Raw genomic sequence first — 67472 nt, forward strand, 5'->3', positions numbered from 1 at the left:
GCATTCCTGATACCTCCTCTGAGTTTGCACTTAAAATAATGCCTCTATTTGTAAGGGCGATTTGCAGAATCCATTGTCTTATTCTTTGATTTCTGATGAAAAGGAACTAATAGAAGCAAGACAATTTGGTAGGCATCATACAAAGGGCTGTTGTTGACTCTCCTTGTGCTTGTTTGGCATGTACTTGCCTGGATTGGTATTTGCTGATATGATTTCAGCTGGATACCACCAAGAGGCTGTTCTCTGTTTGCAGAGCAAGGAGCCATTTGAAGATTCTGGAAATAAACAAGTTTTGTAAGATTTTTGCTGGTGTGACCCTGTCTTTTTTCCCAGGGAAAGGATGTTCTCCTAAACCTTCTTCATGTATGTACTATTAGTTTTGCCATGATAAAGTAAAGCCTTTATTATGTTAGTTCAATAGTATAGAATAATATAAAATTAAATTATGCATTTCCCCAGGTGGTTTGTAAGAATAGAAGCTATGTATTTATCATTGGGAAAAGAACACAATAAGACCATTTACTTGTTTTATAAAAGATTGTATTCTTTTGTGGTTGAGATGCATCATTATGGGCTGGATACCAAGGGGTGTTAAAAACCCCAGCGTGCTGCTGTTTCATGGGTATAGACTTTCAATCACATAAGATGAAAAATTTCTAGAAATCCACTAACCAAAAAAGTGCTAATTGTTCTGGAGTGAACAATTCTGTAATGTGATTTTACCACAATTAGAATGAAAACAAGAAGAAGACACAAAAAGCAGAGTTGTGACCAGTAGACATGGAAAAAATTCAACTACGTGCATGCTGCAGAATTACCTGCTCCCATCTGAATGCTCAGAAGGAGTTAGAGAAATAAACTGATTCTCTACTTAATAAAACTGCAGCAAGGCATTTTCATCAGCAGTGATGATTGATGGGGATTGGGTCAGTGATGCTGCAGTCCTAGGAGCAGAAATCACCATGTAAACAGAGCTGTGATGAGAAAAGGGGACTGTTCATTAGGCTGGCACTAGTCTGGTCTTGAGGGTATGAAGGAAGAAGGTGTAGTCTCTGATTTATGGCCAAAGTTCTCAGCAGTGACGGTGACATTAATTAATTTTGTTAAGTAAGAAGAATAGAATGTGTTTATTTATTTCCACTAAAATTTTTCCAAAGCCTGAAAAGCTAAAATGTTTTCAGTGTATAAGTTAGCAAATTTGGAAAAGTTTAGTGCTAATTGAGGATTTCTCTGGTGGCTAAGATGGTAAAGAATCTGCCTGGCAATGCAGGAGACGTGGGTTTGATCCTTGGGTTGGGAAGATCCCCTGGAGAAGGGAATGGCTACCCACTCCAATATTCTTGCTTGGAGAATTCCATGGACAGAGGAGCCTGGTGGGCTACAGTCCATGAGATCTCAGAGAGTCGGACATGACTGAGGGTTAACACTAGTGGTAATTGAATCACATTTCATTCTTTTCAAATCCTTAGCTTTAAACACTGCATTTTGTCCCAGTTAAAACAATTGTTTAAAAACTTCTTTCAAGGCTGGAAACACATTTTGTAACAAATCCTTGAGGCATGATGATAAAACCTGCACTGTATCACATTGCATGTAAGGAAACACAGAATTCCCAGGGTAGTGATTTTCTCTTACCAAGTCCAACTTCTATGCCTCCGTAGCAATATGGGGAAAATGGGCATTTAGAATAGTCATGATTTTAGCCACCAAGATACATGAGTACAACTTTGATGCCAAGAGGAATAAGTTCTCTCCCTCTTATTGTTTGGTTGGGTGGTTATATTGAACTGTCATACACTGAAATATAAGCAAGCAAGAATGGGGAAAAAAAGGGGAAAAAAAGCATAGGAGAGAGGGATTTAAAATGTATGAGAAGGAAAAAATGAGGAAAAAGTGAGGTAAGAAATTTATGATAAAACCAGATAAAGACTGTATGTTCAGTCGCTCAGTCTGACTCTTTGCGGCCCCTTGGACTGTAGCCTGCCAGTCTCCTCCGTCCATGGCATTCTCCAGGCAAGAATACTGGAGTGAGTGGGTTGCCATTTCCTTCTCCAGGGGATCTTCCCAAACCTGGGTCTCTTGCGTCTCCTGCATTGCATCCCCATAGATGAAGACCAAAGAAGAGGTGTTCCCAGCCTTTTGATAAATCATCCCTGTCTATGGGTTTATCTAAAATTAGTGTCATGAACTTGAACTGTACTTAAGGTGATTTGGAATTTTATGGGAGGGGTTTTAGTGTGAGTTCATTTGTATTGTCATTCAGAATCGTTAAGGGTGGTCTCTAAGAATTTTCACTCGTGACCTATGAATTTTTTCACCACTTACATACCAAACAATTTATATTTGATCACACATTGTCCAGTTCTATTCCAATATGTTTTATTGAAGAGGTTTACCTTTCCCAATAAATATATAAGTTCCTTGGGATCTGCATTCAAGTACCTTCTACAGAACCTTATTCTTCTCTAGTGATATATATTTATTGTCTTTAGGGCAACTTATCTGTCCTGTTCATAGCTGGAATCCTATGCTTAGCATAATGACTGGCATAGTGTAGACTTTTGATACATATTTGTTGTTTTCACAAAAGAAGAACTAAAGAGAATTAAATTCATACATTATTTTTCAGTGGTTACTGCCTTAATGTATGTAGGGAATTAGATTCAGGTTTTTAAAAATAAGGGCCAGTCTGGATATTGTTAAATGGATATGTTTCAGAGGATTTTAATCAATTAATCCTGGGGATACTGTTGTAATAGCATCTGACAACTTGAAGTAAATTTACTAGAATAAATATTGTCAGAGTGATATAGTTTGGTTTTGGTACAAAATATTGCCCTAGTTTCAAGAAAGGAAATAGACAAAATCTTTGACAACACATTAGTAGAATTTAAAAGACATGGCCATCTTTTTATTTTACATATAAAAGCGTGTATCTATATATTACATATATATACTTAGACACACATATATCTCTATTTATTATGTATGTATACATATAGATCACCACCTTTGTTTGATCTTCTCCTAGACCTCACTTCTTAACTGGCAGCTGTAGGATTCCTTTCCAGATCAAAGAATTATTTGTTGTTTTTACTTAGGCTATTTCCATGATTAAAATTCCATGTCTCCCCAGGTTTCCGTGAATCAGCAGTGCCCCAGAAAGCGTTTCCCTTCTTGAGACTCCAGGGAAGTCTTGGAATCCAAAGAACTTGAAGAGGGAGCCTGGCCAAATGAGATTGAGCCCTTGTAGGCTTGCTAAACCAGATACTTAACACAAACACAAATCAAAGCCCATGTGTTCCTAAAAGCAGCATTTTCATGTAAGTCCAGGAAGCTCATTTTGGTTTTATTTATTTTGGCTAAGGAAGTGAAAAGTTTTGTTTTAACAACGTGGTTATTATTTTGTAAGGAGACCATAACAAATTATTTTAATCTTTGATCTCACTAAAGAGTAACTAAAGTGATTTGATGTAACTTTTTCAATGGAAAACTAACAACTAAACCTTCTCTAACGTCATCACTTTCTGGATCTGAATCAGAAGCTTCCTAGGTATTTTTGTTACACAATGGATTCTTGATTCTGTTATTCAGATGCAGTGTTTTCTTCACAAGAATGACCCTTTATGACTTCGTCAGTAATTTAATAGATTTTTGTCTTCTTAAAAGACTAGAATTAAGAAATATCAAGATTTAGAACATAAACATCTTGGACTATTCAGAAGAACAACATGGGAGAAACTGAGGAAAGAATTGAAACTCATGGAATAAGATGTCTTTCCAAGTTGAAGGTATGGACTTGCTTTGTGTGGATATATGTATACGTACTGCATTTTCTTTTTAAACCTAGGTCTTGTAAAGTTGTTTATATCTTCATGCAGTGATCTGATAATAACATCATACTACCTGATATATTGATAATTTCTTGCTTTAATGAAATTGGTTTGTAACTGAGAGTGTGTCTAAATAGGATTATTGATTCAGGAAATTCAATCAGAATAGCTTTGAAGGATTTAAATGGGAGACAGGATCTTAAACATTTTCAAGCACGCATAATACAGTACGATTTACTTTCCTGGATCAAAGGCCTGTTTAAAGTTCACCCTTCTGGTGAGAGGAGTATGGAGATCTCTCCTGGAAAATGGTACATTGGACAGAAAAGCTTTGTTAATCTGTATTCAGTGATGACTTCACAATGATCCACTAAAGCAAATGTTTACTTCAAGCTTTGGCAGCATACCAGTCATCCTCTATAAGAAAAATGCCCATTTTGCTAGCTGTTTCGGGTATTCTTAACTACTTCAGAGAAATTCTTTTTGCATAGCCATAAAACCATTTTGCCCTCAAGCAAAATCTGAGTTTATTTTAAACCAGAAGATCTGGATACTTGTCCTGATTCTACAGCTAGTGCCTACAAGTGGTTATCAAACTATGACACTGCCACCAATTTTCTTCCTATCAAAAGTTTGTTTTTATGTGTGTAGGAAAAATCTACACATGTACAAGAAAGTTGAGAATCGTGATATAGAGTTAGAAAACTACTTTTGCCTGAAATGCTACATTAATTTTGTATTTTAAAAATCCCCTTAAATTATTCCTTAATTCTGATGTCCATCTCCTAAAACTGAGGGTTTAAAAACAAAGGCTGAGGACCAGGCTTCCTAGATTTGTGCCGAGTTCAACTGCTGGTTTGCTATGTGCCCTTGGATAAGTTGCTTAGCCTCTTTGTGGTCCAGTTTTCTCCTCTGAAAGAGATAATGATAATTTACTTTTATCTCATAGAATTTTTTTTTTCTTTTTACATGCTCCGAACAATGACTGGAATATCATAAACAGCCAATAAATACTAGTTATTATTAATAGCATTTGTGGATAAAAGTCAAGAATTGTATATTAAAAGTTGGCTTTTAATTTTTTGTAATGTTGGAGTTTGGCAGGATTAGATATTATCTGAATATGACAGCCAAATATTGTGAGCACAAATTTATCAGGTAAAAGACACTTGCTTAATAAATCATTGGGGTTTTTCTGATTCTCTGACCTTAGAAATATGTTCATTAAGCAAGCATTTTTAGAAAGTAATGACTCTCTTCAACAAGTTTGCTTCAAAGGCTGGGGCATTATTAAAAGCTGATAGGACTAGCTTTACAAATATCAAGGTTATTTTGTACTAGACATGAGTAGGAATAGCCACTAGTTAGACAGCCTACCTAGAAGTTTCATGAAAAGAAAAGTGGGATCATGATTTATTTAGCTTCCTTTCTTAAAATGTTAAATATATTATTCTTTCAAATATGATTTGTATTGTGCTTGGTTGGCTTTGCTTGTTTTTAAATATAAAATCTGAATTATAAAATCATGTGAAATTATTTACAGTGTACTCTGCAAAGATTTACAGGAAGATGCCAGACATGGTTTTTATAAATGGGATTTAATATAAAAGGATAAATAGCTAGAGACACAACTATGCTATCTAGTCAGTCATATGACAATATTCATTTTGACTTATATTGAGCTTGATATTTAAATTTCCTGTCTTTCCCACATATATTTATATTCAGATTCCCTCAAATTAATTGGTGCAGGTAACTTTGGGCTTAGATGTAGTTAATCCTACTGAATTTCATCTATAGTCAGCTTACTTTCAGATCTGACTACTTTTTCAAGATGTTTTTGAATACTGATTCTGTCATTTATTCAATAAATTGCACTGAGTACCTATTGTTTGTGAGACTGAAGATTCAAAGGTAAATAATATATGGCTCCTATCATTGAGATGCTCGCAGGATAGTGAAGTAGGAGGTTATAGGCATCCAAACACACAAGTAAAGTGTACTGTGGGGAATTCCCTGGAAGTTAAGTGGTTAGGACTCTGTCTTCCATTGCAGGGTACTAAGATCCCATGGGCTGTGTGGCATGGCCAATAAAAAAATAATGTCCCTTAAGAAAAATGAAGTGCACTGTGCTGAGGGCTGTAATATAGGCAGGAACACAGCAAAGTGGGAAGATAAGGAGGATACCTGGGAAGTAGAAAGACAAGGAAGACTCCACAATAGAAATAATGGTATAGTGAATTTTAAATATTGAACATACATTTATCAGATGCACAAAGTGAAGAAAACACTACAAGTGGAGGACCACCTAGGAAAGTCACTGAGATTTAAAGTAGCATGGTGAATTAAAAGAACTATAAATAGAATATTATGCTTGGGGACAAGGGGCAGGAGATGATAGATAGTGAGATATAGAAGAGGCTTTGTTTACCATGTAAAAAGTAAAGGGTTTTTGTTAATGGGAAGCCAGAGTCTAGCAGGTAGGCAGAGACAAATATGCATTGGGAGAGGAAATTTCAGGAAGGAAAGAGAGATTGATGATGCTAAATGACTCTGAGACATCAAGTTAGCTGAGGACCTGGAAGTATCTATTGGATGTGGAAATCAGAAAGTTGTTAATGACCTTTTACTGAGTAGCTAGTAGCTTCAGGAGGGGCTAGACTGTAGTAGACTGAAGGGTGAGTGGAAGGTTTGTGTAGGCAATGAATCTAGACTGTTCTTCCAAACAGCTTGATAGTAGCTGGAGTAACTACCAGGGCAGAAGGAAGATTTTTAGGACAGAAATATCTTGCATATATTTATAAGTTAGTAGACAGGGAGGTAGTAAAGAGCATGAGGTTGAAATTAGATGAGGGGGTTAGTAATTGATGAATTAGGACTTCAGCAATGGAAAGAATGGGTTCCAGAACATGGATGGAGAAATTCTCTGAAATAGGGGGAAGGATCCATCCTTTTAAAAGTGGGAGGAAAATTAGAGGGGCAGGGAGAGGTAAATTTGAAGGTGGAGATGTTGAGATCATTTTCTGATCAAGAGGAGCACATGGCTGAGTTGGAGCCCTCTCTTGAAGGGAGAGTATAAATTATGGGGTTGGTTCAAGATTGAGAAATTGGAGGGGTAAGGATTTTAGTGTATGAGTGTACTAGCTGGAGAGTGAATTGAATGGTCTTTCAGGATGGAAATGTTATCAGGAATTATTTTTAAGGAGTTCAAGTAAAAAGCCCCATGGTATAAGATTGGAGACCACCATTCAGGTTGACATAAATCTATTTATCCATAATTTGTTGATTTTGAAGCAGTAATTAATCTACCTAACTTATGCTTACCCAGTATACAATGCTCCTTTTTCAAATCTCTTTCTAAGATCTAAATCTTTTCCCTTCTGACTTAATAAAACTATCAAAATGTTAGCCTTTCATATTTTAACCATTCTCGTTCCTGCTGATCACAATGATTCTATCTGTTAACTTGTCCTTGATTTTTGTTATGGATTGTGTCAGCCTGACAGCTGTCTAAAGTTATACCAATACATAGAAAACATGATTCAATATGTGGAATATTGTATTCATATTTATTTATCTTAGAAAGTATGTGTTCAGTTTAGAAATATTTCTGTTATTGTTTATAATTAAAATATATTTTTAAATAAATTAACTGGCAGTAAATAGCAAAATAATGCTGTAAACATTGCATATAGCTTTGCATAAAAGAGAATTTAAGCAAATTTGCTACAGAAATAATGCCTTTGTGTAATGCTACCTTCTTTTTTTCTTTTTTTTTTTGCTACCTTCTTTTTTAAAAATTAACATGCATGTATTCTTTTGTTCTACGATAGCATTATAGTGCTGAAAATCTATTTAAATCACTTGCTATGTCTTATTTAGAATGATAACTTGTTTCTATGTATGTATAAGACATTTCCATAAAATAATGAGGCTACCAATGACCTACAAAATTCAATATCACTAATCGATTAATTCAACTTTGAATTTTTAAAGTTAGAACACAGCATAGAAAACAAGAAGAGTTCACTTTAAAAGGTTCTTCTAAACATAAGAGTTACTTGAACTGGAAACAATCAGTATTTTGGTAGAAGGTATTTCATCAACAAGTGGCAAATATGCAATTTGAAAATAAGTTTTTCATGTTTTCTTGTACTTTTTTTCTTCCTAGATGTTTCTGTTGGCAATAACATGTGCATTTGTATCCAAAACACTATCCGGATCTTATATGAATTCCATGCTCACACAAATAGAAAGACAATTCAACATCCCAACATCTCTAGTTGGATTTATTAATGGAAGTTTTGAGATTGGTAATGAATTGTTTTTGCATTGCTTCTTTGTATGTATTATCTATGGAGCTAGTCTGAATTTTACTTTCCTTATTTTTTGCTTTACATCATTCAATCTGACTGAATACATTTTCTAAAATGGCTTAAATAACCTGGCTCACTTTCAAATATGTTTTGAAAAAATTCATTTAAATATTATCCCCAAATAACACTTAAACATTGCCACATATCCAATCACAGGACTTTTTATTCTAATGGTTAAATTTTTAAAAATCTAATAGTCGTTTGGTCAGCTAGCATGAGCAGCAGAGTGTTTAGAGTACTAATATTTAATCTATCATTTATGACCTGTAGGGCTTTATCTTCGTGTTTAGAAGATATCAAGGGGGAAAAGGGAATTTATTTTTTTATTTAAGCACATATTTTTCTTCTCCTGTTGTTTCTGGGAGGTTGACAATTCTCTTTTCTAAGTGAAGAGGGAAGAAGAAACTGTGTTCATGTCTCACTGACTTTATTTTAGAAACAGCCTGTAGGGAAGCATAAAGTCTATTCTTGGGCTCTGATATCTGTGGCTGATTGGGAAGATGTGAGGACAGAGAGAAAGAATGAGGAAGGGAAAGATTTCTCCTGTGAACAAATTGGCATGAAAATGCAAATGTTACTCCTTTAGTTTTAGAGTGAATTTTACTTCCTTTAAGAGGAAAGTTGCCTTTAATACTTTTAATCAGTATCTGACAGAAAAATTAAGATTGGAGAAGGCAAAACCGAAACCAGTGATGCTTGATCTTGTCTCCTAGTCTTCCCTCCTCTCAGACCTCATTTAGCACCACACATGTGGCAGATCCTGGCCATGGAGCCAGAAGTCACTCCTTGTCTAGGCCCTGTGTGAACCCAGCTCACAGTCTAATAAAGAGCATAGATGCAAAATAATTTAACTGAATGCAGTAAGTAGGGTGACATAGGTATATGACAATTCCTCTAGGAACATAGAGAAGAGACACAACCTCCCTTAAGGAAGATAGGCTCTTGAAGAAAAAGCTTTCCAGATGAAGAAACAGGGTTGATAAGTTTGAAGAGAATTCCCTTAGAAGAAGAAGCATAAGGATGAAACAGCATGGTAGCTCATGCGTAGAGCAATGTTAAGCCCAATATTATCAACTGGCCAAGCTTCAGGTGGGAATTACTAGATTATAAGTCTGTAGAAACGGGCAGGAGTGAGAAATAAGTTACTAGAGAGCTTTGTATGCTCACTACAAAACTTATCTTTTATCCTCTAGATAACGGAGAATCACTAAGAGAATTGGCCGGGGTTATTAATATTTCTGTGTCAAGGACCTCTTTGGCAATCTGATGCCAAGTGTTCTCAGAATAACATTTTAATTGCATAAATCAAAAATTATAAGAGTACAAAGGGAGCCAATTATACTGAAATAAAATATATTATCAAAATTATCAAAATTTTAAATTAGCAAAATACGAAAAATAACATAGTTGCACCTTTTACCAACACATTAGATAACAATATCTACACTAGTTTTGAAGTAATCATCAGTGTCAATAATATTTTGAGGCATCTGCATCGACTGTAATGTTATATGCAAATGTTATATGTAACTTCTGTTGGTGATAATTGGTGACAAAATTGTACATGCTGCCAATACCCCTGGAGTTTGTGTCTGTTTTCATTGTCAAAGGAAACACTAATATTTAGCTAAGTTAGTGAAAATAAAGATGCAATTTTATTTTTCTCACTCAAGTTCATGGAACACTGATTTCTATTCATGGACTATTTCAGGGTTTATAGACTGCAGGTCAAGAACCTCTGTTGAAACACATTATGAAACAGAGCTCTCTTTCGTGGCAGAAGTTGTGTTTTAATCACTTATTACTTCATGCACCTCTAGCACCAATTCCAGTATTTGAGATATTTATTATGTAATGAATGCTAGATAGTTAATTGGTGAAGTTGTTAATTCAGACTTTGTTCATAATTATTGAAATATTCATTTCTCACATCAATTTTTTTTCTAGGAAATCTTTTGTTGATTATATTCGTGAGTTATTTTGGAACAAAACTGCATAGACCAATAATGATTGGTGTTGGATGTGTGGTTATGGGCCTAGGGTGTTTCTTACAATCACTACCTCACTTCCTCATGGGCCGGTAAGTATTGCAGCTTCTGGTGATTTTTTAGGTGCAATTTTCAGCTGCAGGAAATAAGCTTGGATTTCCTTTCTAGGAATAATGCTTCCTAAAGTCACAGAGAACTGTCATAAGAACTGCAAAAAAAAACTGTAGGTGCAGATTCTGTCCTTCCTGCCTCTTCTATGCTCTTGGCTATCTGACTTCCATTTAACATGTCAATTTATGAAACAGACATTTGCGACAGTGCTTTTGTGGAGTTGAGTCTGATGAAGATTCTTTTTTTAATTTTAATTTTTTAAAATTATCAAACTATGATGACACATTTATAAGAGATTTGGAAAATACAGAATGAGGTTACTATATATTGCAATTATTTTTTTAAGAAGATAAATTGAGATTTTTGTTGGAGTTTCAATATCAAACTCTCAAAAATTAATAAAATGAATATACGGAGAGGTAGAAGGATATAGTAGACCTGAAAAGCCCCGTGAACCAATTCAACATAATTAAATTTATACAGTTTTCACATAATAGTAGGATACAAATTCTATTCAAATTTCCATAGACGGTAAACTGGGAAACTCTGGAACATAGCCAGGGACATAAAACAAGGTGCAAAAATTTCATGGCCTAAAATCATACACAGTCTGTTCTCTTATTGTGGAATTATGTTAGAAATTGATGAAATTTCTTAGGACCTGGAAAAATTTGGGATTACTCCTTTCTACAGACAATTTTTTTCCAGTTATTTCTGTTTAATTATGTTATTCTGTACAATTATAGTTTTTGTTTAATTATAGGTCACCAAGAGATAGACTAGTCTTCAGGATGATTTTTATTTTAACTTTTACCAAATTAATGAGTACAAAGCTGCAAAAAGTAAAATTATTTTAAAAAAGTGTTATCCTCCACCCCTTCAATATTACTCATGTTACTGCTCCTCAGAGGTGGCCACGCCCAACTCATTTTGCTCTTCTGCTCTTTGCTTCTGTATTTCTAAGTAAAGGTTTATCCTTTTAGTTTTTGATAGTTTAGTGTTATATAATAAACATATTGCCTTCCTACTGTAAAATCATAGTCACTATTCCACGTGTGACTATGTAAATATTTTTTATATTTCAGCTGAACCATGCTATTTTTCCTTTTTTATATCACTTTTAATTTTTCCTAGATTAAATAATTGCCTCATTTTAGTATATTAAAAAATATTCATTGGTTTATTTTTGGCTGCATCAGGTCTTAGTTGCAGTATGTGGGTTCAGTAGTTGTGGCCCACGGGCTTAATTGCCTTGCAGCATGTGGGATCTTAGTTCCCTGGCCAGCGATTGAATCTGTATTCCCTGCATTAGAAGGTGGATTCTTAACCACTGGACCAACAGGGAAATTCCCCTCATTTTATATTTGATTCATTTTCACTTCCCACTAATCATCACCAAATTCTCTACCAGTAGGGCGATGTCTTCTGAATACGCTTGTACACATCAGACGGTTTCATTTTTGTCTTTGAGCTGCCTCCCCTGTCACCACTGATCCCATCTGCAATCTGAACTAGGGACTCTCCATGCCGGCTGCATGGCAGCCTCCTTGGAATTTTCACTCACCGTTCTCCTTGGGAACTTGTTTTGCTTCTTTCTTCCATTCAGTTGCTTACTTCCTGGGTATCGTATCTTCCACTTTCCTTTTCATTCTTACTCTTTGTGGAAAACATAATCTAATAGGTTTCTGAGAAAGTGTGTAAGGGATGTAACGATTTTAAGACCTTGGACATCTGAAAATATTCCTATTCTCCTTCCATACCTGGTTGACAGTTTACCTGGTATAAAATCCTGGTTTGAGGTTTTCACCCTAGGGATGTTGAAAATATCATTTTCAATGTTTTTCTTGAGAATCCTATAGCATTTTAAACCCTGTGTCCAGTTTCTTCTCTCTGGAGCTCCTGGGATTTTTCTTTAAACTCCAGAGCTTGAATTCATGATAATCGCCTTGGTATAGGTGATTTTCCTTTATTGTTCTAGGTGCCTCCAATCTGGAAATTTGTAAAAATGATTTGTATTGTTTCTTGGATAATATCCCCTCCCCCCACTTTCATTTCCCTATGGCACGTGTGTGTGCTCGGTCGTGTCTGACTCTGCGACCCCACGGACTGCAGCCCACCAGGCTCTTCTGTCCATGGGATTTTCCAGGCAAAAATACAAGAGTGGATTGCCATTTCCTTCTCCCGGGGATCTTCTAGACCCAGGGATCCAACCTGGGTCTCCTGCACTGCAGGCAGTTTCTTTACCAACTGAGGAATGGCAACTGACTCCAGTATTCTTGTGACACAACTTGAGCACACATGCTCTGTCTGGAACTTTCACTCCTCCACTTCTTTTTATAAAACTTCCATTCATTCCTGAATGTTGTTGCACTCTGATGAGTTAACCTATAATTTTCTGATCTTTTCTCTCCAATTTTCTATCTCTTTGTCTTCTTGTTACTTTCAGGGGAGATTTCTCTACCTTCCAAACCTTTGAATGCATTTCTAACTTTTGCTGCTGCTGCTGCTGCTAACTCATTTCAGTCGTGTCCGACTCTGTGCGACCCCATAGACGGCAGCCCACCAGGCTCCACCATTCCTGGGATTCTCCAGGCAAGAACACTGCTATCATATTTTAAATTTTCAAGGTATTGTTTGTTGTTCTTTGAAGGTATCTTTTTAAGAAACATCTTGCTCTTATTTTAAGAATGCAATGTCTTTTTCCATCTACATTTCTTCGTCTGTCTTCTTGTCTCTGTCTCCTTCAAGTGTACAGTTTTTTATTTGCTTTGTCTCTGTTCTTATGTTATAGGTCTTCATACATCTGGTGGTCCTTGGTTAGCTATTCATACTTAAGAAACCAGGGATAAAACAACAGACTAACCAGAAGTTCTGTGTGCGTTTGTACGACATGGTTGTGGGAGGACTTCTTCCCAGCACAGGGACTAGATGGTTCAGAGCTGGCTCAGCACTGCCCATGGGTCAGTTAATCTAGGCAGGGGTTCTCCAATCTGCTGTCTGAGACATCGTGCAACTTGGCTACCAGCCAGGTGGGAGGGGGAGTCTTACTCTTCAGTACATAGATTCTTCTTTTACTTAATATCCCTAGTTTTTAGTGTGGCCTCTTATACGACTTAGGGACTAAATGACAACAACAAGCTGTCCTCAAAGTGCCTGTTCTGAGTGTCGGCAGTTTAGGCCATTTTTGTTGGGCTGGTGGACAATGCCTATAAAGGTTTAACTACTCTTCATACACATTTAAAATCAGTCCTCTGATTTTTGGGATCATATCCACTCCCACCTTTATCTAGCATTCTCTCTGAAATTTCCAAGGGTGTGTGGCTCATGTTTGGTTGCTCTCCTGCAGGCACTTCCTCAGGCCTGTATTTCTTATATTTTCTAGTTCAGTGACCACCCACTTATTGATTTTCCCATTTTCCAAATCTTATCTTCTTGTCAAAATTTCAAATTCCCTTTCTTCTTGTCAATCTTCCATTCTCTTTACCTTTGTGACATTATATTTCCTTTGCCATTTTATAAGCCATCAGCTGTCATTTTGTGGAAGTTTTCGGGATGAACGGACTTAGAATGAATTATTTTGATGAGTTTTGTGGATTAGATAAATGAAAATGATATGACATCTCCTTTCTGAAGGGATCAGGAGTTTTCAGGCAAAAAGTTTTTACTATCCTTTTATTTTCTATCCTATCCAAGACAACATCTATAATATTCAGCTATTATTTATATTTCTTTCTACCCTCTGCTAAAGCTACTAGTCTTTTGTCTGAAGCTGGCATGTGTCACGGGATCATGAGTGTGGAGACAAAAGCCTTTGTCCACAGTTCACAGCCAAGCTCTGTGGCCATGACTGGACAATTGTTCTAAGGGGAAGGTATATTGACCCTTTTTATTATGTTCAATAGCATAGAAACTAGAATTATCAGTGACTTCCTAGTATAACATTCTTTAGCTCATTTGGAACTCAGAAGGGTAAGTTTATTTATTTATTTATTTTGGCTTTCTGTTATCTAGTAAAAATATAGAAACTAGTCCAACATAATTTCTAACAAAGAGACATTTAGCTGGAGATATTTTCTTCCATTATCGCAGCTTATAATTTACTTTCAGAGAAAGGGCATGGGGATTTTGATGTATACACACAATGATATTTAAAATAGATAATTATAAGAACTTGCTGTATAGCAAGGGAAATCTACTCAATGAGCCATAAGGACTGAAAAGGGAAGAGAATCTAAAAAAGAGTGGATATATGTATCAGTCTCAGTTCAGTTGCTCAGTCATGTCCAACTCTCTGCGATCCCATGAACTGCAGCACGCCAGGCCTCCCTATCCATTATCGACTTCCAGAGTCCACCCAAACCCATGTCCATTGAGTTGGTGATGCCACGCAACCATCTCATCCTCTGTTGTCCCCTTCTCCTCCTGCCCTCAATCTTTCCCAGCATCAGAGTCTCTTCAAATGAGTCAGCTCTTTGCATGAGGTGGCCAAAGTATTGGAGTTTCAGCTTCAACATCAGTCCTTTTAATGAACACCCAGGACTGATCTCCTTTAGGATGGACTGGTTGGATCTCCTTGCAGTCCAAGAGATATCTTTAATTTCATGACTACAGTTACCATCTGTAGTGATTTTGGAGCCCAGAAAAATAAAGTCTGATATGGTTTCTACTGTTTCCCCATCTATTTGCCATGAAGCGATGGGACCAGCTACCATGATCTTAGTTTTCTGAATGTTGAACTTTAAGCCAACTTTTTCACTTTCCTCTTTCACTTTCATCAAGAGGCTTTTGAGTTCTTCTTCACTTTCTGCCATAAGGGTGGTGTCATCTGCATATCTGAAGTTATTGATATTTCTCCCAGCAATCTTGATTCCAGCTTGTGCTTCCTCCAGCCCACCATTTCACACGATGTACTCTGCATATAAGTTAAATTAGCAGTGTGACAATATATAGCCTTGACATACTCCTTTCCCTATTTGGAACCAGTCTGTTGTACCATGTCCAGTTCTAACTGTTGCTTCCTGACCTGCATACAGGTTTCTCAAGAGGCAGGTTAGGTGGTCTGGTATTCCCATCTCTTTCAGAATCTTCCGCAGTTTATTGTGATCCACACAGTCAAAGGCTTTGGCATAGTCAATAAAGCAGAAATAGATATTTTTCTGGAACCCTCTTGCTTTTTTGATGATCCAGTGCATGTTGGCAATTTGATCTCTGGTTCCTTTGCCTTTTCTAAAACCAGCTTGAACATCTGGAAGTTCACGGTTCATGTACTGTTGAAGTCTGGCTTGGAGAATTTTGAGCATCACTTTACTAGCGTGTGAGATGAGTGCAATTGTGCAGTAGTTTGAGCATTCTTTGGCATTGCCTTTCTTTGGGATTGGAATGAAAACTGACCTTTTCCAGTGGCCACTGCTGAGTTTTCCAAATGTGCTGGCATATTGAGTGCAGCACTTTCACAGCATCATCTTTCAGAATTTGATAGCTCAACTGGAATTCCATCACCTCCACTAGCTTTGTTCCTAGTGATGCTTCCTAAGGCCCACTTGACTTCGCCTTTCAGGATGTCTGGCTCTAGGTGAGTGATCACACCATCATGATTATCTCCATCATGAAGATCTTTTCTGTACAGTTCTTCTGTGTTTTCTTGCCACCTCTTCTTAATATCTTCTGCTTCTGTTAGGTCCATACCATCTCTGTCCTTTATCAAGCCTGTCTTTGCATGAAATGCTCCTTTGGTATCTCTAATTTTCTTGAAGAGATCTCTAGTCTTTCCCATTCTGTTGTTTTCCTCTATTTCTTTGCACTGATCACTGAGGAAAGCTTTCTTATCTCTCTCCTTGCTACGCTTTGGAACTCTGCAATCAGATGCTTATATCTTTCCTTTTCTCCTTTGCTTTTCACTTCCCTTCTTTTCACAGGTATTTGTAAGGCCTCCTCAGACAGCCATTTTGTTTTTTTTGCATTTGTTTTTCTTGGGGATGGTCTTGATCCCTGTCTCCTGTACAATGTCACGAACCTCCACCCATAGATCATCAGGCACTCTGTCTATCAGATGTAGTCCCTTAAATCTATTTCTCACTTCCACTGTATAATCATAAGGGATTTGATTTAGGTCATACCTGAATGGTCTGGTGGTTTTCGCCACTTTCTTCAATTTAAGTCTGAATTTGGCAATAAGGAGTTCATGATCTGAACCATAGTCTGCTCCTGGTCTTGTTTAGGCTGACTGTATAGAGCTTCTCCATCTTTGGCTGCAAAGAATATAATCAGTCTGATTTTAGTGTCAACCATCTGGTGATGTCCATGTGTAGAGTCTTCTCTTGTGTTGTTGAAAGAGGGTGTTTGCTATGACCAGTGCGTTCTCTTGGCAGAACTCTATTAGCCTTTGCCCTACTTCATTCTGTACTCCAAGGCCAAATTTCCTGTTACTCCAGGTGTTTCTTGACTTCCTACTTTTGTATTCCAGTCCCTTATAATGAAAAGGACATCTTTTTTGGGTGTTAGTTCTAGAAGGTCTTGTAGGTCTTCATAGAACTATTCAACTTCAGCTTCTTCAGCGTTACTGGTCGGGGCATAGACTTGGATTTCTGTGATATTGAATGGCTTGCCTTGGAAATGAACAGAGATCATTCTGTCATTTTTGAGACTGCATCCAAGTATTAAATTTCAGACTCTTGTTGACTATGATGGCTACGCCATTTCTTCTAAGGGATTCTTGCACACAGTGGTAGATATATGTATATGTATAACTGATTCACTTTGCTGTACAACAGAAACTAACATAACAATATGAATCAACTATACTCCAATAAAAATTAAAAAATAATCTACTTTTTGGAAGGGGCCTAGGATTCTTGTGGTAATTTGCCTATGGTATATAAGGCATACGTTCATAATCTATTAACCATTTTGTTCTTATGAGAAGAGAAAATGTCATTACACTGCACTGTCATAGTGTTTGAATATCCAAAGGTCTCTCATTATGATGGGCAAATGTTTTGTTTTTCTTGGAGATTGGTAAATGCATGAAGAGATTATTGTTTGAATTCTCAGAAAGTGGGAATATGTATTTTATGAGCAAACCTTAGAGAAAACAAAATGGGAGACTTGTTTCATTATGTTGTTCCTCTCCCCCCACAAGCCTTTATTTTTCTAATTATACTTTGTAGAGTCTATTATTTTTCTTAGTTTTTGTTCCTTATCCCACAGTAATATTCCAGGAAATGATCACCCCAAAATCACAAAAGGTTGATGGTAGGTAATCTAAAGTGTAGATATGCAGATAATCAAAAGCTAACTGTGAGTGAATTGGACATTTACACGAGTGGCAGGTTCATTTTGGCAACATCAAACCAGGATGATTGGGTGGCAAAGATAAGAAGATATCCCATTTCCTGGGTTTGGATGTTGTATCTTAAATGAAGCATGAACATCTTCACAATGCTCACGTTGTCCTCAACTCCATAACATGTGTGTTTTTGTGTTCATACAGATATGAATATGAATCTACAGTTTCAGTTTCTGGCAATTTGTCTTCAAACAGTTTCTTGTGTATGGAAAATGGAACCCAGATTTTCAAACCAACAGAAGACCCATCAGGTTATAAATTTCATTACTTTAGTTAATTTGTAACTGAACACTTTCTATGGAAGGGCTTTGAATGAGTTATTGGGTTTGGTTAAGTAAGGTAAATGAACAAAAAGATATTTTCTCCCCAGGATTTTTGAGAGGATCACAGAGAATAGGAATGGAGAACAGAGAATGTTAGTCCTCTTATATTTGCATATACTTACTAAGACTGACTGCTTTGTCTATTCCTTAAAATGGTTATTTAAAAAAAGTCAGGGACTTCTCTGGTAAGCTAGTGGCTAAGACTGCATTCCCAATGCAGGGGGCCTGGTCAGGGAGCTAGTTCCCATATGCCACAACTAAGGGTTCCATGCTGCAACTAAAAAGATCCCACCTGCCATAACTAAGAACTGTTGCAGCCAAATAAATAAACAGATATTAAAAAAAATAAGGCAAATACATCCTGCCAAGGGCCACTGTAGAGTTAATTCCATTGTGGAAAGCATCTTAGAAGGATGGGTTTACACTGATGATTTGGTCTATCAGTTCAGTTCAGTTCAGTTCAGTTCAGTCACTCAGTCGTGTCCGACTCTTTGTGACCCCATGAATCTGCAGCATGCCAGGCCTCCCTGTCCATCACCATCTCCCGGAGTTCACTCAGACTCACGTCCATCAAGTCCGTGATGCCATCCAGCCATCTCATCCTCTGTCGTCCCCTTCTCCTCCTGCCCCGAATCCCTCCCAGCATCAGAGTCTTTTCCAATGAGTCAACTCTTCACATGAGGTGGCCAGAGTACTGGAGCTTCAGCTTTAGTATCATTCCTTCCAAAGAAATCCCAGGGTTGATCTCCTTCAGAATGGACTGGTTGGATCTCTTTGCAGTCCAAGGGAATCTCAAGAGTCTTCTCCAACACCACAATTCAAAAGCATCAAATCTTCAGCGCTCAGCCTTCTTCACAGTCCAACTCTCACATCCATACATGACCACAGGAAAAACCATAGCCTTGACTAGATGGATCTTAGTTGGCAAAGTAATGTCTCTGCTTTTGAATATACTATCTAGGTTGGTCATAACTTTTCTTCCAAGGAGTAAGTGTCTTTTAATTTCATGGCTGCAGTCACCATCTGCAGTGATTTAGGAGCCCCCCAAAATAAAGTCTGACACTGTTTCTACTGTTTCCCCATCTATTTCCCATGAAGTGATGGGACCGGATGCCATGATCTTCGTTTTCTGAATGTTGAGCTTTAAGCCAACTTTTTCGCTCTCCTTTTTCACTTTCATCAAGAGGCTTTTTAGCTCCTCTTCACTTTCTGCCATAAGGGTGGTGTCATCTGCATATCTGAGGTTATTAATATTTCTCCCAGCGATCTTGATTCCAGCTTGTGCTTCTTCCAGTCCAGTGTTTCTCATGATGTACTCTGTATATAAGTTAAATAAACAGGGTGACAATATACAGCCTTGATGTACTCCCTTTCCTATTTGGAACCAGTCTGTTGTTTCATGTCCAGTTCTAACTGTTGCTTCCTGACCTGCATACAGGTTTCTCAAGAGGCAGGTTATGTGGTCTGGTATTCCCATCTCTTTCAGAATTTTCCACAGTTTATTGTGATCCACACAGTCAAAGGCTTTGGCATAGTCAATAAAGCAGAAACAGATGTTTTTCTGGAACTCTCTTGCTTTTTCCATGAGCCAGCGGATGTTGGCAATTTGATCTCTGGTTCCTCTGCTTTTTCTAAAACCAGCTTGAACATCAGGGAGTTCATGGTTCACGCATTGCTGAAGCCTGGCTTGGAGAATTTTGAACATTACTTTACTAGCATGTGAGATGGGTGCAATTGTGCGGTAGTTTCAGCATTCTTTGGCATTGCCTTTCTTAACTGACCTTTTCCAGTCCTGTGACCACTGCTGAGTTTTCCAAATGTGCTGGCATATTGAGTGCAGCACTTTCACAGCATCATCTTTTAGGATTTGAAACAGCTCAACTGGAATTCCATCACATCCACTAGCTTTGTTTGTAGTGCTGCTTTCTAAGTCCCACTTGACTTCACATTCAGGATGTCTGCCTCTAGATCAGTGACCACATCATCATGATTATCTGGGTCTATACAATTATCTAAATAGGAAACAGAGGTAGAAAGAAAATTCTTAAGATTTGTGTTATATTATTGGCCACCTGATGCAAAGAACTGACTCACTGGAAAGGACCCTGATGCTGGGAAAGATTGATGGAAGGAGGAGAAGGGGAAGATAGAGGATGAGATGGTTGGATGGCATCACTGACTCAATGGACATGAGTTTGAGCAAACTCCAGGAGATAGTGAAGGGACAGGAAATCCTGGTGTGCTGCAGTCTCTAGGGTCACAAAGAGTCAGGCATGACTGAGCGACGGAATAGCAAACAATTGATATTCTATAGCAAAGAGGTGACCCTACTGACTTGCCTCAGACCAGAACTTCTTTTCCTGTGATGGGGTCATTTTCATGCTGGATTCATATTAGTGAAAGTTATGGTGGTCCCCTAGGTTGGAAATTTCACTACCAGGATGGAACAAGAGGGAAGCAAAATAGTTTATTTTTCTTTAAAATTTCATTGATGTATAGTTGATTTAAAATGTTGTGTTAGTTTCAGGTATACAGCAGAGTGAATGTTATACATATATCCATACTTTTTTAGATTCTTTTCCCATATAGGCCATTATTAAGTATTGAGTAGAGTTTCCTGTGCTATTATATAGTGAGTCCTTATTCTAAATAGTTCAAAGGAGTTTAAGAATAGCTGTCTCAGAAACTCTAAGCTAAAGGAACCCCCTGGGGAAACAAAGGGAAACAGTGACATCAACAGTAGCCTGTGTTCTCCTTGAGCTGGTTTTTACCAAAGAATGATTCAGGTCCTATTTTCTATTTTTCTTAGTGTGCTTTGTAGTAGATAAACATGGTGTGCCTCCATATGGTGTGCCTTCCCAGTATGGTGTGCCTCCAGGAGAGTGTGTCGATTCTTTGATTCCTTGGTATATTCATTTTTTGCCTTAGAGGAAAACTAGAATTTGCTTAATATCTGTAGACATAAATCTTTATGCTTGTCAAGATAAAATATGAATACCAAGAAATGGAAATTATGATTTTCTGGACTGGACATAACTGACAGATAGCCTCACAAGAAATTTCAAGATCCAGCTGTGTTCAGGACCCTCATTTCTGCAGGTGGCACAGTTTACTACTCACTGGGAAAATGCAAATCAAAAACCACAATGAGATACCATCTTACACCTGCCAGAATAGCTGTCCTCAAAAGGATGACAAGTAACAAATGTTGGTGATGATACAGAGAAAAGGGAACTCTTGTAGGCCCCTGATGGGAATGTAAATTTGTATAGCCACTGTGAAAAACAGTATGGAAGTCCCCAAAAGATTAAAAATAGAGCTAACATATTGGTGTTCAGTGGCTATGTCGTGTTTGACTCTTTGTAACCCCATGGACTGCAGCCTGCCAGGCTCTTCTGTCAATGGGATTTCCCAGGCAAGAATACTGGAGTGGGTAGCCATTTTCTTCAGTTCAGCTCAGTTCAGTTCAGTTCAATCACTCAGTCATATCCGACTCTTTGCATCCCCATGAATCGCAGCACGGCAAGCCTCCCTGTCCATCACCAACTCCCGGAGTTCACTCAAACTCATGTCTATCGAGTCAGTGATTCCATCCAGCCATCTCATCCTCTGTCATCCCCTTTTCCTCCTGTCCCCAGTCCCTCCCAGCATCAGGATCTTTTCCAATGAGTCAACTCTTAGGATGAGGTGGCCAAAGTATTGGAGTTTCAGCTCTAGCATCAGTCCTTCCAATGAACACTCAGGACTGATCTCCTTTCAGATGGACTGGTTGGATCTCCTTGCAGTCCAAGGGACTCTCAAGAGTCTTCTCCAACACCACAGTTCAAAAGCATCAATTCTTTAGCGCTCAGCTTTCTTCACAGTCCAACTCTCACATCCATACGTGACCACTGGAAAAACCATAGCCTCGACTAGACGGACTTTTGTTGGCAAAGTAATGTCTCTGCTTTTTAATATTTCCTTACGATTCAGCAATTCTACTCCTGTATGTGTGTGTGTATGTATATATATATAAACAAACAAAAATGTTAATTCATAGAGATACATGCATCTCAATGTTCACAGTTGCATTGTTTACAATAGCCAAAATATGGAAGCAAGCTAAATATCCATCAACAGATGAATGAATAAAGAAGATGTGGTATATACACCATGGAATATGTTAGCCACAAAGAAGAATGAAATTTTGCCATTTACAACAACATGGAGGGTCTTATGCTTGGTGAAATAAGTCAGAAAAAGAGAAACACTGTATGTTTTGACTTATATGTGGAATCTAAAAAATGAAACAAATGAATGAATATATCAAATCCAAAACAGACTCATAAGTACAGAGAACAAACTAGTGATTACCAGTGGGGAGAAGGATAGGAGAGGGGAAAACAGGAGAAGGGAATTAAGAGATACAAACTACTAGGTAAAATAAATTAGACAAAAGGATATATTGTACAACACAGGGAATATAGCCAATATTTTATTTTATTATATTTTTTTGTTTGTTTTTTTAAAATTTTTAATTTTTAATTTTTTTTAATTTTAAAATCTTTAATTCTTACATGCATTCCCAAACATGAACCCCCCTCCCACCTCCCTCCCCATAACATCTCTCTGGGTCGGTCATCCCCATGCATCAGCTCCAAGCATGCTGTATCCTGCATCAGACATTATAGTAGCCTTATATAGAGTATAATCTATAAAAACATTGAATTACTGTGTTGTTCACCTGAAACTAATATAGTATTGTAAGTCACTGTACTTCAATTTTAGAAAAAGTTATTTGGTGGTCAAATACATAGTGGACTCTTTATTACTATCCAGTTAAATATTTTTAGTTTCTATATAATAATTATAACTGTAGAGAACTTAAACTCTTAAATCTTATAAATATAGTAACAATTCTAGAAAGAGATATTTGTATTTCTTCCTCTCCCCAAAGTTAGTATATAAATTGGGTAGCAGTTATAGCAGTTAACTAAGTTTAGTAGTTGCTAGTAAATTAAGTCTCTGGAGGGGAAAAAAAAAAGCTATGATTTTTAGTGTTTGTAAATTTCTGTGGTGTAAATACTCTCACCAAACTACTGCTAAATACTGAACTGGGAAGAGATGTGTATACTCATCTCTCCTAACCCAGTAGGAACTAGCTCCAGGATACCACTTATTGTTGGCCATACCTAAGTATTTGTTTGAAAATGCAAAAAAGATGGCCCAATGAGTCTTTGCCGATGTAAATTTTTTTCACTTTATGCAATATTGCTTTGAATTCAATATTTTTTTTTATAACTTTTTGTTTTATATTGGAATCAGAGAGATCTCCTGGAGAAGGAAATGGCAACCTGCTCCAGTATTCTTGTCTAGGAAATCCCATGGACAGAGGAGCCTGGTGGGCTACAGTCCATGGGGTCTCAGAGGATCGAACACAACATAGCAATTAAACAGCGACAACGAAAGAGTTGATTAATGGGCTTCCTTGAGGTGGCTCAGTGCTAAAGAATCTGCCTGAAATGCAGGAGATATGAGTTTGATCCCTGGGTTGGGATGATCCCCTGGAGAAGGAAATGGCAACCCACTCCAGTATTCTTGCCTGGAGAATTCCATGGACAGAGAAGCCTGGCTGGCTACAGTCCCTGGGGTCACAAAGAATCAGACATGATGTAGCAATGAAATGACAACAACAAAATAGCTGATTAACAATGTTGAGATACTCTCAGGTGGACAGCAAAGGGACTCAGCCATACATATACATGTGTCTATTTCCCCCAACCTCCCCTCCCATCCAGACTCTGGCACTGTAAGTTGTTGGTAAGTGCTGGGGTCACATAAGAACTGTGACATGCTTACCAAAAACTGAGAGTTAAATATTGCTAATATTTTGCTACTCAAACACTAATGCAATGCCTTTTTTCTTTTAATGCAGAATGTGTGAAGGAAGTTAAATCATTAATGTGGGTGTATGTATTAGTAGGAAATATTATACGTGGAATTGGTGAAACTCCCATCATGCCTTTGGGTATTTCCTACATAGAAGATTTTGCCAAATCTGAAAACTCTCCTTTGTATATTGGTGAGTTGGAAAATCTACCTTAGCCTCTTTTCAGTAATTTCCTTGAGCATGGATATGAGTTATTTATTTAGATGCTTAGGCATTTCCAGAATGTTGAACAGAGTGCTTTGGTGCAATTGGCCGTCAATTAATGTTTGTTGAACAGAGCAATTATAGGCTATCTCCAAGTAAGCCACTTTGCTAAAATTGCTTTTTACTATTGAAAATACCAATAATCTAGTTCCCCTGGAGTTCTATTTGCCTTCTTCAGTTTCTTGGCACCAATGTATACCCAATCTGTGAAGAAATTTAGCAGTATTTTCTCTAAAATGTCATTTATTCAAAATCTTTCTATTTTCATTACTTCTATTTTTGTTCAGGTCTTTGTTAGCTTTGATATTGGTCATTTGACCTGTAGTATTTAAAATCAATTTCTTATAAAAATTTTTGCAATATAATTTTTCTCAAATATATTAAATGTCTTCTCTCTCATGTTGATGAAGTATGCTGACTCTTTATTAAATATGAGCCCACCACTTATTCCTAGCTCTGCCCTCAATTTATCTAGTTTCCCATATAGTTTCTCTTTATCACAATCTCTCTATGATATCACAACCTCTCTACAACATTTTCCATAAATATCTGTCTTCAGACCTTTGATTACGTTTCCTGAAATTTCCTTTCCTAAAATCTATCACTACCTCCCACAATAGGCAGCTTAACATCCACCTTTGTATGTTGCCTTACAATCTCCTAAAAGGTCTTAATTTATTATATATAATTTGTTTATATTCCTTAGTTATTCCATCTGTTGTTAGTTGTAAAATCAACTTTGAATACGGGACATTTTGCTATTAATGTTGAAATAGCTTTTTTAAACCAAAAAAATCAAACAGGGTGAGAGAAGGTAGGAACAGAGCTACACATAATGAGGAGTTAAAATATTTAGGAACCATTATTTGAAGCAACTTTGGGAGATTTTTGATGACTTATTGATTTTGCAATAATCTTTTTCAGTGTCTTTCTATTCAATCCTTTCAAATCCCTCTACATACCTATATTGAAAGAATACAAAATGCTCACCTGCAATAAATTAACAAATGCCTTGTGAAAATATGTATTTCTTTCTTCAACAAATATTACAGTATATAATACATAGAAACAACTGATAGTCTCTGGATGTATTAAGATGAGTAAGACATTGTCCATATAAAATTTAGTATATAAATGACTACATGTGCTCAGTTGCTAAGTTGTGTCTAACTCTTTGTGACCATCTGGACTGTAGCCTACTGGTCTCCTCTGTCCACAGATTTTCCAGGCAAGAAATACTGGCATGGGTTGCCATACTCTCCTCAAGGGAATCTTCCTGACCCAGGGGTTGAACCCTCATCTGCAGTTAGATTCTTCATCACTGAGCCACCTGGGAAACCAAAAACTACATAATTATAAATAAATAAAATTTGATAAATATGTATATAATTAAATTTGAAAAATTACATTAAACTTAGGGGAAAGTGAAATAAATATGGCCAGGTATAATTTAACTAGCTATACACCAAGAAAAAATTTCCATGCATGTCTGTAGAGTTTAGGAGAGAATATAAAAGCTAGACATAAAATTTGAGAATCATCAATAAGAGAGACAAAAATAAAATCAAGAGGGAGAAATAGATTGTGATAGGATGACTTATTCTATGTAGTGAAAGGTCCCAGGATAATATACTAAAGCAACAATTCTTATTTGTTGAGTAGAAGGAAGTAAGGGAGGAAGAGGAAGGAAGGAAGGAAGGAAGTAGAAGGAAGAAAATTAAAAGAAGGGGTAGTCATGAGGGAAAAAGTAGAACAATAGATGAATGCACAGATTTCTGAGTCTTAAGAGGAAGAGCATCAGAAGAAAGCTGGCCAGGTAAGAAGATGAAGACCATAAAAAGGACACCAGATAAGTGGCTGAGCAACTAACATAGACAAGTGGCAAAGAGATCACTGAGAGTTTTGTGAGTAGAAATTGATAGCATTTGAGTCGAGTGAGTGGTGAGGAAGTAGATGCAGAGTGTAATGACAGGAAAGAAATCAGTGTGAATTTGATATATTGTAGAGATCAGTGGATGACGGAGATTAAGTGTTTGGTTGAACAAGACATCAGAGAAGACAGAAAGGGTTAGCATCAAGAAGTCAGGTGTGTGCAGGATGGACGAACCCATAGAACTATGGAGAAGGCACAGGCAATAAATGAAGGTCTGTTTTGAAGTAATGAAGAAGAAAGTTGAAGAAGCTCATGCCTTGATTTTTAACGGAAGCAGGGAAGGATCACTATAGACTCAGAATTATAGACAAGTCATGAGATAGCTGATGATAACAATCCAGACGAGTAAAAAGTCATGTAAGGATGAAGGGGAATGTGGAGGATAAGAAAGGATATGACAGTAAGATGGAAGAGAAGTATCATTAAAAATGAGGATAGAAAGAGAAAAAGTTCAAGTATTCTAACTTGAGAGTATTCCCTAAATTGATCTACATATTCAGTGCAATGCCTAGGAAAATTATAATACCAGTTGCTTTTATTTTTGGAGAAATGGACAAGCTGATCTTGAAATGCAAATGGAAATGCAAGGGGCACTGGGCAGCCAAAACATCCTTAAAAAATAAGAACAATGGACTTCCCCGGTGGTCTAGTGGTTGGGAATTCATCTGCCAATGAAGGAGACACAGATTTGACCTCTGGTCCAGGAAGATCCCACATGCCTGTGGCAACTAAATCCATGTACCGCAGCTACTGAGCCTGTGTGCCCTAGAGCCTGTGCTCTGCAATGAGAGTAGCCTCCATTCACCAGAGCTAGAGAAAAGCACCGGTAGCAATGAAGACCCAGCCCAGTCAAAAATAAATGAATAAATAAAATAAAAAAAAAAACACAACAGACTCACACTTCTGATTTCAAGATTTACTACAAAATTATTATAATAACATTGTGATTCTGCCACAAGGGTAGATATATAGGCCAATAGAATAGAAGTGCTAGTCTAGAAATAAACCCATACCTCTATGGTTAATTGACTTTAAGATAGATGTTAAAATCATTCAATGAGAAAAGATTATTTTCAGCAAATGGTTAAAGGGCAACTGGCTATCCAGGTGCCAAAGTATGAAGTTGGATTCCTACCTGGTACCATATACAAAAATTTAACTCAAGATGGATAAAAGACCTAAATGTAAGAGGTAAACTGTGAAACTCTTAGATGGAAACATAGGTGTAAATCTTCATGACTTTGAATTAGACAACAGTTTTTAAGTATGAAACCAAAAGCACAAGCAACGAGAGGAAAAAAATAGATAATTAGATTTTATCAAAATATAGAAGTTTTGCATTTAAGGACATTATCAAGTTGTTGATTTGGGAATGAAATTTTTCTGAAAATATGCCACAAGAAATTTATCATAACCTGATATTGCTTTAAAATTCATTCAAAAATACGACTGTGGAAAACATCAAAAGGGTTTTGCTCTGTAATGTGACTTTTTCAATAGTAAGATCTCAGCTGTAATCAAAATATCCACCCGTGATACAGTATTGAAAATTCTATTCCAAAATGGGACACAGTAATGGTTTACTCACAAAATGCAACAGAATTCGCCATAAAAGGCAATCACTCTAACCAACCTATAATACCACAAGAGAAAATGGTTTTGAATCATAATATAGACAGTCTATTAATCTAATCTTTGTCTTATCAATTTACCAGGTCAATTTGAGATTGTGGAATATGATGCCATAGAATTTAAAGATTCGCATTTCCTTAGTTTCATTTCAAAATTATTATTAAGGAATGGAGTCATACAAACACTCTGATCATTTTAAGTTAGTCTTTCATAAGTGAAAAGGGATATTTTCATCTTGGAGAAGGGAGTTTGCACACAATATTCTCATCCTGCTGCAGCCAATCACTTCTAATCACAAGCCTTTGCTTGTAACCTGGTGTGAAAGAGAATTTGGAGGCCTAGAGAGAGTGGCGTCAAATTATGAGATTCCTTTTTCAACATTTAAAGAAACAACCATGTTACTTATTGTAAACCAAGTAAGTTTCCAACAGATTGAATACATAAGGCAAAAATATCTCAGGTAAAAACAATTCGATCCTCAGACTCTTCATGGGATTAGAACTCTTTATGTGGGTGTAGTACTTTACCATAACTTTATGTTTACCTTCATTTTTAGGGTTAATCGAAACAGGAGCTATCATTGGTCCTTTGATTGGTCTTTCATTAGCGTCATTCTGTGCAAATGTTTATGTTGACACTGAATCGGTGAACACAGGTAATTCCATAAAATCTATACAATGTCTATAGTACACAAAACATCATCAAGTATGTTATCACATTTAAATTTTGCTTACTTGACCCTCAGATAGAATCTCTGCTTTTCAGGTGACCAAGTTGAGGTTGAGAAGTTTGAAAAATTTTTCAAGTATTTCAAACCAGTGAACAGGAGAGCATGATAAAATGCTGATGTTCTAACACAGAATCCAATACTCATTCTATTGCACAAATCATATTTTTTTTCAGGAGATTTAAGCACATCAGTTTGAATTTTTTAAAATCAAGCAATCATTTGTGGATAACAAGTAGAAAGTGAAAGTGAAAGTCACTCAGTTGTGACCGACTCTTTGTGACCCCATGGACTATACAGTCCATAGAATTCTCCAGGCCAGAATACCGGAGTGGGTAGCTTTTCCCTTCTCCAGGGGATCTTCCCAACCCAGCAATCAAACCCAGGTCTCCCACATTGCAGGCAGATTCTTTACCAGCTGAGCCATAAGGGAAGCCCAAGTATACTGGAGTGGGTAATCTATCCCTTCTCCAGTGGATCTTTCTGACCCAGGAATCAAACCAGATTGCAGGCAGATTATTTACCAACTGAGCTCTAAGGGAAGTCTCCTTATAGCTAATTAATATATACCTATTTATATATTTTTTTGTGTGCTCAGTTGTGTCTGACTCTCTGCAAACTGTAGCCCACCAGTCTTCTGTCCATGGGATTTCTCAGGCAAGTATATGGGAGTGGGTTGCTGTTTCCTACTCCAGGGAATTTCCTGATCCAGGGATCAAATCTGAGTCTCTGGCATCTCCTGCATTGGCAGGGGGTTCTTTGCCACCTGAGAAGCCCTTGTACCTATTTATTAATTCCTTACCTGGTAGGACAGATAGTCAAACTAGTTTACTGCTAGGCAATATTGTAATACCATATGTTTTCAGGCAAGTTTTATCAATGTCTGAATTTTATGCAAATTCTATACTTGGCTAGAACTTGACAGTTGTAATGGTAATAATTTTCTATTTCTATTTCTTGTACGGGAAATAATGACTTAAGCTAATAAAAAAATGTGTATATCTCTTTACAGATGATCTGACCATAACTCCCACTGATACTCGTTGGGTTGGTGCATGGTGGATTGGCTTTTTGATTTGTGCAGGAGTGAATGTGCTCACTGCCATTCCTTTTTTCTTTTTGCCCAAAACGCTTCCAAAGGAAGGACTAGAACATAATGCTGAGATCATTAAAAATGACAAAGAGAAACAAGAAGATGTCAAGAAGAAAAGGGATGGAATCACTAAAGGCAAATATAAACATTTCAAGTCTATATAATTTACTTTATATTTTCTATAATTATGTCTGTATTTTAGTCTAACATTACAATGTGCTAGGCTACATGAAGACAATTTGATATTAGCAGACAGCAGTCAATTTCTAGCTAGCCTGATTCTTCACATGCTATTACATGAAAATAAGCGATATTATTTAGAAGCTGAATTATCTCAGATCAGCATTTCTATAAAATTTTATGTCAACCTGGGCATTCAAATAAGTAAGTAAATAAATTTGTCCCCATTTGCTTAAAAAAACTATTTTATATAGAGCATGCTGCTGCTGCTAAGTTGCTTCAGTCGTGTCTGACTTTGTGCAACCCCATAGACGGCAGCCCACAAGGCTCCCCTGTCCCTGGGATTCCTCAGGCAAGAACACTGGAGTGGGTTGCCATTTCCTTTTCCAATGCATGAAAGTGAAATCCCTCAGTCATGTCTGACTCTTTGCAACCCCATGGACTGCAGCCTACCAGGCTCCTCTGTCCATGAGATTTTCCAGGCAAGAGTACTGGAGTCAGTTACCATTGCCTTCTCCTATAGAAAGCATAGATCTAATTAAAAAAGAAATTCAAACCAAGGAAAAAAAGAGGAAAGATACCCGCTAATCAGAATAAGTACTATATAGTTCTGAAACAAAAATACTAGCTTGTCTGTGAGCTTCTTGGAAGCTAAGGCAGAAAGAGAAAAGTGACAGGTCATGTAATTCTCTGTATTTGATAGAGGAAAGGATAACAAGCGCTTAACTCAGTATAAGAAATCTAGAAAATGAATAGAAATTAGATGATAGAGACTCATCTATTAGAACAGAATGTCAACAAACACGGGTAACTTAAGAAGCTTCAAAGAGCTCTGACACAAGTTTCTCCCGGCAATGACTTTATTCATAAATATGAATCCTACAACTAGAGTCTTTCCTTCTCTTCCAGTTTATTTATTGATACTTTGTTCTAGAATGATTATTAGGCAGTCTATGAAGCAAACTAAGATAGTATATGATAAGTAAGGAAATTAAGATGAAGAATGTGAAGACAGAAGTAAAAAGAAACCATGAGTGACACTTTGACCCCAAATGCAGGCAGCATGACCCAGAATCTTTGCCAGAGCTAGGTCGCAAATTTGACTATGAGCTTTCTTAGTCCATACAAACAGGAAAATGCTTTGGTTAAAGCATTTACACAGTATGTACAATGTATCTTAAATGTATATACCAAATGATTTGCATGGTATATTCTTAGTATATACCAAATGAATCAGGGTCTCAGGCATGAGACCTATTTTAAGAGATGATGTGTGAACCATAAGCAGAACCACCAAAATTGTATTGCAGAAGCAGAGAACCTAGTACTTGAGAAAATTTTTATGCTGTGAATTTCTACATGTATCTTCGTTGTAAATACTCAGGAATGATAATATCAATTGTGATACCTCGCTATCGAATTAATTTCCTTCCTGACTTCAGAGAACAGAACAAGAGAACTAGTATCTCTCATGCTAGATGATATCTAGAGAAGAGAGGATAGTAGTAGAGGAAAAAAGAAGGATAAAAAAGGAAACGGTGTGAACTCGAGCAATATTTTACTCATATTGCTTTTTCCTGAAGGCACGATAGTAACTTAGTGAAGGTAAATGATTGTGTTCTGATCCTTGTCCAGTCAGCAGGCTCACTGACTTGCAGAAGCTACCAAAACAATGATACAACTTTACCTTTCAAAGGGTAAGAAGAATAAAATCAATCCTTTTGTATAAATGTGCGTTACAAAACAGGAAAACAGAATTTAGAGGGGAGGTTGATATTTCAGAAAAAGTCAGTCGTAAAATGCAAACCAAGTTAGTCTGACACCTTTGTCATTCTTTGCTTTCAGATTTTCTACCCTTCATGAAAAGTCTTTTATGCAACCCAATTTACATGCTTTTCATACTGATAAGTGTGCTGCAGTTCAATGCATTTGTCAGTATGATTTCCTTCATGCCTAAATATATGGAACAGCACTATGGAAAATCAGCTTCAGAGGCAATCTTTCTCCTTGGTATGTTTGTTCTTCTCTGTATTAGTAGCCCACTTTCTTCCCCATGAAATGCTGAACAGTGTGATGATGAATCTAGGAAACTCCTCAATTGAAATGTTAGGATATTTTTGCCTCTGGTACTCTCCGCCTTCTGCTTCCAGGGAAATCATGAGAGGGTAGGGAAGGGAAGTAGGCATAGAATCCTGTTTTCTTTTTCTCTTTGGGTCTTTCTCTGGGCTTCCCTGGCTACTCAGAAGGTAAAGAATCTGCCCACAATGCTGGAGACCCAGGTTGAGTCTCTGGGTTGAAAAGATCCCCTGGAAAAGAAAACAGCAACCCACTCCAGTATTCTTGCCTGGAGAATTCTATGGACAGTGGAGCCTGGTGGGCTACAGTCCATGAGATCGCAGAGTTGGACATAACTGAGTGACTAACACACTTGGGTTTTTCCCTAGTCAGAATGCAAATTTGAAATGTTTGTAGAAATCTTGGGGAATGTACGGGGGATAAAAGTTTCACCCTGGTTAATTTGTTCATGTAAAAAGTAAGACAGTTAACTGATCAGGAGTTGTATTTCACTCCCAGATTTTGCTTTTCTGGCTCTAATCCATTAATTCCATGGTTTCTAACTTAGCTCCTCAGCTCCTCTGATTTTATTTATTTATTTAAGCATTTTTGCCTGTGCTGGATCTTTGTGGCTATGTCCTAGCTTTTTCTAGTTGTGGTGAGTAGGGGCTACTTTCTAGTTGAGGAGCAGGGGCTTAGAGTGTGTGGGCTTCATTTAGTTGAAAAGCACGTGGGCTCAGTAGTTGCAGCTCCCATGCTCTAGAGCACAGGCTCAGTATTTGTGGCACCAGGGTTTAGTTGCCTTATGTTGTGTGGGATCCTCCAGGATCTAACCCATGTCTCCTGCATCAGCAGGCAGATTCTTTACCACTGAGCCACCAGGGAAACCCCCTTCTGCAATTTTGAGATATCTCTGCAGCACATATATTTTGATTTTCCTGCTACCACACTAATCTCTGTGGATTTAAAAAATATTCACAATCTAAAAGCTGAAAATTATGGTTTATTCAGGAGAAATTTTTAGGACTTTTAGCCTGGGAAATAGCATTTCAAGTAACCCCCTGAGAGAACTGCTCCTAAGAGATAAGGGCGTGAGGAGCTATGCTATAAAGTTTTACAACAAAGGGCAGGTAGTCAGAACATCAAAAGATGATTGCTAATTAAAGGAAACCAGATATGGCAAGTTAAGGAATTTAGCACTTTTCTATCTATGGAAAGATACAAGAGTCTGAGCTCACTGAAATCATTCCTTTGAAATGCATCTCAGCTATCTGGGGCCAGTTTTGGGTGTTTTAACATGCTGAGTTTCACATCCTCCGGGCTCACCACAGGGAGTGGCTGCAGTCTGATGGCTGCTAGATATCATGTATTTTTTCTTTCCTGAGTTCCTTCAGGGCTTACCCGCTCGCTGTCTGTGGTGGCTGCAATTGCTGATGACTGTGCTGTCCTTTATTTACTGATATGGCAGGATGCAGTCTATTTCTCAACTCCACAGTTCTACTCCACCTTGAGTATTTCCTGAGATTTTTTTTTTACTGTTTTGAAAGGAAAATTTCCAGATTACATTTATCCACATCACTTAGGGTGTTAAAAGTCCATGTATCTAGGACCCATCTCAGTTATACTAAATTGGACTCTCTGGTATGGGACTCAAGAATGGATATTAAGCTCTTCCAAGAATGTGATTCAGTAGACAGACCCTGGTATTATATGGATGCAACCTAGGGCTGTCTTTCCCCCCCTTTTTCTTTCCTTTATTAGGGGATTAGGGGAAGGAGAGTGCTAGTCAGTAGCAGTAAGGCATGGAATGTAAAGACACTTGACAATTACAGGCTCAGCAAAATACCTTTAAAATACCTTGAGCTGAGTCAAGTTCTCAAGAATCAGAGTGGGAATAAACAGCTGTAGAATCATATAAATCATACTATTTGTGATTTACTATTGCTATTTATGATTTAACACTATACATTACATACAAATCATTATATATATAATCCCACCCAAGAAACAGAAAGTAATAAATGGCTGGTTGACTTTGACTTGTCACTTCTACCTGCATCTTAAGAAAAGAGATATAGAACATAACTCAGACAAGAAATTTACATACTTCTGCTATTAATTAAATACATGATAATGATAACAGTCTTCCAAAATTACTTTGATGTTGTGAGGCATTTAAAAATCTCTCTGTATGTAATATGTAACTAAGAGGGGATAAGTTTAAATTAAACTTCTTCACTATGAGTTGGACCTAAATGATTTTTTATGTAAGACATAGTAGATCAGTGTGTTATAATATTTGTTCCTTCGCTATGTCACTTTGTATATAATATTTTAATTGCATTTATAGGTATTTATAACTTCCCTCCAATATGCATTGGATATATAGTTGGCGGTTTATTTATGAAGAAGTTCAAGATTACTGTCGTACAAGCTGCCCACATAGGATGTTGGTTATCTTTTACTGAGTATCTTCTCCATTTTTTGTGTTTTTTCATGATCTGTGATAGTTCTTCAGTTGCTGGCATAACCACATCTTATGAAGGGTATGTTATTTTCTAATGAATATTATACTCTTTCAACTGTTAATATTTTCCACAATGATTATCCATGACCAGATTAGTTGCCTATTGGAGTTAATTTGTGGTCTTTCTCCATCTTATTTAAAAAGTTTGGGAATATATCACAGAGTTAGTGAGTGTATGATTGTGTTTATGTGTCTTTGTGATGTCCTAGTAGATAGTAAAATGAGGAAACTACCTATGGTTTTAGGTTGTATTAGGATGTGTTATGCATACATTTCATACAACCATAAATAGGTAAAATTAAGAGTTGACTATATATATATATATATATATATAATCTCAATCACCTTTATATCTTTCCTTGATGGGCTTAAATTTAGCTTAACTGAATCCTAACATATGTATAGCTATGCTTTCATAAATTTATATATTTTATTTTAATATATATCTATATCATTGAATGGTTTTAGATTCACATTTTGAGGGATGCATGGATTCACAGGAAGATTTTCATATTGATGTGAATTTTAAAAATTCATTTGTAGGATGTATCTAGGATAAAGGAGTAATTAGTTAAGATGAAATTAGGAGCATCATAAAATGGCTCCTTTAAAATTATCAAGGACTATATAATTAGAATCATATCAAATATATAATATGAGTATTTATCAGATTATGTCATGCAACTATAATCAGAGTATATCATGCAAAATGCCAGGGTGGATGAAACACAAGCTGGAATCAAGATTGTAGGGAGAAATATCAATAACCTCAGATACGCAGATGACACCACTCTTATGGCATAAAGTGAAAAAGAACTAAAGAGCCTTCTGATGAACGTGAAAGAGGAGAGTGCAAATTGGCTTAAAACTCAATATTCAAAAAACTAAGATCATGGCATCCAGTCCCATCACTTCATAGCAAATAGATGGGGAAACAGTGGACACAGTGACACAGTTTATTTTTGGGGGCTCCAAAATCACTGAAGATGATGGGTGATTGCATTAATTTCGTGGGTGCAGCCATGAAATTAAAAGATGCTTGTTCCTTGGAAGAAAAGCTATGACCAACTTAGACAGCGTATTGAAAAGCAGAGACATTACTTTGGCAACAAAGGCCCATCTAGTCATAGCTATGGTTTTTCTAGTAGTCATGTATGGAAGTGAGAGTTGGACTATAAAGAAAGCTGAGTGCCAAAGAACTGATGCTTTTAAACTGTGGTGTTGAAGACTCTTGAGAATCCCTTGGACAGCATGGAGATCCAACCAGTCCATTCTAAAGGAAATCACTCCAAATATTCATTGGAAAGACTGATGCTGAAGCTGAAACTCTGATACTTTGGCCACCTGATGTGAAGAACTGACTCAGTGGAAAAGACCCTGATGCTAGGAAAGATTGAAAGCAGGAGGAGAAGGGATGACAGAGGATGAGATGGTTGGATGGCATCACCGACACAATGGACATGAGCTTGAGTAAACTCTGGGAGTCAGTGTTGGACAGAGGGGTCTGATGTGCTGCAGTCCATGGGGTCACAGAGTCAGACACGACTGAGCAACTGAAATAAACTGAACTGAACTGAAAATCTTAATCTATGTACAAGTATTACAAATCTATATAATCTATGTACAATTATCCTGATTCCCAGAGCAAATGTACAAAAAGGCATACTCTAGCCGTAAGCCAGGACTTTAATTCAGTTTCTAGACTCCCATGCTAGGGTTCTTTTTATCATTTTACGTTAAGCACAAGAAAACTATTGTAATTAGACTTTTAGATCTGTTTTTAAATTTAAAGAAAGTGCAAGTCGTTCAGTTGGGTCCAACGCTTTGTGACCACATGGACTATATAGTCCAAGGACTTCTCCAGGCCAGAATATTGAAGTGGGTAGTTGTTCCCTTCTCCAGGGGGTCTTCACAACCCAGAGATTTGACTGAGTTCTCCCACATTGCAGATAGATTCTATACCAGCTGAGTCACTAGGGAAGCTCAAGAATACTGGAGTGGGTAGCCTATCCCTTCTCCAGTAGATCTTCCTGACCCAAGAACTGAACTGGGTTCTCCCGCATTGCAGGCAGATTCTTTACCAACTGAGCTACCAGGGAAGCCCTCTTTTTAAATTGAAATATAGTTGATGTACAATGTGTTAATTTCAGGTGTACAGCAAAGTGATTCAGTTACACACACACACACACACACACACACACATATTTTTCAGATTCTTTTCCATTATAAGTTATTACAAGATATTGAATATAGTTCCCGATGATATATAGTAGGTTCTTATTTGTTTTACATAAACTATTTTTTATGTAATTCCATTTATTTTCATAGTATATACCAGTTAAACCCAAACTTCTAATTTTATCCCTCCTCTCCTTCCACTTTGGTAACCATGAATTTGTTTCCTATGTCTGTGAGTCTGTTTCTGTTTTTATAAATAAGTTCATTTGTATCATTTTTTAAAAAATTGCACATATAAGTTATATCATATAATATTTGTCTTTCTCTGTGTGATGACCTTTCCCCCCTGATTTTATTAAGACACAAACAATAAAAACCATCAGGTATGATCTGATGATTTGATACATTATATATTCTCAGGGTCAGACTCTGTAGATTCCCCCAGTGATCCCTGAGTGGGCCTCCTGGGAAGCTTTCCACAATCTGGGGGCATTGGGCTCTCTTTTCGCACTAGAGAAACCATAAGCAGAGGGGAGCTCTCTTGACGTGGTGTGCTAACCTGGGGGAGGAGCCATCCAGTCAGAGTTTTACTGCTCCTGTTATCCTTCTGAGGTCATCATTCTTGGTCTCTGTGGTTCAGAGGGTGCTTTGGTCTTACTGCTGGGTTCTGGGATTTACACAGTAGTGTCTGTTTAAGGGTAGCTGCAAATTGATCTTCTTGATGATCACTGAACAGTTTTTTTTAGTAGAAGACTGTATTTGTTTACTCAAATAGTTACATTTCTGGAGCTAAATGTATTATCTGCATTATAAATTGCACTTACAGATTTTGCGCCCTTGAGATTGCTTTTATAAAGCAATAATCTCTCTTGTTATTTTGCCACCATATGGAGGTGGCTCCAGTGGTAAAGAACCCACCTGCCAATGCAGGAGATGTTAGAGACACGGGTTTGATCCGTGGAGGAGGGCATGGCAACCCACTTCAGTATTCCTGCCTGGAGAATCCCACGGACAGAGAGGAGCCTTGTGAGCTATAGTCTATAGAGTCACACAGATTCAAACATGACTGAAGCAACTTAGCATGTATGCAAGGACCAAACACAGGGATTTGTTTATCTTCATTTTTGAGTTCTGATTAATACGTGGAAAAATATTTTCTGTATAGTAAGTTTTCAATTAATGCTTGTTTACTGGCTTTTATTTACTTGAAAGAAATAATCGAAAAAGTAGCTATGGTCACCAAAGCAAGGTATCTGTTAGGCCCGAGTTATGATATCCAGGCCATATATTGACAGTTGAAAGATTTCTGTTTCTATTTTGGGGAGCAGAAGAAATATACTTGTGAACTGAGGTAAAAAGAAAAAGCTCTAATATTCTTTCAATATCTATGGCATTATTTTAAATCATTTCAGAATACATCAAAATTTACATGTGAAAAATTTTCTTGCTGACTGCAACATGGATTGTAACTGTCCGACTAAAGTATGGGACCCTGTATGTGGAGACAATGGCTTGTCATACATGTCAGCTTGTCTTGCTGGTTGTGAGATATCCTCTGGCACAGGAAGAAAAATGGTAAAATATCCTATTGGCCTTTTTTTTTAAATAGAACTTTTGTCTTATGCACTGCATTGGTACATTCCAGCTATGAACTCGGTCCATATTTGACAAAAGTAAAATTAAAGTCTTTCCTCAAAACCAAATTAGAAACTTTTGTGAAAAAAAGTTACTTTCTATAGTAAGTCTGCTACATACAAATGTGTTCCATTCTGAGAGCATGTTTGGAAATCCAATTTGTTTGTAAATCCAACAGATTTAGCCTAGATACCCAACTAACACAATCGGCTCTGTAATACTGTACTGTAATAGGTTTATAATGCATTCACAGAAATAATAAAAAAAAACAGCAGCACAAAATAAACATTTTTAATCTTGCAGTACAATACCTTGAAAAGTACAGTAGTACGGCACAAGAGCTGGCACTCAGGGGCTGGCATTGAGTGATCAAGAAGAGCTACTGATGGGAGGAGGGGGAGGAGGTGGGAGATGGGAGACTGAAGGTTCATCAGCAACAGGAGACGGAGGGCAAGCTGCACCTTCACTCACACCTGATGTTGGTGGCACAGGTCCTTGTTTCTTGCTGGATTCAACGTAATCTACCCTCTTGAAAAACTGATCCAGCGACTTCTGGATAGTAGCACTTTCTTTCTCATCATAGATGACACAGTAGCACTAGATTGTGCCCTGTTCTACATTTGTGTTCCATGCCTCAAAAACTAACAGTGCCTCCTCAAATTAAGAAAATGCCCTTGCCCTTTCCTGTGTTGTGAATCTTTTCAGTTCCTCAGTTATTTCTTCCTCTTGTCTCTGTCCTTCCTCTGGGCCTCCAGTTCTATCAGGTCTTTATTAGTAAGCTCCTTGTGCTGCACAGCAAGGAGTTCAATATTATAAGAGCAAGTGACTTCTACCATCTTTAAACCTCACTCCACTCTCTCAATTATTTTCACTTTTGTTTCCACCTTTATTGCTTGGTGCTTCTTAGCAGTGCAAGCTACATCATCGCTGGTCTTACGCTTGTTTCCAAACATCCTTTGCTTGAAATAAAGATACTGCACTATTGTACTCTGTAATGTACTGTATTGTATTGAGCTTCCCTTGTGGCTCAGCTGGTAAAGAATCCGCCTGCAATGCGGGAGACATGGGTTCGATTCCTGGGTTGGGAAGATCCCCTGGAGAAGGGAAAGGCTACCCACTCCAGTATTCTGGCCTGGAGAATTCCATGCACCGTATAGTCCATGGAGTTGCCAAGAGTTGGACACAATTGAGTGACTTTCACTTTCACTTTCACAGTAAAGTACACAAAAACACAACCACTTGTAGATGACACACACATGTGATAGTGTATGCCAGACACATGAACTAACTTACATGATTGGATATGTGAACGCATACTGACATCTTTGAAAGTTCAAAACTTGAAGGTTCGCGTGTAGGGGACTGACTGTGTATGCTCACTTGGTTTACATTTTACTTCCTAGATCTAATTTGAATGCTTTAGCATGCCTGAGCATTGATCTTTAGCTTCATAGCAACTGACATGATTACTTAACTTCATTTAAAACTATGACGTGAGTCTGAGTGAACTCCGGGAGTTGGTGATGGACAGGGAGGCCTGGCGGGCTGCGATTCATGGGATCGCAAAGAGTCAGACACGACTGAGCGACTGAACTGAACTGAACTGAGACTGAAAAATAATACTATCGACTGAGATAAAGTTGGCAGTTTTGATCTCAGTTATCCAGTCAATTGTTTTGCTATTTTTTTCTTTCTTTCTGTGTACATACACATGTGCTTTCGGAGTTTTTTTACATCCTGACAGATTTTTAAGAAGATGGAATTGGGCATGTTTTATTGCTTAAAAAATGTCACTTAAAATCTTGGTTGGTGATCAAAATAAAATATAAAATTTGATTCTTATTAAAACCTGGGAATGTAAGAATTCAAAAAGGGTTGACTTTATTCTGTTTGTGAAATAAACTTTATTTTAAACAAAGCTTTTTTTATTAGTAAGTATCTAAATATTTCAATTGGGCATTCTGAAGCAAATTTTATTTGTCATATTTAGCGTATGTTAAAATAGTGTGTGTTTGTAAAAAGCATGATTTTAGGACAGCTGAGTTACTGTAAATTTACTTAATAAATTAGAAAGAAGTACCATTTTTTGGAAACCACCCTTCTATGTCTTGTCACATGCTATAATCCTGAGAGAGATCATAAAGGATATGAGAATAAAGGGAGTAAACAATGTCTATTTTGATCTAACTGGGAAAAGAAAATATTTAAGATTTGTGTTCAAGAGTTTCCTTCCTTACATAAGGTAATATATTATTTTTGGCAGGTGTTCCAAAATTGTAGCTGCATTCGAACACCAGGAAATTCATCTGCAGTTCTTGGGCTATGTGATAAAGGAAAGGACTGTTCCATGATGCTACAGTACTTTTTAATCTTGTCCGTGTTCAGTAGTTTCATATTTTCCTTATCTGCCATACCTGGATATATGGTTCTCCTGAGGTATAAGAATTATTTTCTTTATTTGGATTTATTTCTGGTTACTTAGTATGGAAGCTTTTTCTAAGAAAGTCACATGAAGCTCACAGTATCTAAGAACTTGGTGCTCTAATATATCATACCATTTATTAAGATTTTCCAAATAAGCATTGTTGAATTTTACAAAAAATTTTAAGCTAGCAAATTTAAATGTTCATCTGCTGGTATTTCCCTCCCTATCTTTCCTACCTTATTACTTAGAGTTAAATTAGCAGACATTCATGGTTTAACACAAGAAGAGACACATTTATATTTTAGGGTAAACCGTATGCAATGGTCATTTTCCTAGGTAAGAGTGGTTGCCTATAGTTCATTTCCTGTAGTCTGATGTATTAGGACAGTGGAACTAAAAGCTGTTGGAAGTCCCAGTTTCACCAGTTAGTATCAACAGGGCAAAGGCAGGTGAATTGATCTTTCTGAGCTCTTTTTTTCCTTTAATTTTATTTTTTTACTTTACAATATTGTATTGGTTTTGCCATACATTGACATGAATCCACTACAAGTGTACGTGAGTTCCCAACCCTGAACCCCTCTCTCACCACCCTCCCCATATCATCTTTCTGGGTCATCCCAGTGCACCAGCCCCAAGCATCCTGTATCCTGTATTGAACCTAGACTAGCGATTCATTTCTTACATGACAGTATACATGTTTCAATGCCATTCTCCCAAATCATCCCACCCGCTCCCTCTCTCACAGAGTCCAAAAGTCTGTTCTTTACATCTGTGTCTCTTTTGCTGTCTCACATACAGGGTTAACATTACCATCTTTCTAAATTCCATATATATGTCTTAGTATACTGCATTGGTGTTTTTCTTTCTGGCTTACTTTTGTTTAATAAAAAATGGATATAATAATGAATGCTCAACTGTCTTAAGAGGCTCTTGTGATACATAAATGTTGAAGGGCTTACTAAAACTAGGAAACTGGAGAGCTAGATTGTAAACTTAGGTTTATCACACAAGCTTTTTCAATGACAGCATCTTCGTGTCTCATAAGCAATTTTAAACATAACTAGTAAACAAAGTTCATAGTTTTTTTTTTTCATCTTGAAGAAGAGTTAAATTGATTGTAATTCTCAGTTCATAGTTCATCCTAGGTGGGGTAAGGTTTTTCTCTTATTTTATTTTACTTTATTTTTATTTTTTTCATTCCATTTCCCACTTCCTATCACCATAGGCATCCACATTAATATGATAGACATACAGTCTTAAATACATGCTTTCCTTTGTAAAATACTGTTTGTTGTGTATTGTGTTTTATATGCACAGAAACAATACTGTGCTACAAATTTGTTTTGGTTCAAAATGCACATGCAAATATAAATTCACCAAATACTGCTTTTATTTATGAGTTATTCTCATACCATCAATTCATGCCTCTTCATTGGGTTTTCCTCATAGCTCAGTAGGTAAAGAATCTGCCTGCAATGCAGGAGATCTCGGTTCAATTTCTGGGTTGGGAAGATCCCCTGGAGAACGGATAGGCTACCCACTCCAGTATTCTTGAGCTTCCCTGTGGCCCAGCTGGTAAAGAATCCGCCAGCAATCCGGGAGACTTGGGTTCGATCCCTGGGTTGGGAAGATCCCTCGGAGAAGGGAAAGGCTACCCACTCCAGTATTCTGGCCTGGAGAATTCCATGAACTAGAGTCTCAAAGAGTTGGCCATGACTGAGCAACTTTCATTTTCACTTTCATAGCATCACTAATATTTAGAATTACTGAACTTTCTGACTTTTACTATTCCAATGGGTATTAGATGGTAGCTCACTGGTGTTTTAATACGTGATTTCCTAAATCAATGAGTTTAAGAATTTCCTTAAACTTTTTTTCTAGCTACTAGTACTTTTACTTCAAGATGCTTATTCATTATTTTTGTCCATTTTCATGATAATTCCTATAGTTTTCTGGTGAATTATAGATGTTAATCTAATATTGTTTACTTGATACAATTATCTTCTCCTGATCTCTCATCTTTCCTTCAAAATTTTTCATAGCTTTTTCTGTGAAATTCAATCCTAACTTTTGTTGTACTGAAATCTGACAATTTACTTGCCTTAGGGTTTATGTTTTGGGGAGTCACATTTCAAAAGGGTTTTTATATTACTAATTTATAAAAATATTCCCCTAAATTTTATCTTACCAGTTACATAGCTTTTACGTAGTTCTTTAAATCATCATAAGTTTATCTTTATGTGTGGTGAAAGGGAGAGAGATATTCAATGTTATTTTTATCCAAACGTTTTCCCAACATCATAGCACAAATAAGAAGTCCTGTCTCCATTGATTCATGGTGCCATCTTTATCATAGTTAAAGGTTTTATATAACACAGGATGCTTCCACACTTCCAGAGTTTTATTTGTCTGTTCTCAAAGTAGTGACACTGCATATGCTCATGTCTCATACGGTAGCTCTTCCTTATCCATTCATCACTTTCACCTTCACTCTTCCTTTTTCTCCCCCCAAACTGACTTAGCTATTGATGCATGAATCTTTATACTTACATATGAATTTTGACTGTATGGATTATATATATTAATTAAAGAAACTCTGACAACAAATATTTGTGACCATGAAATATTTTTCCATTTATTTAAAATTTCCTGTATAGATACTACACATACACACGTATATATAGACACACACAGAAAATGGTACCATGTACAGTTATACATATATATATATGGATATGGGTTTATTTGTAATTTAATATGGTACTATTTTCTCTTATATTTTCTAGTTGGTTATTGTTGGTTTAGAGAAATGCTGTGGATTATTTAACATTTATTATTTATCCAGCAATTTTTCTTATTTGTTCTGATAACTTGCTGACTTTGTTAGGTGTTCTTTATAGAAATATGTGCACTCAAGGAGAGTTTTATCTCTTTGCTTCTAAAGCTTATACATCTTAGATTTAAAAAAATTTTCTTATAGCATCAACTTGGACCTCCAAAACTGTGTTAAAATGTAATGGTGATAACAAGTATCCTTCTAATAGAAACCATATAAAATTTTTCCATTAAATATGATGCTTGCTATAGATTTTTAGTATATATATTTTCATCTAGCTTCTGAGTTTTTAATCATAAACTCAGTATCAAACTACTATTTTTCCTCTTCTAGGAAAAAATTTACATATAGTCTTCCAATTCAGTACTTTTAGTGTAGTGAAAAAGTGATAGATTTTTCTATGTTGAGCTGTTTGGACATCTAAGAAAAACCATAGTCACATTTAAATAATAATTTATTTAAAATTATTGTATCTATGTTGATTGGTAAAACATAAATGTTATTTTCTATTCTTTTTGTTTGTTTGTTTTGGAATCATTCTAGGCCCACAAAATGAATTGATAAATTTTCTATTTTTCAATTTCTGGAACTACTTATGTTAAATATCTATTTGTTGAAAGTTTTATGAACTCACTCATAAAACTACTTGTACTTTGGGCTTACTTGGTCAGTGATACTTGGTTATTATTTTCATTATTTTCATGAATGTTTCATTATAACATTTCAATTTAATGTTAGTGTCTATTTACATTTTCCATTTACACTTATACCAGATGTTACTGCATAACTCTTTATAATGTTCTTTGATCATTTGGATATTCTGTGATATATCTGAAGTATTTTCCATTTTTTCTGTATTTTGTTTATTGCATTTTTATTTCTTGATCATTGTTGCCAGAGGTTGCTTTTAATTTCTTTTTTAAAGAAGCAATTTTTAGTTTTGTTGCTCTTTATTTCATCTATTTCTGCTTTTTATTTTATTTATTAAAAATTTTTTGGGGTCTTTTTTCTGTTGTTCTATATATGACTATTTGAGTTTAATACTTACATAATTTGCTCATTTTGATTAATATATATAAAATGATGAATTTTCTTCCAAGTATTGCTTTAGCTATACCTCAGCTAATATTTTCTATGAAGTTTTATTTCTAACTGTTTTGTAACTTCTTAGCTATAAGGATTTCATGTTTTTGTGAGATCATAAGGTGGTATGTTAGAGGCAGAGGAGAAAGAAAAACTCTTCAGTAAAATTTAAATACCATATTTTCTATATTAAATGGTAACCATGGGAGCAAGGGGATCATGTGAGGTCTCCTGACTTTTATTACTTCCTTCTGAGTAAAATCATTGATGTTGCCTAAATAATCTGTGTTAGATAGTAAACTGGTCAACTATATCTCACTCTATTGTGCTGAAGAGTTTTTCAAAGTAGTAAAAAACTTATGCCAAGAAAATGCCCATCAGTTCAGTTCAGTTCAGTCACTCAGTCGTGTCCAACTCTTTGTGATCCCATGGACTGCAGCACGCCAGGCCTCCCTGTCCATTACCAATTCCCAGAGTTTACTCAAACTCATGTCCATTGAGTCAGTGATGCCATCCGACCATCTAATTCTCTGTCGTCACCTTCTCCTCCTGCCTTCAATCTTTCCCAGCATCAGAGTCTTTTCCAATGAGTCAGCTCTTTGCGTCAGCTACCAAAGTATTGGAGTTTCAGATTCAGCATCAGTCCTTCCAATGAACACTCAGGACTGATCTCCTTTAGAATGGACTGGTTGGATCTCCTTGCTGTCCAAGGGACTCTCAAGAGTCTTCTCTAACACGACAGTTCAAAAGCATCAATTCTTTGGCACTCAGCTTAAGAGTCCAACTCTCATGTCCATACATGACTACTGGAAAAACCATAGCCTTGACTAGATGGACCTTTGCTGGAAAAGTAACGTCTCTGCTTTTGAATATGCTGTCTAGGTTGGTCATAGCTTTTCTTCCAAGGAGAAAGTGTCTTTGATTTCATGGCTGCAGTCACCATCTGCAGTGATTTTGGAGCCCAAGAAAATAAAGTCTGCCACTGCTTCCACTGTTTCCCCATCTATTTGCCATGAAGTGATGGGACTGGATGCCATGATCTTAGTTTTCTGAATGTTGAGTTTTAAGCCAACTTTTTCACTCTCCTCTTTCACTTTCATCAAGAGGCTCTTTAGTTCTTCTCTACTTTCTGCCGTAAAGATGGTGTCATCTGCATATCTGAGGTTATTGATATTTCTTCCTGCAGTCTTGATTCCAGCTTGTGTTTCATCCAGCCCAGCGTTTCTCATGATGTACTCTGCATATAAGTTAAATACAGGGTGACAGTGTATAGCCTTGACGTACTCCTTTCCCTATTTGAAACCAGTCTATTTTTCTACGTCCAGTTCTAAATGTTGCTTCCTGATCTGCATACAGATTTCTCAAGAGGCAGGTCAGGTGGTCTGGTATTCCCATCTTTTGAAGAATTTTCCACAGTTTGTTGTGATCCACACATTCAAAGGCTTTGGCATAGTCAATAAGCAGAGATAAAGTAGAGATACAGAGTTTTTCTGTAACTCTTTTCATTTTTTCGATGATCCAGCAGATTTTGGCAATTTGATCTCTGGTTCCTTTGCCTTTTCTAAAACCAGCTTGAACATCTGGAAGTTCATGGTTCACACTATTGAAGTCTGACTTGGAGAATTTTGAGCATTACTTTTCTAGCCTGTGAGATGAGTGCAATTGTGTGGTGGTTTGACCATTCTTTGGCATTGCCTTTCTTTGGGATCGGAATGAAAACTGACCTTTTCCAGTCCTGTGGCCACTGCTGAGTTTACCAAATTTGCTGCCACATTGAGTGCAGCACTTTCACAGCATCATCTTTTAGGATTTGAAATAGCTCAACTGAAATTCCATCACTTCCACTAGCTTTGTTTGTACTGATGTACTGATGCTTCCTAAGGCCCACCTGACTTCACATTCCAGGATGTCTGGCTCTAGGTGAGTGATCACACCATTGTGATTATCTGGGTCATGAAGATCTTTTTTGTACAGTTCTTCTGTGCATTCTTGCCACCTCTTCTCAATATCTTCTGCTTCTCTTAGGTCCATAACATCTCTGTCCTTTACGAGCCTATCTTTGCATGAAATGTTCCCTTGGTATCTCTAATTTTCTTGAAGAGATCTCTACTCTTTCCCATTCTATTGTTTTCCTCTATTTCTTTGCATTAATCTCTGAGGAAGGCTTTCTTATCTCTCCTTGCTATTCTTTGGAACTCTGCATTCAGATGCTTATATCTTTCCTTTTCTCCTGTGCTTTTCACTTCTCTTCCTTTCACAGCTATCTGTAAAGCCTCCTCAGACAGCCATTTTTCTTTTTTGCATTTCTTTTCCATGGTGATGGTCTTGATCCCTGTCTCCTGTACAATGTCACAAACCTCCGTCCATAGTTCATCAGGCATTCTGTCTATCAGATCTAGTACCTTAAATCTATTTCTCACTTCCACTGTATAATCATAAGGGATTTGATTTAGGTCATATCTGAATGGTCTGGTGGTTTTCCCCACTTTCTTCAATTTAAGTCTGAATTTGGCAATAAGTAGTTCATGATCTGAGCCACAGTCAACTCAGATCATGAACTATACATCATCTCTACTTAGAAAGCAAATTTTAAAAATTACTATCTTAACATATTCCGCCAGCTGGTGGAATCATATATCCTGCATGCCCCTGACTCACCACACTTCAAAGTTCCCTATTGTAAACATGTGGTGTCCACTAAAGCTCCAAAATATTTAGGTGCAGGAATTCCAGCTACACTTAAAAGGGACAAAGAAGAATCCATTAGCAAGTTAAGAAGATAATATGATAATTGGTAAGAACCAATAATGTGATGTTTTTGCTTAAATGTGTTGTGTCCTTTTGTTTAGAAATTTGCTTTCATTTTCTCAGCTTTGGTTAGTCAAAGAAGGGAAGGGAATACAGAGGAAATCTCTAAGTGAATTCATTGAGCAGATAGCCATGCTAATGCTAAAGTGAGTGGAGCACAGAAAATGCCACCAGAAATGATAGTCTTTATTTCTACATATAAGGGCTTCCCAGGTGGCGCAGTGGTAAAGAATCTGCCTGCAATGCAGGAGACCTGGATTTGATCCTTGGGTTGGTATTCTTGCCTGGCAAATTCCATGGACAGAGATGCCTGGCAGGCTACAGTCCAAGGGGTTCCAAAGAGTTGAACATGACTGAGTGACTTATTACACACACACACACACACACACACACACACACACACATTTCTACCTAAAGAATTTCAGGCAATGGTGAAAAGATGGGGGAATTTTTGGAAAGAATGGATGAAACTGTGCAGCTTTTAAATAGATACCAAATCACTTAAAATATGTTTGCTTTGGATTTTAAAAAATCACTTTCCTTGGAAAACTTTTATTCTTGTTTCCTTTTCTGTTTACATTTACTTATGTAAATCCTTGGCTTTTCTGTATTTTGTTATTACAAGTAATTTAAATACACTTAGGGTTGCATTCTTCTTTGGTTTGAGGCTAAAGGTATAACCATTAGAATCACAAACTACTTTGAGAAGAGGATACTGGGGTAGAAATCAATTGATATGAAATGTTTTCTTCTTTGATAACTTTATGATAGAAATGAGTGAGCAAAAAAGTGATGGATAGAATGCCAAAGACCAGAGGTGGGGCTTCTATGAAACTTATGAACTGAATAATTAGGCCTTGAATAGCCAAGACTTGAGTATGCAAGAAAATTTGCTAATGCTCAATGCGTTACTAGCATACAAATAGTTGTTTTAAGACACTATGGTAGTTTTTAAATTTATGACTTCATTAATTTTTTAGGTTTGTCAAGCCTGAAGAGAAATCTCTTGGTGTGGGATTACATGCATTTTGCACACGAGTATTTGGTAAAAATAATTATTTTTCCCAATATCATATCAGACCACTATTGAATACTGAGTAAATGAAGTCACTCCCTCAGAGTGACAATTTAGCAAATATCTCTTCTGCTTGTAAATAGCACTTTGTAATTAGTATGAGAATAAAGAACAAGAAAAAAATGAAAAACTTGTTCCTTTTACTTGAAAAAGACCTACCTGACATTCTACTTTTCATCAATAAACTTGAAAAGCAAAGAGGCAATGTTTTGTTAAAATAAAATGTGTTTGTGCTTTGCCCAAAATATTGCAGAAAAAAGTATAAATAATCATTAATTCAGTGTTTTTCTCTACTGATAATTTTTTATTTTGCCTTTATCCATCTAATTACTTACCTTTTTAAATCTAGAAACTTAACTCTAAAAGTAACTTCTAGTTTCTAAAAGTAAAACTTAAAACTGTAGATTTATATTCCGTTAAACTGTTCTACAAATAGAGAACATTTTAATACTTTCAAACAAAACAACATATCTTCTTACCTTGTTAATGGATTCTTCTTTCTCCCTTTTAATTGTAGCTGGAATTCCTGCACCTATATATTTCGGAGCTTTAGTGGACTACACATGTTTACACTGGGGAACTTTGAAGTGTGGTGAGTCAGGGGCATGCAGGATATATGATTCCAACAGCTTCAGGTAAAGATAGTAATTTAAAAAAATTGCTTTCTAAGCAGAGATGATGTATAAAATGGTACATGGTACCACAGTACATGTCTAACACTTTCTTTGTCAAGAGACTAGACTACTTTTGGTTTTATTTACAAAATAGGTACTGATACTATATCTTTATTTCTTATTTACATATTCATTTTATTTCTTCAATATTTTCAAAGCACTTGATAAATATAAGAACAGGTGGCTTTCAAAAGGTTGTTCCTTAAATTGGTTGCAATCAGTGTATTATTGAAGGCCATGTCTGTGGAGTAACTACCTATCTAAATTATATTACTCTCAAGTATTCTCGTTTAATCCTACATTATTCCAGCATTTTACTAGCTTAAATCCTTACTTCCTTTGGCCATCCATTTCTGATCTCTAAAATATTTTTTCTCCCTTAGTAAATTTCACTGACACAGTATTCTTCATGTTTCTTCAAGCCTTATTTTTTGTAAATATAGATCTGATTTTGAACAAACTTCATCTAATATCAACCAGTTTTTGAACAAAACTCTTCCATTTTTCTCTTTATTTTCAGATTCTTTTCCATTTGGAGACCTGAATTCTGTCTAGATTTGTCTTAATTGCTCACTATGGGCAGTAAGACAACTCTTTCAATTACTGAAAAATGATTTGGTATTGTTTAAAAGAGTCTAAGGTCTTCTCTTGATCAATAAAAGGATATATATGTCAAGAACTGTGAAGAGAGCAGACAGAATGAGATTCATGTTTTCATCAGTTCCCTTTTCCTCAGTTATATTGACTATAAGAGAAACAGAATTTAAAATAAGAAAAAATCATAGAGTAAAAAAAGGGTATTACTTAATAATAAAAGAAATACTTCACCAAAAATATATAACAATCATGGATCCATATAAATCTATCAGTATAACTTCAAATATATAAAACAAAAATTCACAAAATTACAAGCAGATGTCTACAGAGTAGAAATTTGCAACACATTTTTGCAAGAACTGAATATAAAATACAGGTGAAAAACTCATGAGGATATAGAAGATTTGAACCATCTGACTATGCAAGCATTATCTAATAGATATAGAGTGATTTTTTTAAACCCAACTATCAGCAACCATAGGAAAATAATAGAAATCTCATTGTAAAATAGATTAAAAATATTTTGCATATTATTGCTGTGATACTAGGGAGGGAATAGATACAGATACACTTAAGGACTAGATCTGCTCCCTCTGTGATTATTTATAGAATCACTATGAAAAACACTAGGAAAGGCCTAAGAACCCAGGGAGTGGGAAAAACAAAGGGAAAAGAGCAGATTTGGAAGAGTAAATACAGAGAAACAAAGCAAGCAAAGAAAACCAAAGTAAACAAACAACAAAATACTCAAAAAGAGCTTGTAAACTAAAACATTAAAATACATGAATAAATCCAATAGTAAAAATGACAAGCACATAAATTACCAGTTGAAACATGACTTCATTCCATATTAAATTTACTCTAATGTAAGAGTCTGACAAACTTTAAAATAAGATGTTTAACCAGCTCAATAGGATTAAAAATAATAAAATGATAGCATAATATCCATTAAAATGAATAAGAAATAACAAAAAATGCTAGCAGAAATAAGAATATGAATAAGAACTCTTGGAAATATTAGAGATTAAATGGATAGCATTGAAATAAAAGGAATTCTAAATAGATAATAAATTTCAAGTCCACATAAGTTAAAATGAGAATTGGTGAACTGAAAGTGGGTATTGTAGAAATTATCTGGAATGAAAATTAATGATTTGATCTCATAAACACAGAAGAACCACGTTAGTAATTTTAAAGATCAATTAGAAATTAAAAGATATATCTCAGAAAATTTCAGAACAGAGAGCAGAAGAAACAGTAGAAATAAACTAATGAATTAATGGCTTAGAATTTCCTAGAATTTAATAAAGACATACATTTTCAGATCAAAAGTGCTCTTTAAATGCCTAGTAGGATGAATTAAATAGACATATCAAAGTGAAATTACAAATGTTCAAATTAAGAAAAAAACATAAGCACAACCCAGAGAAATAAACATATGGCTTATAAAGAAATATGATTAGACCAATAGTGATAGATTATCAACAACCATAGATTCTAATATCTTTATGATCCTTGTTGCCTTGGGTTTGGGTTGAAACAAAAACACAAACTAGAGAACAAGAAATGGGCAAATGTGACTGACTGCATATAAAACTAAAAACTTGTTTGTAATTAAAGACACTATAGACAATGAAGAATCATAGAACATAAATCATGAGCATCAGGAACTCTCATACAGTGCTGGTGGTGAATAAAAACTACTGAAAATAACTTTTGGGAAATATTTACTAAGTTGCAGATATCAAAATGTATCCACTTCCCTTGTGGCTCAGACAGTAAAGAGTCTGTCTACAATGAGGGAGACCTGGGTTCAATCCCTGGGTTGGGAAGATTCCCTAAAGAAGGAAACGGAAACCAACTCCAGTACTCTCGTCTAGAAAATCCCATGGATGGAGGAGCCTGGTGCAGGCTACTGTCCATGGGCTCACAAAGAGTCGGACATGACTGAGAGACTTCACTTTTTCTTTTCTTTCTTTCTACTAAGTTGAGAGTGAAAGTGAAGTCGCTCAGTCGTGTCCAACTCTTTGTGACCCCATGGACTGTAGACCACCAGGCTCCTCCGTCCATGGGATTCTCCAGGCAAGAATACTGGAGTGGGTTGCCATTTCCTTCTCCAGGGGATCTTCCCGACCCAGGGATCAAACCCAGGTCTCCCGCATTGCAGGCAGATGCTTTATCCTCTGAGCTATCAGGGAAGCCCAATTGCATCCTCTAAAATCCTTACACATATTTTAGAGAAACTGTTGCTCACATGCGCAAGGAGACATGTCAACCAAGGTTTATTGCAGTTTTGTTAATATTAGAAAAAATCTGAACGAAAGTGTCCAATAGGAAAATGGATAGTAAGCTGTGGTGTGTCTATTACTGAACTCAGGTTTGGTTCGGAGAAGGCAATGGCACCCCACTCCAGTACTCTTGCCTGGAAAATCCCATGGGCGGAGGAGCCTGGTAGGCTGCAATCCATGGAGTTGCGAATAGTCGGACACAACCGAGCGACTTCACTTTCACTTTTCACTTTCATGCATTGGAGAAGGAAATGGCAACCCACTCCAGTTTTCTTGCCTGGAGAATCCCAGGGACTGGGGAGCCTGGTGGGCTGCCGTCTATGGGGTCGGACAGAGTCGGACACGACCGAAGCGACTTAGCAGCAGCAGCAGCAGCAGCAGGTTTGGTTGCTAGAGGCAGTGTTGGTAGAGAGGAAATGCGCTTGAGTCAGAAAAGCTGCCAATCTTGGGAGAAGGTGAACTCATGTCCAGAGACCAACTCCAAGGATTCTGCTCAGTCCTGACTGTTTTTAAAGGAAAAATATTGAGGGGAAGGATCTCAGTGAATCATCGAGGCAGAAGAGTTGGTTCTGTTTTCTTCTCCTTTGAGTGCAGACTGGCTGACTCTCTCTTCAGGTGTTATCTTGCCTGAATGATCTTCCTGCAGGATTGCTAAAAGGGCTGTTGGAGGGCAGAGAGCTTATCATTTTTCAACTATTTAGTTCTTCATTCTTTCTTCTTTTTATCTAGGAAAAGAATCAACAGGTTAGGCAACACATGGTGTACATTCAAGAAAGCATAAATCAGGAATTAGTTTCAATTGTTTAGTGATTTCTTTACTATAATTAGGTTTTTAAAGTTAGAGGGGACAGAAATGGGTAAACAGAAAAGGGGCAAAACAATTGCTTTTATGTTCATATGTTGCAATGTAGTTCAATAGTTAAAAATAAACAATGTAGAACTACATGTATAAGCCGAGTTTAAAATGGTGGACTGATAGAAAAAAATTTCAGAATAAAAACATAATATTATGCCAATTATTTAAAATGTAAAAATATATGCAATAATTGTATAAAGTATGAGTGGATTCATGTGTAATTTGTAAAGCTATAGAAACGAAGTAGGAGCAAAATCCATAAAATTCAACATAGTGTTATATCTGGAGTGGGTTAGAATATAATAGGATCATAGGAATACACAGAGGAATTAAATGTATTAATATCTTTTAAATTGGTCTGAAACAAAAATGGCAAAATTTAATCATTTAAAAAACCTGGGTGATGAGTATAAATAAATATGTTTAACTCTTTTTTTCTTTAATTCTGGATATGTTTCCTAATAAGAGAAAATTTTAGAACTAGGAAAATGAATACAAGAAGCAGAAATTCATAAATAGACTATAAGCCATAGAGATAACAAAAAAGCTGTGCTTTTGAAAATATTAAAATATAATAACAACAATCTGGAAAGGCAAAAAAAGAGAAGAGGCACAAATAAGCACTATTAAAAATGGAAAAAATATAAATACAGATACTTAGGAATTTTAAACATTGTAATTTGGAAGCATATCAAGTAGAAGTTTTTAAGATAAATATGTATTACTAAGTTCAGTTCAGTTCAGTTCAGTTCAGTTCAGTTGCTCAGTTGTGTCCGACTCTTTGCAACCCCATGAATCGCAGCATGCCAGGCCTCCCTGTCCATCACCAACTCCCAGAGTTCACTCAGATTCACGTCCATCGAGTCCGTGATGCCATCCAGCCATCTCATCCTTGGTCATCCCCTTCTCCTCCTGCCCCCGATCCCTCCAAGCATCAAAGTATTTTCCAATCAGTCAACTCTTCGCATGAGGTGGCCAAAGTACTGGAGCTTCAGCTTTAGCATCATTCCTTCCAAAGAAATCCCAGGGCTGATCTCCTTCAGAATGGACTGGTTGGATCTCCTTGCAGTCCAAGGGACCCTCAAGAGTCTTCTCCAACACCACAGTTCAAAAGCATCAAATCTTCGGTGCTCAGCCTTCTTCACAGTCCAGCTCTCACATCCATACATGACCACAGGAAAAACCATAGCCTTGACTAGACGGACCTTAGTCGGCAAAGTAGTGTCTCTGCTTTAAAATATACTATCTAAGTTGGTCACAACTTTTCTTCCAAGGAGTAAGTGTCTTTTAATTTCATGGCTGCAGTCATCATCTGCAGTGATTTTGGAGCCCCCCAAAATAAAGTCTGACACTATTTCTACTGTTTCCCCATCTATTTCCCATGAAGTGATGGGACTGGATGCCATGATCTTCGTTTTTTTACTATAAATATATATAAAACATGAATATTTTCATAGTCATTAAAAAATGTGAATGAGCCATAAATTCTCATCTTCCAAAGGCATCAAGTCCAGAAGCTTTGAAGGCAAGTTTTACAAATCTTCAATGAACTGATGATCCTTGCATAATACAAGTTATTCTTGGACGTGGAAAAAGGAGGAAAGTTTCCCTGTTCATTTTATAAAGCTAATGCAGTCTTGATATTGACATTAGACAAGTTCAATACAAGGCAAAAAGTACAAGCTGATTTTAGTTCTACATGCAAAAAGTTAACAAATTGAATCTATTAATGTGTAAAAACTAACAAATAGAGTTTGTTCAGAATAATAGTAATAGTCTTGGCTATTCTGCTAACTACATACAGAAAAATGATTTGGTGATATTTTACAAATTCAAAACTAAAACTTTGAGCAAACTCAGAAGAGAAAGCAATTTCCTTAACCTAATGAAGATCATATAAGGAAACACAGGAGTAAATATTACAATTAGTGGTGATTCTTTGGAAGCATTCTTGCTAAACACTGAAAAAAACTGCTATCACTGTCAGTATTAAATTTAATTTAGAAAGTATATTTAATGTAAAAAGATAAAATAAAAACAGTAACAGAAAATTAAAAAGAGGAAAATAAATTTTGATTTTCCTGGATAAAATATTCCCCAAATCATTTTAACAAAATTTAGAATTCATCAGCTAATGAATGAAAGCTCATGAGGTTCATTCCTAATATTCATGGGATTCATTCCTAAGGCTGACATGCAAAACAATTAGCTGCTGTTGTCCTTATGGGGTAAAATATTAATAATTAAAAATATGCAAAGCTAGTTGTATCTTCATACGTTTTAATACATTTTAACTTTTTTTTTTAATAGATACATCTATCTTGGATTACCGGCAGCAATAAGAGGATCAAGCTATATTCCAGCCTTTTTGATTCTCTTTATTTTGAGGAAGTATCGACTACCTGAGGAAAATGCCTCTTCAGAAACTATGCTTGTGGCAAAGTGTAAAGGGAAGGAAAATGAGGGCAAAGAAGTGGATCAAAATGCCAAAGTTTTGAATGACGATGAATTGAAAACAAAGCTATAATACTCTTTTATATCATGCTTTCCAGAATTGGAGAACACAATACAACTTAATCATTTTTAAAATCAATAGAGGTACTGCAGATAACTTTTCCTTATTTTTAAGAACCTCAACATTTTTTTTTTAACTCATGGAGAAAAAATATTCATGATAGTATTTCTGAGGCAACAATGGCATTTGAGATTTTCCTCAGAGAGACATTTATAAACAAAACAGGATATTAGAACCAGCTTTATTTTCATGTTAAATTGTTAAAACAATTTCTCTTTTAACTCATGCAAAATATTTCCCACATCCCTTCCAATTTTTAAAAATTTCCTATTATGAAAATCTATTTAGTTCTATTGAAATCCTGCTTTGATATGATGATTATTAGGAGACTGAAATTCTTTTTGTCATATGTGAATATTTAAGGATTTTGCTCAAATTTAAGTGAACAAAGTGAAAGAGGTGAACAAAGTCAAAGACTTTAAGTGAAAGAAGCCTAAATATTTTTATTCTATTTTGGAATTTTTCTTTAACTCTTCCTATTCTTTTCAGAAATGATTCTTTAAAAATAGATTATAAAATTCTTTTCTTTATAAAATAAAGGACAGAAATAGTATGGACCTAAGAGAAGCAGAAGACATTGAGAAGAGGTGGCAAGAATACATAGAAGAACTATACAAAAAAGATCTTCATGACCCAGATAATCATGATGGTGTGATCACTCACCTAGAGCCAGACATTTTGGAATGCGAAGTCAAGTGGGCCTTAGGAAGCATCAGTACAAACAAAGCTAGTGGAAGTGATGGAATTCCAGTTGAGCTACTACAAATCCTAAAAGATGATGCTGCAAAAGTGCTGCACTCAATATGTCAGCAAATTTGGAAAACTCAGCAATGGCCACAGGACTGGAAAAGGTCAGTTTTCATTCCAATCCCAAAGAAAGGCAATGGCAAAGAATGCTCAAACTAACACACAATTGCACTCATCTCACACGCTAGTAAAGTAATGCTCAAAATTCTCCAAGCCAGGTTTCAACAGTATGTGAACCGTGAACTTCCAGATGTTCAAGCTGTTTTTAGAAAAGGCAGAGGAACCAGAGATCAAATTGCCAACATTCGTTGGATTATTGAAAAAGCAAGAGAGTTCCAGAAAAATATCTAGTCCTTCTTTATTGACTATGCCAAAGCCTTTGATTGTGTGGACAACAAACTGTGGAAAATTCTGAAGGAAATGGGAATACCAGACCACCTGACCTGCCTCTTAAGAAATTTGTATGCAGGTCAGGAAGCAACAGTTAGAACCAACATGGAACAACAGACTGGTTCCAAATAGGAAAAGGAGTATGTCAAGGTTGTACATTGTCACCCTGCTTATTTAACTTTTATGCAGAGTACATCATGAGAAAAGCTGGGCTGGAAGAAGCACAAGCTGGAATCAGGATTGCCGGGAGAAATATCAATAACTTCAGATATGCAGATGATACCACCCTTATGGCAGAAAGCAAAGAACTAAGGAGCCTCTTTGAAAGAGGAGAGTGAAAAAGTTGGCTTAAAACTCAACATTCAGAAAACTAAGATCGGGCATCTGGTCCCATCACTTCATGGCAAATAGATAGGGAAACAGTGGCAGACTTCATTTTTTGTGGCTCCAAAATCACTGCAGATGGTGATGGCAGCCATGAAATTAAAAGACACTTGCTCCTTGGAAGAAAAGTTGTGACCAACCTAGACAACATATTAAAAAGTAGAGACATTACTTTGCCAACAAACGTCCATCTAGTCAGGCTGTGCTTTTTCCAGTAGTCATGTATGGATGTGAGAGTTGGACTATATAGAAAGCTGAACGCCGAAGAATTGATGCTTTTGAACTATGGTGTTGGAGAAGACTCTTGAGAGTCCCTTGGACTGCAATGAGATCCAACCAGTCTGTCCTAAAGGAGATCAGTCCTGAATGTTCATTGCAAGGATTGATGCTGAAGCTGAAACTCCAATACTTTGGCCAGCTGATGCAAAGAACTGACTCATTGGAAAAGACCCTGATGCTGGGAAAGATTGAAGAGGGGATGGGAAGGGGACTACAGCAGATGAGATGGTTGGATGGCATCACTGACTCAATGGACATGAGTTTGAGTAAACTCCAGGAGTTGGTGATGGACAGGGAAGCCTGACAGGCTGCAGTCCATGGGGTCGCAAAGCGTTGGACACAACTGAATGACTGAACTGAACTGAACTGATTCATAATATGCTATCACTTGCTTTCCGTTCATTCCCTCCTTTGTGATTCACATCATATATTTTCTCATTTTTCCAGAGTACTGACAAACTTAATCAAGTAATTAAAAATCATGTAGCAAAGATTGTTGGATTTTTTTTTTCTTCAGCTATTCAACCTTAGCAACTAGACTTTGCAGACCAATACAATCCCCTGAAAATTGGTTGCATCATTTAAGAAGAAAGCAACAGAGAGGACTGAGTGGAACAGGTTTGAGTGGAGGATTAAAAGTTAAATTCTGTGCTTGTGAAATTTGAGATTTCATCTCTGACTGTCTTAGAAAGAACCATGATTCAAGGCAGGAATAGTATTTACACTGGAGAGTGGAGCTAAAATCATTGCAACTGAGGAGTTCCAACTCAGGAGAGGTGTGGCAACTGTGATGAGGGACCACTGGGTATTAGGGTGAAATGAAACTTGGATCTGCTGTATTTGGGAAGGGAGGAAATGGGGAGAGTGGTCTGGAAGGTAAAAGAGGAGCAAGGACTCACCTTGTATCCAGAGAGTTGTGAGAAAAACAGCTACCATATGAGAAGCTTTTGGGGGAAGCACCCAGATTTTGGTGAGGCTGAAGCTGTGAAAAAGAATGCTGGTTTATGAGTTTTAGAAAATGAACAGTTTTGGAGATGAGGAACTCAGAATTCCAAAGGACTCACTGAAAGTGGGAAGATTTCAAAATTTAAGTCTGAGATAAAAAGTTGATAATTGAAATTGTGGAAATTAGACAATGAAAATTAGAATAAAGGGAATGAGAGATCATCTGGAATTCTGGGAATTTTTAGGTAATTGACATAGGGAGATGAGTCCTGATGGATTTCGGGGCAGATGGTGTTGGCAAGACCATGAGTGTCAAAATCAGGCGGTGTCATGACTGGGTTCCCTCATGACTCCTTGTCACGGAGGCAAACTGGAAAAGCAGAATCTTGAGTACCTGTGGCTCTTTCTTGACTACTATTGATGGGTTTAAAGTGATCAGGGAAAGCTGAGTCTGAACTGTATGCACGGTTCACCCACTTGAATACCCTAAATGGAGCAAAGTAGGTCAAGAGAGAGATGATTTTGGACCCCGTGTCTTGAGCTCACCCTTATTCCTTGCTGGGAAAGATGGCGTTTTGCTGTAGGGTTCTCTTTTGACGCTTCTTGAGTGTTGGAATTCTTTGTGACCACTCCTGACCTCTGTTGTTCAAGTTCAAGAAGCCTGGGAAAGTCAATTATTTTTCTGGGCATTTGGCCTCTCTCAGGATAGGGTAGAAGTAAAAGTATAGCAGATGAAAGTAGAGGAGAGAAACAGCAGGAAACAGGTAATAGGAAGCTTAGAGTCATTCATGGTCTTATTTAATATTGCGAGGAGCCTAAGTTCTTGGAATAAGAAATGATTTAATATATTATTTATAATTGTAAATATAACTAATATTTATGGGAACTTTACAAATAAGTACTTAGAAAAACCATGAAAATTGGGGAAAAGCATAAAGGGAAGGAGAGGAATTTTTCATATTTTATAGCACAGAGTTAAATGTGTTTTAATCATGATAAATTCAGATAAAATTGGCAAACACATCTTATCAGAACCACAGAGAAGTGGTTGCCTCTGCTGCATCAGACCCAGGAAGAGATGCAAAGAGCAATGCATTTTCGTCTCTCTTTTTAATTTAATTGTTTTCTTCTTTTTTAAAAAAAATTTATTATTTATTATTATTATTATTATTTTACTTTACAATATTGTATTGGTTTTTCCATACATCAGCATGAATCTGCCACTGGTGTACACGTGTTCCCCATCCTGAACCCCCCTCCCCCCTCCCTCCCCATACCATCCCTCTAGGTCATCCCAGTGCACCAGCCCCAAGCATCCTGTATCCTGCATCAAACCTAAACTGGTGATTCATTTCTTACATGATAGTATACATGTTTCAATGCCATTCTCCCAAATCATCCCACCCTCTTCCTCTCCCACAGAGTCCAAAAGACTGTTCTTTACATCTGTGTCTCTTTTGCTGTCTCGCATACAGGGTTATCGTTATCATCTTTCTAAATTCCATATATATGTGTTAGTATACTGTATTGGTGTTTTTCTTTCTGGCTTGCTTCACTCTGTATATTCAGCTCCAGTTTCATCCACCTCATTAGAACTAATTCAAATGTATTCTTTTTAATGGCTGAGTAATACTCCATTGTGTATATGTACCACAGCTTTCTTATCCATACATCTGCTGATGGACATCTAGGTTGCTTCCAGGTCCTGGCTATTTTAAACAGTGCTGCGATGAACATTGGGGTACACGTGTCTCTTTCAGTTCTGGTTTCCTCGGTGTGTATGCCTAGCAGTGGGATTGCTGGGTCATAAGGCAGTTCTATTTCCATTTTTTTAAGGAATCTCCACACTGTTCTCCATAGTGGCTGTGCTAGTTTGCATTCCCACCAATAGTATAAGAGGGTTCCCTTTTCTCCACACCCTCTCCAGCATTTATTGCTTGTAGAACATAGGCAAAACACTCTCTGACATAAATTACAGCAGGATCCTCTATGACCCACCTCCCAGAATACTGGAAATAAAAGCAAAAATAAACAAATGGGACCTAATTAAAATTAAAAGCTGCACAACAAAGGAGACTATAAGCAAGGTGAAAAGACAGCCTTTGGAATGGGAGAAAATAATAGCAAATAAAGCAACTGACAAACAACTAATCTCAAAAATATACAAGCAACTCCTGCAGCTCAATTCCAGAAAAATAAACGACCCAATCAAAAAATGGGCCAAAGAACTAAATAGACATTTCTCCAAAGAAGACATACAGATGGCTAACAAACACATGAAAAGATGCTCAACATCGCTCATTATCAGAGAAATGCAAATCAAAACCACAATGAGGTACCATTTCATGCCAGTCAGAATGGCTGCGATCCAAAAGTCTACAAGCATTTTCATCTCTTTTATATTCTGATTTCTTTTCTGTGCGATCCGCTTCCCTCAGTGGCTCAGATGGTAAAGTGTCTGTCTACAATGCAGGAGACCTGGGTTTGATCCCTGGGTCAGGAAGGATTCCCTGGGGAAGGAAATGGCAACCTGCTCCAGTACTCTTGCCTAGAAAATCCCATGGACGGAGGAGCCTGGTGCAGGCTACTGTCCATGGGGACGCAAAGAGTCGGACATGACTGAGCAACTTCACTTTCCCTGCGCATGTAAAATACAATGAAAACGTAATGTTTCACAGAGAACACATCAGCAAAAGCAATATGAAAGGAAGTAAGGCATTTTACAGAAAGGGAGGAAACTGAGTCCTCCGATTGTGAGAGCTTCAAAGGTTCTCCAGTGGCTGTTTATTGAACAATTTATTTTCTATATTTGGTTCTAGAGGATATGCGTGTTGGTGCATGTATGTAAGGACATGGTAATAAACTAAGTTGTAGGCTGTAAAATTCAAGTTGGTGCCATTTTATCAGGTGAATACATATACACAGAGAACAATGACAGAATGACAAACAGCACAAAGTAATTTCAAACCCTATGGACATGAGATGAGTCACAGAGTAATCAGAGGTTTTTTTTTTTGTTTGTTTGTTTTTTCCAAAAGCTTCTCATCCAGTCTTGAGGGTAATGATGACTCTGGGTTGATAAAAGAAGGATTAACACTGTTTTTTGATTTACAGAAGGGTAGAAACAATTGTAAGAACATCTCTTTTGCTGCTGGCTACAGTTACAGAGACTCCAAGCTTTGATCAATGAGATACTGGCAGAGGCATAGATGGGAAGGGATTTCTTTCCAAAATAAGAAGACAAAGCTTTCTGGGAAGACATTTTGCCCTTTTTCCTTCTTCCTTTGGGAAGTGAGGATGCTAGACTCAAGGAGTGACAAGAAGCACTAGGATGAAAGATGATGACACACGGTGTGGCCGGGAGACAGGAAGAGCCTGGCCACTAGCAGAGGCAGGGCTGAGTTTTATGGATTTTTAAGCTTACCAAATTTGAGAGAAAGGCCTATAAAAAAATTCAAAATGGGGACTTTCCTGTGACCCAGTGGCTAAGACTCCATGCTATCAATGCAAGGGGCTCAGGATTTATCCCTGGTCAGGAAACTAGATCCTGCAGTTAAGACCTGGTGCAGCCAAATAAATAAATAAATATTTTTACTAAATTCAAGATGATGACTACAAAATAAAGTTAAAAGTGAATATTTATTTAGAATAGGAATCAAAAAAGTCATAACAAATTCCATGTGCTATACTGTAAGAGGATCATGACTTTAAGAAAAAATCCCAATGCAAACATTAGAGTTAAATGGGAAATTTAATTTTAATAAAGGTTTCCTGCTGAGTCCCTTGAGCAGCAAGGAGATCAAACCAATCAATGCTAAAGTAAATCAACCCTGAATATTCATTGGAAGGACTGATATTGAAGCTCCAATATTTTGGCCACCTGATGTGAAGAGCTGAGTCATTGGAAAAGACCCTGATACTGGGAAAGATTGCAGGCAGGAGGAGAAGGGGATGATAGAGGATAAGAAGGTTGGATGGCATCACTGACTCAATGGACATGAATTTGCTCAAACTCTGGGAGATGGTGAAGAACAAAGAAGTCTGGTGTGCTGCAGTCCATGGGATCACTAAGAGTCAGACACAACTGAGCAACTGAACAACAACTTCTAAGGAAGAGAAATTTTTCTCTTCCATGAGGATGGGCAACAAAAACTGTAGCTTGTGGTGCTGGTGAAAACTCCTGTGGCTGGGAAGGGCAGCAGGAAGAAAAGTTCCACTATCTAGGGAAGGACAGGTCACCCCCAAGATCCTGGTTCACCAAGCCTTCCTGTCTCCATAGCCATATCCACAGGAGACAAGAGATAAGCTCCAGGCTAAGAAGGTGGAATTGGTGCCCTGTGGATAGTTACTCCAAAATAGCAGGAGTGAGAGAGGAGCCGAGTTCCGGTCAGATAAGAGATCAAAGACCTCATATTCTTCATTCTCAAAGTCAAGGAGACCTTCCTGACTACAAACATACAGAAAGGCTCCTTGGAAGTCAAAGGAGAGGGGGCATCACCTCATAGTGATATCAGCCTACTCATAGGCCTCTCCGCTAGAATTCATCTTGGCTAAGAGATGCGTATGCACACATGGGAGGATCCTATTGTTGTTGACTTCCTTTAGGATTGACTAGTTTGATCTCCTTGGTGTCCAAGGGACTCTCAAAAGTCTTCTCCAGCACCACAGTTCAAAACATCATTTCTTTGGTGCTCAGCTTTCTTTATAGTCCAACTTTCACTTTCATACATGACTACTGGAAAAGCCATAGCTTTGACCCTATGGACCCTGAGATCAACCAAATACAGATTCAGAACCAAGCAAAGCAAGATGATTTGCTGAAGAAAAAACCAGAAGAAATGCCCCATAAAAGGGACTCAATCTACCATGAGGGCTTGACTCTCTCTGAGCTTGCCTATGTGCCTGCTATCCTCATGGCCTCTTTTTCCTCCTAATAAACAAACACTTTACTTGTTTTACTTCTTTCCATCTCTATGTGGAAATTCATTTCTATGCAGTTGATGGGCCAGAGCCTTCTCTCTGGTCACTGGTCCCTGATGTTCTAGTGGCTGGGATTCAGTGCTCTCACTGACTTGGCCTGACCTCAGTCTCAGGCTGGGAACCAAAACCTTGCTTCAAGCTGCTGCAGACTGAGGCCACCCGAGGCCCATGAGGCCATGGTAACAAGGATCCAGTAAAAAGAAGAGTGGGATATATTTGGGTGAGTGGCAAGAGACAGATTTTTCATGGGTAGCATGGCAAATCCACAAAGGTAATAGATCCTAAATAAAGTTTTCCCAGAGGAATTTGAAGCTCTTGGTGCACTGAGGGTAACCACGCGTGTGTGCACGCATGCTCACTCACTCTGTGGAGTCCGACTCTTTTGCGACTCCATGCACTCTAGCCTGCCAGGCTCCTCTGTCTATGGAGTTTTCTAGGCAAGAATACTGGAGTGGGTTGCCATTTTCTACTCCGGGGGAATCTTCCCGATCCAGGGATCAAACCTGTGTCTCCTGCATTGGCAGGTGGATTCTTTACCACTGAGCCACCTGGGAAGTTTCTGAGGGTAAGCAGTGCAACAACACACCTCAAACCCAGCCTCACTCTTGATACAGAGCCCACACTAAAGGTCTAGTAGAAGGAAAGATGTGCTCATCTCCAAGTTTGAAAAATACTTACCTCCATGTCAACTGTCGGCTACTACATTTATAGCCTTCAACAAAGAATTAGAAGACACAAAAAGGTAATAAAAAAACACAGAATAGACAAGACAATCATCAACCCCAAACCCGGATATAAAACAGGTTAGTCAAATTAATAGAATTATTAAAAAAATAACTTAAAAAAAGTGAATGTGACTCAAAAGGACATTTTTACAGAGGGTTTAAATGTATAGAATCATTATGGGAGGATCAGTCTTAAACGTAACAGTGAATAGAAAAAAGTTGTTTAGTGCTTATGATCTCACTTTTCTGTTACTTTTGCTCTTGCTTCCTGAATATCTTCGTGTTATCTACTTCCACTCCTTTCAAAAATATATTGCTTAAAAATGATTTGAATTTCATGCCCACTGTGATTGGAATCTCACTCTGGATAAATATACGATCTCTTCCAACTGAACTAGAGATGAAGTCTTAATTCAAAGGGATAATGGTCTAAGGATACAAGTTGAAACAGCCTCAGGTTTAACAGTGGAGATTGGTTGAGACTCAAGGTGTATCTGGGTTTTTTTTTTTAGTGATAATTTTAAAATTTTATTGTTGACTTAAAAATGCACAATGTGAGAGCTGTAAGTTAAGTTTTCTTTGGGGTAAAATGAGGACTATCACCCAGGAGACAGATTTCGGATAGCTCTGAGAAACTACTTCTAGGAGGCAGAGGGCAAGGCCAATATGTATGTGGTTTTGGTGAAAGGGGAACACATGCAATCAAGCTCATAATTTTTGCAGAAGATTTCTGCTAGTCATGAGGAGTAGGCATCACCATGAAGGATTTTAGAACTTTTCTAGATAAGAAGAGGTACAGGTACAAGAACTGGGTTCATAAAATTGGCTCCTGAAAATATCTGACTATCTGAAGCTCTATTATGCCATTTTTCCCAGAGCACAGAGTGCCTCATTTCTGCTCTCCACCATTGAAAGCAGCTGCAGCAGCGTACGGTTTAATCCTTGTAGAGGCAGATGGCAAGTGCCAATGTGTAGTTGACACCACTTTTCATCTACTTCTGAGGACATTCCCTTTACAAAAGCTTGTAGTCTTATAGACTACAGGTTTAGAGTTGGTGTTGCTGAAACCACACTGTTTATCTAATCATCTCATCAGGTTGGTTCTTGGTTTCCATGTGGTGAGCAAGCCTATTTAGGGTTTCCCAGGTGGTGCTAATGGTAAGGAACCTGCCTGCCAGTGAAGAGACATGGGTTCGACCCTTGGGTCGGGAAGATCCCCTGGAGGAGGGTATGGCAATCCACTTCAGTATTCTTGCCTAGAGAATCCCAGACAGGGGAGCCTGGTGGTCTTCATTCCATAGGGTTGCAGAGTCAGACACAACTGAAGCGACTTAGCACAGTGCACAAGTGCACTTAGCGAAGGTGTGCAAGAGGAAAGTGACAATGATCACTGCCAAATCTGTTGTGATTAATTCTCAGTACTTTTTTCAGGGGGTACAGTCTCCACAAAGATGAATATTGAAATTGAGACAAGACTAGCATGGTCCCTATGAATGAGACACATGAACATCTTTATTCTAATATTTATTACATTGTATATTATCATACATTTGTATTTTTAAGTCTTTAATACATTTGCTAGAATACTGCTTCTGCTTTGTGTTTTTTTTTTTTTTTTTTTTTTTTTTCAGCCAGAAGTCATGTGGGATCTTAGCTCCCCAATCAGGGATTGAACTCACACCTCCCACCCTCTAGTTTGGAAGTTGAAGTCTTAACCACTTGACCACAAGAGAATATATTATAATACATTTGTGTGCCTATTCTCCACCTCATTTGTGGGCTTCCAAAGGGCCAAGATTCTGTTTCATAAATGTTTTAAATCTCTTGTGCTTAGCATCAGATGGCAGTCAAAAAATACTTTTTTGACATTTAGAATTTTATCTCTTCATTTAAAAATATTAAAGAAAATCTTCAAAATATCAGAAACCATCATTACTTATCCAATGACTTAATGCAGATATTTTTGCATGTTGTTTTTAGTTCTTATTTATAACATTCATATTTCATGTGACTGGCACTTTTGGAGTTCATTCACTCATTCATTCTTTCAAGAATAATTGATAAAGCACCTATTTGTCAGACACCAACTAGATATTGGGGGCTTCCCTAGTGGCTCAGATGAGAAAGAGTCTGTCTGCAATACAGGAGACCTGGGTTCGATCCCTGGGTGGTGAAGATCCCTTGCAGAAGGAAATGGCAACCCACCCCTATGTGGGGTAACAAAGAATTGGACATGACTGAGTAAAGACATTACTTTGCCAACAAAATGTCTGTCTAGTCAAGGGTATAGTTTTTCCTGTGGTCATGTATAGATGTGAGAGTTGGACTGAAGAAAGCTGAGTGCCAAAGAATTGATTCTTTTGAACTGTGGTGTTGGAGAAGACTCTTGAGAGTCCCTTGGACTGCAAGGATATCCAACCAGTACATTCTGAAGGAGATCAGCCCTGGGTGTTCTTTGGAAGGACTGATACTAAAGCTGAAACTCCAGTACTTTGGCCACCTCATGTGAAGAGTTGACTCATTGGAAAAGACTCTGATGCTGGGAGGGATGGGGGCAGGAGGAAAAGGGGATGACAGAGGATGAGATGGCTGGAAGGCATCACCGATTCGATGGATGTGAGTTTGAGTGAACTCCGGGATTTGGTGATGGACAGGGAGGCCTGGCGTGCTGCGATTCATGGGGTCACAAAGAGTCGGACACGACTGAGCGACTGAACTGATCTGAACTGAACTGAGCAACTTTCACTTTCAACTAGATAGAAGGAATAAAATAAGTAGGTAAAATGAGTTCAGTTTCCACCCTCCTAGAGCTTGTGACTAGTGGGGTACACAGACAGTTATCAAATAACCATAATGAGTATAAAATTACTATTTTGATTAATGCGATACTGCTACAAATATATTGGAAAGGTTTTTTTTTTTTTTTTAAACAAATGAGGAAGTCAGAGACATTGAAGGAATAGTGACTGAACTTAGATTTGAAGGCTGAGAAGCAGTTACATGGTAAAAAGAGCATTTCAAGAAAAAACATCATAATCAAAGACCCCATTTCATTAAGGTGAAAGAGAGTGTGAAGACACGATGTAAACAAGACCTCAGTCTGGATACTCAAGTCTTTCTTCAGAGCAGGAAGTCATTCTACCACTAAATTTCTGATTAATATTTCTTTCCCAACTCCATTTCTTCCTCAAAAATAGATTCCTTAGGTTGGTGCTTTGTTTGTCCTCTAAATAACTTATCTTTATTTCACAAATTGCTTCTTTATCTTTTTAGTCTACATTTTCACTGATTTTTAAAATATCTACTCTTCTTTAGATTCTATTTCCACACGAAGTGAAGTGAAGTTGCTCAGTCATTTCTGACTCTTTGCCACCCCGTGGACTGTAGCCTACTATGCTCCTCCGTCCATGGGATTTTCCAGGTGAGAGTACTGGAGTGGGTTGTCATTTATAGGTCATTACAAATATTGAGAAGAGTTCCCTGTACTATGCAATAGGTTCTTATTAGTTATCTATTTTATATAAAGTAGGTGTGCATTTGTCAATCCATGTCTTCAGGCCATCCCTCACCCTCCCATTCCCCTTTACCCCTTGGTAACCATAAGTTGTTTCTATGCTATGACTCTATTTCTGTCTTATAAAAAGGTTCATTTGTACTTTTTTTTTTTTAAGATTCCACATATAAGTGGTATCATATGATATTTGTCTTTCTCTGTCTGCTTTACTTCACTCAGTGT

At 37.1% G+C, this 67472-nt stretch overlaps 1 protein-coding gene across 1 annotated transcript; it reads left to right on the top strand.

Moving 5' to 3' along the window:
• On the top strand, nucleotides 3523–55712 carry SLCO1A2 (solute carrier organic anion transporter family member 1A2). Its single transcript, XM_005680794.2, has 14 exons — nucleotides 3523–3791; nucleotides 8005–8146; nucleotides 10157–10289; nucleotides 17798–17904; nucleotides 23891–24037; nucleotides 28231–28329; nucleotides 29414–29629; nucleotides 31520–31684; nucleotides 34080–34275; nucleotides 37847–38009; nucleotides 40333–40505; nucleotides 48202–48266; nucleotides 48814–48931; nucleotides 55022–55712. The coding sequence occupies exons 1-14, from the start codon at nucleotides 3732–3734 to the stop codon at nucleotides 55236–55238; spliced, it is 2001 nt and encodes a 666-aa protein (XP_005680851.2). The 5' UTR covers nucleotides 3523–3731; the 3' UTR covers nucleotides 55239–55712.

Source organism: Capra hircus, chromosome 5, assembly GCF_001704415.2.
Source record: "Capra hircus breed San Clemente chromosome 5, ASM170441v1, whole genome shotgun sequence".
NCBI classification, from domain to species: Eukaryota; Metazoa; Chordata; class Mammalia; order Artiodactyla; family Bovidae; genus Capra; species Capra hircus.

Coding starts and splice junctions, on each gene's coding strand:
- SLCO1A2 (XM_005680794.2), top strand. CDS start 3,732: ATGGGAGAAACTGAGGAAAGAATTGAAACTCATGGAATAAGATGTCTT. Junction 3,792..8,004: donor GATGTCTTTCCAAGTTGAAG/GTATGGACTTGC, acceptor TTTTCTTCCTAG/ATGTTTCTGTTGGCAATAAC. Junction 29,630..31,519: donor AAGGGATGGAATCACTAAAG/GCAAATATAAAC, acceptor CTTTGCTTTCAG/ATTTTCTACCCTTCATGAAA.